We start from the raw sequence: 61617 nt of genomic DNA, 5'->3' as shown, positions 1-61617 counted from the left end.
TGGTAATTATCTAGTGGTAATATACTAGCTGTAATATACTAGTGGTAATATACTAGTGGTAATATACTAGCGGTAATATACTAGCTGTAATATACTAGCGGTAATGTACTAGCTGTAATATACTAGTGGTAATATACTAGCTGTAATATACTAGTGGTAATATACTAGTGGTAATATACTGTGGTAATATACTAGTGGTAATTTATAGTGTACATGTAAACTGAAGTAATAGTGACCAGTAGCAAGATGAAATAGAAAGATACTAAAAGTAATGGCAATCAATACTCAATAAACAGCAGTGTAGTGGTAATCATAAATCTAATCAATAATCAATAAACAGCAGTGTAGTGGTAATCATAAATCTAATCAATAATCAATAAACAGCAGTGTAGTGGTAATCATAAATCTAATCAATAATCAATAAACAGCAGTGTAGTGGTAATCATAAATCTAATCAATAATCAATAAACAGCAGTGTAGTGGTAATCATAAATCTAATCAATAATCAATAAACAGCAGTGTAGTGGTAATCATAATTCTAATCAATAATCAATAAACAGCAGTGTAGTGGTAATCATAAATCTAATCAATAAACAGCAGCGTGGTGGTAATCATAAATCTAATCAATAATCAATGAACAGCAGTGTAGTGGTAATCATAAATCTAATCAATAATAATTTTAGCAGAAGCGTAGTGGTAATCATAAATCTAATCAATAATCATTTTAGCAGAAGCGCAGGGGGGGGAGCAGTAGTTGTTAGCCTTTTAACAATCTTATGGCAAAAGCATGGAGAACAGGCCTTTCTCAGACACCGTCTGGCATGAAGGTCCTGGATGGCTGGGAGCTCACTTCCAGTGACGCTCTGGGCCGCCCGAACCACCCTCTGTAGGGCCTTACAGGTCACCTTACAGGTGCAGCTGCCATACCAGACGGTGATACAACCAGTCAGGATGCTCTCGATGGTGCAGCTGTAAAAGTTCCTTCGGATCTGAGGGGCCATGCCAAATCGTATCAGCCTTCTGAGGGAGAAGAGGCACTACCATGCTTTCTTCATGACTGTGCTGGTGTGAGAGGGACATGTTAAGTCCTCAGTGATGTGGACACTGAGGAACTTGAAACTCTTGACCCTCTCCACTGCAGCCCCTGTTTCTTGAAGTCCCCAATCAGGTCATTGGTCTTGTTGACATTTGGGGAGAGGTTGTTGTCCCAGCACCACACTACCAGGTTTCTGACATCCTCCCTGTTGGTCGGTTACAGTTGGGTGATCATAATATGAAACCAATATCGAGGATTAAGATGGAATATGATTTGATAATCTCCTTAGTGTTATACATGTGAATCTTTAGTCAGCATGCTTCAATGTAGCCTATAGTCTTATGGGTGAGATATAGTTAAGTAGGCTCGGCAATTTTGCCAACAAATCATTGGTTGAGCTGGGCGGGAGGATACAATGTTGCTATTGTTGATTGTCAGAACATATGTTGCACTGACTTGTGCTGGACCATAGCCCATTGTGATTGAGACCAAGCTCATGAGCTCACCAAGCTCTTCAAACACCGCCGATTCAGCCGCCACAATGGCTGGCCGCCGCAGCTGTGTGAATTCGCTCTGGTCGGGCACCGAGCGGGTTCGGATTGGCGAGCGGCTGAAAGCGACCCTGGCCGGAATCCTAGAGCTAGACCTGCTCCGGGGACAACATCTAGATATGATCGATGCGGAACTAGACCTCAAAGACACCAGCAGCACCGATACCACGGTGACTGTCATCACTGATCAACAGGAGGAAAACCTCGAGAGCGCAGCCTCGGATGGCTCTGCGACATCCCGCAGGCAACAGGTCAGTGTGTATGTAGACCCAGATCTCTTGACAAGATTGGTTGTTATTAAATATGAATGCATGCTGATCTGCAAGTAAGGCATTCCCATCCCGTTCCATCAAACAGACTGCTGCGCTGCGCTTCTCCACTGATTGAGCGATGGAGTCATAAGCACGGAGCTACATTGATTATTCTAATAGAATTGACAGCAATCCATCCGCCTCTACTGCTTCTAATTCCGTCTTTTATCAGTCAAGGTTAAGAAGACAACGGGTGTTATGGTTCTGTCCCCTTCTGGATCTAATATGATGAGTGTCAATGCCCACATCTATTTCACATTCCAGTTTTCCCCAAGGACATCTCATAGAAATGTATCTGTGTAAAGAATGTACACTGTCGTACACACCCCATAGACACAATTCTACTCCTAGGTCAGGTCATTCTGTAGATTTCTACAGAGTTCTATATTCTGTATAGAACAAGTGTCTTTGTAAATAGGCTACTGTAGTATGGGAATAGGTTGATGTTTTTGTGGGAGATAAGATTATTTGATTGGGAAAGCCCCATAGTAAAACAACTTGGTGCAAGTGTAAGTTGTAGACCTATTGAATAAAGTTAGTGTTATTCACTTGCATAGTTGGTACAATACTAAGAATAGAATGCAGAAGGTCACATAGCCCTACACATAGCCCTACACATAGCCCTACACATAGCCCTACACATAGCCCTACACATAGCCCTACACATAGCCCTACACATAGCCCTACACATAGCCCTACACATAGCCCTACACATAGCCCTACACATAGCCTGAGTTTGAAGTCTTAAGTTGAACCTGATAGTCTGTGAACCCCCTGACCTCATGTAGGTTAGGCTACCATGCTGCTTTGTTGTTACAGTGTTTGGTGAACAGTCACTTAGCTCCAGTAATAGGGACAACTCAAGTCATTCCCTTTTATTAATCAAATAGAGCATGGTCATCATATCCCGAGGGAATGGATCAGCACAGCATTCTACTTACTGCCTTTTCCTTCTCAGAATCCCTGCATCGATTTATTCTCTAGGTTCCCTGTGGCTTTCAGCAGCATCCATCCTAAGCTATGTTAAATGGTATTAGTCATCACCCACACCATAGAGACTAGCGCTGTAGCTGCCTTTCCATCCGCCAACGCAGACCTGATTTGCATATCAAACAACAAATGAAGAGACAAGTTACTTCTGCTGTTGATATTTTCAAAATGAGACGTTATCACTTCTCCAATTCTGCCCACTGGGGAGAGAAGAGAGGGAAGAGGAGAGAGGAGAGAGGGAAGAGGAGAGAGAAGAGGAGAGAGGGAAGAGGGAAGAGAAGAGAGGAGAGAGGGAAGAGGAAAGGGGATAGGAGAGAGGGAAGAGGAGAGAGAAGAGAGAAGAGGGAAGAGGAGAGAGGAGAGGGAAGAGAAGAGAGGAAAGAGGGAGAGGAGAGGGGAGAGGAGAGAGGGAAGAGGAGAGAGAAGAGAGAAGAGGGAAGAGGAGAGAGGAGAGGGAAGAGAAGAGAGGAGAGAGGGAAGAGGAAAGGGGATAGGAGAGAGGGGAGAGGAGAGGGGAGAGGAGAGAGGGAAGAGGAGAGAGGAGAGAGGGAAGAGGAGAGAGGAGAGAGGGAAGAGGAGAGAGGAGAGGAGAGAGGGTAGGGGAGAGGGGAGAGAGGGAAGAGGAGAGAGGAGAGAGGGAAGAGGAGAGAGAAGAGAGGGAAGAGGAGAGAGGGAAGAGAAGAGAGGAGAGAGGGAAGAGGAAAGGGGATAGGTAGAGGAGAGGAGAGAGGGAAGAGGAGAGAGAAGAGGGGAAGAGGAGAGAGGAGAGAGGGAAGAGGAGAGAGGAGAGGAGAGAGGGTAGAGGAGAGGGGAGAGAGGGTAGAGGAGAGGGGAGAGAGGGAAGAGGAGAGAGGAGAGAGGGAAGAGGAGAGAGGGAAGAGGAGAGAGGGGAGAAGAGAGGGAAGAGGAGAGAGGGAAGAGAAGAGAGGGAGAGGGAAGAGGAAAGGATAGAAGAGAGAGAGAGGAGAGAGGGTAGAGGAGAGGAAGAGGGAAGAGGAAGAGGGAAGAGGAGAGAGGGAGAGGAGAGAGGGAAGAGGAGAGGGGAGAGAGGAGAGGAGAGGGGGAGAGGGAAGGGAGAGGAGAGAGGGAAGAGGAGAGAGGGAAGGAGGGGAGAGGGAGAGGGAGGGAGAGAGGAGAGAGGAAGAGGAGGAGGAGAGAGGGAAGAGGAAGAGGGAGAGAAGAGAAGGGTAGAGGAGAGGGGAGAGGGAAGAGGAGAGAGGGAAGAGGAGAGGAGAGAGAGAGGGAGAGAGAGGGAGAAGAGGAGAGAGGGGAGCAGAGAGGGAAGAGGAGAGAGAGGAGAGGAGAGAGGAGAGAGAAGAGAGGGAGAGGAGAGAGGGAAGAGGAGAGGAGAGAGAGGAGAAGAGAGAGAGAAGAGGAGAGGGGGAGCAGAGAGGGAAGAGGATAGAGGGGAAATGTGACTGGATATACAGACTGCAGTTAGTCACTCTCTTTCTCCCTCTCTCTCTCTCTCTCTCTCTCTCTCTCTGGCTATTTGAACTATCACAGTGGGGTAACAGTGGTACAGTACCGTTGCACCCCATCAACACTTGATTGGCTGCCAAAGCCCACACTGTGATCACCCTGACCAGCATTCTTCCATGTACATTTGCACCATGACATGTATTGCTGGCCCTATATCAACCCCCAGCCCACACAGAGACACATGACGTCAGAGGGCATTATCTTGGATTGAAACGTCTCCTCTGCTTCTTCAGTGACAGTCAACAGAATTCATTAATAATGCATAGCATGCAGGTGTATAACCAATATCTGCCTGCAAGTGCTGTTAATAATGTAGCCTATCTTTCCCAACGTCTCAAACAAGATGCTTCCCATTTTGAAAATAACTTATAAAGGCTTTATAGAGTATTCATAAAGTGTTCGTAAGCCCTACATAGATGCTTCATGAAAGTACGTCACAAAAGTATGTTATACGTTCATATTATGTGGTCCGTCATTCTTAATGGAGTATTTTCTGTCATTTGTCTTTGCATTGTGTGGACATATTGTACCTTTAGGGAAAATGACTGAGTCTCTGTCTCACATAGAAGGACATCATATTACAGTAGTGTTAGAACGGAGGGGCCCCCACCTGCCTCTCTCTCTTCCTCATCTCATACTAGGAGTTTACACTGTGGTAACTTCATGTCCATGGAAGAGTGGGGGTGTACGTGTGTTTGGACATGGCCCTGACGGTTATCAGTGTGTGTGTATGAGCTCGCTTTCTATACGTGTGTTTGGACATGGCCCTGACGGTTATCAGTGTGTGTGTATGAGCTCGCTTTCTATACGTGTGTTTGGACATGGCCCTGACGGTTATCAGTGTGTGTGTATGAGCTCGCTTTCTATACGTGTGTTTGTACATGGCCCTGACGGTTATCAGTGTGTGTGTATGAGCTCGCTTTCTATACGTGTGTTTGGACATGGCCCTGACGGTTATCAGTGTGTGTGTATGAGCTCGCTTTCTATACGTGTGTTTGTACATGGCCCTGACGGTTATCAGTGTGTGTGTATGAGCTCGCTTTCTATCGTGTGTTTACATGGCCCTACGTGTGTTTGTACATGGCCCTGACGGTTATCAGTGTGTGTGTATGAGCTCGCTTTTTCTACATACGTGTGTTTGGACATGGCCCTGACGGTTATCAGTGTGTGTGTATGAGCTCGCTTTCTATACGTGTGTTTGTACATGGCCCTGACGGTTATCAGTGTGTGTGTATGAGCTCGCTTTCTATATGTGTGTTTGTGTGCATGTGCACGCTAGTGTGCGAGCGAATCTTAGGGCATTTGCTATTTGTGTTTTAGAGTGTGACAGGCAGGCAGGCAGGCAGGCAGGCAGGCAGGCAGGCAGGCAGGCAGGCAGGCAGGCAGGCTCTGGATGAGTTGAATGTTCTTCTGCTAGGTCTGTTGTGTGGGTGGAGAGTGAGCAGGAACCAGAGCATTGCACATCGTTACAACATTGTATATAGACATAATATGACATTTGAAATGTCTCATTTCCTATGGAACTTTTGTGAGTGTAATGTTAACTGTTTATTTTTTACTGTTTATTTCACTTTTGTAATATTATCTATTACACTTGCTTTGGCAATGTAAACATGTGTTTCCCATGACAATAAAGCCCTTTGAATTGAATTGAGAGCAGCTGTAGCTATGGTGAGGAGGGGGTAGCTTTAAGATATTATGGGGGTTGAGCGGGGTATTCATCACACCTGTTCTCTTCCTGACTCACTCACTCTTTCACTCTCCTCTTTTCGCTCACCCTTAGCTCCCCCACTCTCGAGCACCCACTCACTTCCCCTTAGCTCCCCCACTCTCAAGCACCCACTCACTTCCCCTTAGCTCCCCCACTCTCAAGCACCCACTCACTTCCCCTTAGCTCCCCCACTCTCAAGCACCCACTCACTTCCCCTTAGCTCCCCCACTCTCAAGCACCCACTCACTTCCCCTTAGCTCTCCCACTCACTTCCCCTTAGCTCCCTCACTCTCAAGCACCCACTTACTTCCCCTTAGCTCCTCCACTCTCAAGCACCCACTCACTTCCCCTTAGAGAAGGACTTTTCTAACTAAAAGTAGCAGAAGAGAGAGGAGACAGAGAGAGAGAGAGAGAGGGAGACAGAGAGAGAGAGAGGAGACAGAGAGAGAGGAGACAGAGAGAGAGAGAAGGAGACAGAGAGAGAGAGGAGACAGAGAGAGAGAGAGAAGGAGACAGAGAGAGAGAGGAGACAGAGAGAGAGAGAGGAGAGAGAGAGAGAGGAGACAGAGAGAGAGAGAGGAGAGAGAGAGAGAGAGAAGGAGACAGAGAGAGAGAAGGAGACAGAGAGAGAGGAGACAGAGAGAGAGGAGACAGAGAGAGAGAGAGGAGACAGAGAGAGAGGAGACAGAGAGACAGAGGAGACAGAGAGAGAGAAGAAGACAGAGAGAGAGAGAGAAAATGAAGCAAAGCTTGTAAGCTGAAGAAGAAGAGATAAGCAGGATCAAAGTTTTTTTCCCTGCCCCCACCCCCTGTCATTCTCCCTTATCCCCCTCTCCTCCTGCCCCCACCCCCTGTCATTCTCCCCCCTCTCCTCCTGCCCCCACCCCTGTCATTCTCCTCCTGCCCCCCCCCCCTGTCATTCTCCCTTATCCCCCTCTCCTCCTGCCCCCACCCCCTGTCATTCTTTATCCCCCTCTCCTCCCCCCCACCTCCTGCCCCCACCCCCTGTCATTCTCCCTTATCCCCCTCTCCTCCTGCCCCCACCCCCTGTCATTCTCCCTTATCCCCTCTCCTCCTGCCCCCACCCCTGTCATTCTCCCTTATCCCCCTCTCCTCCTGCCCCCACCCCTGTCATTCTCCCTTATCCCCCCCCTGCCTCCTCCTGTCATTCTCCCTTATCCCCCCCCCCCCCCCTGTCATTCTCCCTTATCCCCCCCTCCTGCCCCCCCCCCTGTCATTCTCCTATCCCCCTCTCCTCCCCCCCACCCCTGTCATTCTCCCTTATCCCCCCCCTCCTCCTCCTCCCCCTCTCCTCCTGCCCCCACCCCTGTCATTCTCCCTTATCCCCCATCTCCTCCTGCCCCCACCCCCATGTCATTCTCACCCCTTATGCCCCCCCTCATCCTCCTCCCCCTTCCTCCCCCCACCCCTGTCATCCTCCCTTATCACCCTCTGCTCCTGCCCCCACCCCTGACCCCATCCTCTGTCATCCCCCCTTTCCCCTCTCCCCCTGACCCCACCCCGTCATCCTCCCTTATCCCCCCTCCTCCTCCTCCAGACCCCATCCCCCCCTCCTCACCCCACCCCATCATCCTCCCTTATCCCCTCTCCTCCTGACCCCACCCCTCTGTCATCCTCCCTTATCCCCCCTCTGACCCCTCCTGACCCCACCCCCTGTCATGACCTCCCTTATCATCCCTTATCCCCTCTCTCCTCCTGACCCCACCCCGTCATCCCCCGTCATCCCCTTATTCCCCCCCCTCTCCTCCTGCCCCCACCCCGTCATCCTCCCTTATCCCCCACCCCCTCCTGACCCCACCCCCCGTCATCCTCCCTTATCCCCCTCTCCTCCTGACCCCACCCCGTCATCCTCCCTTATCCCTGACCCCACCCCAGTCATCCTCCCTTATCCCCCTCTCCTCCCCCCAGTCATCCTCCCTTATCCCCCTCTCCTTCTGCCCCCACCCCGTCATCCTCCCTTATCCCCCTCTCCTCCTGCCCCCACCCCGTTATCCTCCCTTATCCCCCCCTCCTCCTGCCCCTGACCCCCATCCTCCTTATCCCCCAGTCATCCTTCCCCATCCCCTTATCCCCCTCCTCCTGACCCCCCCATCCCCCGTCATCCCCCCTCCCCCCAGTCATCCCCTTATCCCCCTCTCCTCCTGACCCCACCCCTGTCATCCTCCCTTATCCCCCTCTCCTCCTGACCCCACCCCGTCATCCTCCCTTATCCCCCTCTCCTCCTGACCCCACCCCTGTCATTCTCCCTTATCCCCCTCCTCCTCCTGATCCCCCATCCCCCCCCTGTCATCCTCCCTTATCCCCCTCTCCTCCTGACCCCCCCACCCAGTCATCCTCCCTTATCCCCCCCTCCTCCTCCTGACCCCACCCCCCCCCAGTCATCCTCCCTTATCCCCTCTCCTCCTGCCCCCACTGCTCTTTGTTAAGTCATCTGTCTTCCCCTATTATTCCTTAAAGTCCCCCTCTCTCCCCCTCTGAGGGAGACTGCATCCTAAATGGCACCCTATTCCCTATGTAGTGCACTACTTTTGACCATTGCCCTATGGGCCCCATAGGGAATAGGGTACCATTTGGGACACAGACCTGTCTTCCCCTCTCAGTTAGGCAGTATGAGTCACCTGTTTTGTCTCCTGTTTATCTCCGTAGTAACGGCGGATTGATCAGGCCTGACTGTGAACAATGCCCCCTGTTGTCCCCTCCACCCCATAACCCTATCCGGCTAATATAGGGCATCACCGCAGGGGTCAAGGGTCATCACATCTAAGTAAGAAGAAAGTCATGTTATTGGCTTTTGAGGAGAAAGAACACATCATGTTCACGAGTGTTCTAGAACTTCCAGTAAGGCTGATGACATCAGTGTTTAGTAAATAAGAACATTATAGATCCATTCTACACCACTCTCTAATTATCATCTCTTTAAAGACAAGTTGTGACCTGAATACCCCTGTTTTCTGTCTTTCAGGTTCCCTCTTCTCCTTCAGAAACAGTGTTACCATGCCACACCAGCACGTTGGACAAGGACAGTGGGGGGAACTTTGGAGGAGATGGGCCGGTTCGTTCCAGAGTTGATGGGGATAACTCACGCTGCTCCACCCTGTCTTGGGATGCTCCATCTGACCTGCTCTTACCCCCAGACCTTGATGGTGCAGTCCAGCTGGACTATTACTCCAGGCCCAGCTCAGGTAATGGGCTGTGTGGTTGTGTGATCGTACCATGGGGGCGTAATTTGGGGGTGGTCTGTGACACCCATAGGGCTTTGGCCAGGGCCGGACTACCAATTCTGGGGCCCCGGGGCACCTACAGTACCTCCAGGGGGCTTGTGATGTGTTCATATGTTATCTGGAGGGGCCCTGACCTCCAGCCCTGCATGCCCATTCTGTAACCTGGGCCTGGCTTTGGCCAATAACACAGTTTCGTTTACTTTGTGAGACACCATGTTGAAAAGCCATATGAAATATTAACCCTCTCCTCTCCCTGTTCCTTTATTTACCCCTCTCTTGTTATCTTCTTAACACCACTTAATCACTCTTTCTGGTGACCACGTTCTCACTGTCTCTCTGGGCCTACACTCTCTCTCTGGGGCTACACTCTCTCTCTGGGGCTGCACTCTCTCTCTGGGGCTACACTCTTCCTCCCTCTTTATTTCTCCCACCCTCCATCCTTCTGTAGGTTTTTATTCAGTCAGTGGCAGCTCCCTATCAGACTCCTGCTACTCTGTGTCCAGTGAGGCATCCCTGGCCCAGGGGGGTCCAGTAAAAGGTGGGCTAGTCCGGGCTGGACCAGGACCACCCTCAGGGGGAGCCTTCAGGCTGTGGGAGCAGCGGGCTCTCTCTGCAGACCACAGAGACACCCAGTGGCCGGAGGCCACGCAGCAGCCAAGAACTCAGAGCATTGAGGAGACCACAGAGATCACTGATAGGAGACCAGTGTCTACGGGTCAGATAAATATAAATGCACTCACTCTTCAGTACAGTTAATCTGTATTTAACCAGTACAGGCCATTCAGACATAATTGTCACTGTTTTACAGAGGGTCCTGGGACCATGGTCCTAGATAAATGTTACTGTTTTACAGGGAGTCCTGGGACCATGGTCCTAGATAAATGTTACTGTTTTCCAGAGTCCTGTGAACATAGTCCTAGATAAATGTCACTGTTTTCCAGAGAGTCCTGGAAACATAGTCCTAGATAAATGTCACTGCTTTCCAGGGAGTCCTGGGACCATAGTCCTAGATAAATGCTTTTGCTTCTTCATAAGCTGACTGTGGAACTTTCTGTCTCTCGTCCTTTGATCCCAGTTGACCTGGAAATGAACAGCCTTTTCTTCCTGTCTGACCTGTGCGCCAGCCTGGGTGACCCCCATGCCGGCTCCCTCCTCCCGCTCCCTGACCTCCGACCCCAACTCGACCCCAGGTTCTGTTCTGACCTGGTGTCCCGGAGGACCAAGGAGGTGTACCCGTACCCCAGCCCCCTCCATGCCGTGGCCCTCCAGAGCCCCCTCTTCACCTACAGTCAGGACCCCTCTCCCTCCCCTCGCCTCTCGCCGAGTCCGGACTCCTCTACCCAGGCTGAAGAATCTCAGTCCACTCCCCTCTTCCGCCCCCCCCAGCCTCCTCAGCCCTCCACCTTCACCCAGCTGGAGCAGTACATCACCAGGCTGGCCCGCCAGTACCGAAGCCGGATTGCCCCCCCTGACACCACCCTTACCGCCATCCCCAGGCAAGGCTCCCACAGGGGCCCCAGAACCCCTGGCCACGGCTCCACTCAGTCGCTGTCGGCCTTTGAGAACCGCAGTACCCCCTCCAACCAGACAGGGGGCAGTGTGACGCCCTGCAAGTCTTTTCTGGGAAACTCTGCACGGGTCAGCCTCAGCAGTATCAGTAAGAAGGCCAGTAGGAACTCCATAAACCTGGGCCACCTGCCCTCAGTGACAGGAGAAGATCTCAAAATCAACCTCCATCTCAACCTCAGTCTCAACCTCAGCCCCAATCTGAACAAAAACCTGGGTTTAGACTCAAACTCCAAGGAAGGTATTAGCACTAGTGGTGTATTAAAGAGTGACCATGCTACCCCCACTGCCTCCCCCTCTCCTTCCACCTCCTCCCTCTCCAGCGCCGCCACTCCCACCCCTGCCCTGAGGGTGAGGCCACGCATCTCAACCTGTCCCTCCAACCTCAATCACCGGAGCTCTCTGGAGGTCACCGGGTCAGGGGCTGGGTCAGGTCTAGGATTCTCCCGCTCACTGGACTGGAGTAGATTGGATTCTTCACCAGGGAAAGTGACAATGAGTCAACTTAGCGTCAATGCCCCGGACGCCAGCCCGAGTATGCTCAGCGAGGACTCAGCGATGGTGGGGGAGATCTCCCGTCTCTCTGGCCTGCCCCGGGCTGTGGTGGTGGGGCTGATGGAGCAGGGTGTGGAGCTGGATGTTGACTGCTTCCAGAGCGACACCGAGAGAAAAGGTCAGGGGTCAGAGTTTAAAGGCCAAAGCTCCTCCCCTTCCTCCCGCCAGACAGGCCGGAATGACCACCAGTCTCATCATGATGATTATTCCAGTGTCCGCCACCTCCATGCCAGTAACGAGACTGACCTCGACCCCCAGAGGCCGATCCATCTGTCCCTCAGTGTCACCAACTCCTCCAGTTCCCATTCCAGTAGCCCTAATCACCCTTACCAGTCAACCTCAACCCATCCATCTACCCATCATCATGTCACCCACCACCACACACATACCTTCCACTGCCAACAAACCCCTTCCCCATCCGACCCCTCCTCCTCTACTGCCTCCTCCCCCTCGTCTCGTGACCACCCCAGGGTACACTCCCCACCCCGCCCTCTCCAGCCCTCCCCCCTAGCCACTACTCCATTCTCTGTGTTCCGGCGGGATGACCCATTCCAGTGCTCCCTGCCTCGCATCAGTGACAGCAGCTCACCACAAGGGGGCGGCATCCGGCCCAGAGGGGGGTCGCTACGGCAGTGTGCAGGGGGTGGAGGGGGTAGATGGAGGGTAGATGGGGAGGGAGAAGGATGGAAGAGGGTGGATGGGGAGGGGCTCTACCAGGGGAAGCATGTGTCCAGGGAGTTGGTGAGGGCATCGACGGTGAGCAGCTTCCACAGGAAACAGAGGTGCTACAGCAGCAACTGGGGAGAGGAAGGCAGTCACGACACGGCCCAGACGCCAAAGAAGGGGGCAGACAAACTCTGGAGGGACTTCGAAGGGCATTCATGGGGGAAAGAAGCTGAGGAGGAGAACAAGGAGAGGTGGAAGAGAGAGGGGATCAGGAGAAAGAAGGAAATTTACCAAAAGGAGAAGCAGCAGGCCAACAAAGAGACAGAGAGGCGACAGAAAGAGAGCAGTGCCTCAAAACGCAAAGGGAAGGGTGGTGGTGGTGGCTGGGACAAGCGTAGCTCCAGCCTGAGGCTGTCCAGACAGGCTCTGTTCCGCAGTGAGTCCCAGAGGGAAGTGCTGGATCCTCGAGCCCTAAAAGAAGAGTATCTGAGGGGGGCACAGTGGACCTCCTCCCTGGACATCGGCAGAGGTATGGAGCTCAGTGTGGAGGGGGTTCGTCCGTTGGTGTTTGGAGGAAGAGCAGAAGAAGAGGAGCGCTTGTCCTCTACTGCCAACCTCTTCCACCTCTCTAGCTCTCAGAGCCTAGATGATAGCTGTCCCTCCCTCTCTCCTCCTCTCTCCTCCCCATCGTTCTCTCCATCCCCTCCAAGTAGGGCACCCCTCACACGCTCACGCTCGCTGAGGGATCTGAGTAGAAGGGTGTTTAGCTCAGTGAGGTCTCTCAGTTTGAAACACAAGACGTCAAGGAAGTGAGAAAATCACAGAAAGTGTTTTTGCCACTAAATTACAGTCAATATTCAGGCAGTTGTATTTTGGCTGATAAGAGGGTGCCAATGTTTTCCATTTCTAAACTTGATTCTGTTGAACTTGACTCTCAGTAGTACTATGTGACTGTGAGTGACTGTGTGAGTGGTCCCCTTTGCATGCAGTTCTGTGACATCTCTGTGGACGGTCACAGCTATCGGTAGTCTGAGCTTGTTCTCCTCTCGGAGTGTATATCAAATAGAAGTTTACACACTGTATGTTGCCTTTGAAGTACAATCATATTGGCTATGAAGACCAAAATCATCAAACAAAATGTTGTATAAATGAATATTGTGCTCAGGATTTTGAAATGGATATCAGTAAAGTAATCATTAAGAATAAAATGTTATTTGAAACAAATGTGTGTATCTTGGATTATTATTAATAAAAGGCAACTAATACAACTTATTTGACTCTGAATACTTCCATCCACCTCGCTGCAGTGACGCCAGTGTACCGCTGCAGTGACGCCAGTGCGCCGCAGCAGTAACGCCAGTGCGCCGCAGCAGTAACGCCAGTGTACCGCAGCAGTAACGCCAGTGCGCCGCAGCAGAGCCAGTGCGCCGCAGCAGCAGTGCGCCGCCAGTCAGTAACGCCAGTGCGCAGCAGTAACGCCAGTGTCCGCAGCAGTAGTAACGCCAGTGCACAACAGTAGTAACGCCAGTGCACCGCAGCAGTAACGCCAGTGCACCGCACCAGTAGCAACGCCAGTGCACCGCAGCAGCAACGCCAGTGTACCGCAGCAGTAGTAACGCCAGTGTACCGCAGCAGTACGCCAGTGTACCGCAGCAGCAGCCAGTAACGCCAGTGTACCGCAGCAGTAACGCCAGTGTACCGCAGCAGTAGTAACGCCAGTGTACCGCAGCAGTACCGCAGCAACGCCAGTGTACCGCAGCAGTAACGCCAGTGCACCAGTAGTAACGCCAGTGCAGCAGTAACGCCAGTGCACCGCAGCAGTCACGCCAGTGCAGCAGTAGCAACGCCAGTGTACCGCAGCAGTAACCCCAGTGCACCGCAGCAGTAACGCCAGTGTACCGCAGCAGTAACGCCAGTGTACAGCAGCAGTAACGCCAGTGCACCGCAGCAGTAGTAACGCCAGTGCACCGCACGCCAGTAGTAACGCCAGTGCACCTCAGTGTAACGCCAGTGCAGCAGTAGCAACGCCAGTGTGCAGCAGTAGTAATGCCAGTGCACCGCAGCAGTAGTAACGCCAGTGTACCGCAGCAGTAACGCCAGTGCAGCAGTAACGCCAGCGCAGCAGTAACGCCAGTGTACCGCAGCAGTAACGCCAGTGCACCTCAGTAGTAACGCCAGTGCCAGTGCACCAGTGTGCAGCAGTAGTAATGCCAGTGCACCGCAGCAGTGTAACGCCAGTGTACCGCAGCAGTAGTAACGCCAGTGTACCAGTGCACCGCAGTAGTAACGCCAGTGCACCGCAGCAGTAACGCCAGTGTACCGCAGCAGTAACGCCAGTGCACCGCAGCAGTAACGCCAGTGCACCGCAGCAGTAACGCCAGTGCACCGCAGCAGTAACGCCAGTGCACCGCAGCAGTAGTAACGCCAGTGTACCGCAGCAGTAGTAACACCAGTGTACCGCAGCAGTAGTAACACCAGTGTACGGCAGCAGTACCGCCAGTGCACCGCAGTAATAACGCCAGTGCACCGCAGTAGTAACGCCAGTGCACCGCAACAGTAACGCCAGTGCACCGCACCGCCAGTGCACCGCACCAGTAACGCCAGTGCACCGCACCGCAGCAGTAACGCCAGTGCACGCCAGTGCACCGCAGCAGTAACGCCAGTGCACCGCAGCAGTAGTAACACCAGTGTACCGCAGCAGTACCGCCAGTGCAACGCCAGTGCACCGCAGCAGTAACGCCAGTTCACCGCACCGCAACGCCAGTGCACCGCACCGCCAGTGCACCGCAGCAGTAACGCCAGTGCACGCAGCAGCCAGTGCACCGCAGCAGTAACGCCAGTGCACCGCAGCAGTAGTAACACCAGTGTACGCAGCAGTACCGCCAGTGCACCGCAGTAATAACGCCAGTGCACCGCAGTAGTAACGCCAGTGCACCGCAGCAGTAACGCCAGTGTACCACAGCACAGCAGTAGTAACGCCAGTGTACCGCAGCAGTACCGCCAGTGCACCGCAGTAATAACGCCAGTGCACCGCAGCAGCAACGCCAGTGTACCACAGCAGTAGTAACGCCAGTGTACCGCAGCAGTAGTAACGCCAGTGTTCCGCTGTCATTTCAAAAAATATTTATTAAGTTGAATCAAAACATTTTGTACACAAAAAGTAACACGACTGATCATTAGACCAGAAACAACCACATTCAGAAGGCATAATAGGACTTTGAGTTTGAACAGTGCACAAAACAGTCTCTTTAGTACCCTCACTTTGACCTTCAACCCTTTTGAGCCTCCAACGACGTAGCTTCCTGTTGGTCATCAGGCAAATATCTACTCATTATGTGATCAATATATTATGTGATCAATATTAGCCAAGGCCGATTCCCTCTAACATGCTGTAGCTCTTAGGTGTCCAGTCTAGGTTTGTTTCCTCTTTCTCCTCCAGTGCTCTTCTCAATCCTCAGGGTCAAAACAACAGAACATCCCTCCTGATGGGAACTTATTTCTGGGTGACTCCTCCACTGGCCCCCTCCCCTGCTCTCTGACTGGAGGAGAACATGCCTCGGTACAGAGCCTTCTCCTTCTGGTACTCTGTGCTCAGCCTATCCTCTGCTTGCTGCAGGTGCCTCCTCACATTAGTGTCTGTTAAAGAGACACAGTGACAAATAAAGTTATTCAAATATCAGTCAACATTAGGGGAATGGGAATAGCATAGAGACACAAAAATAATACAATATATTGTGATCTACTTCATTCTGTTGGGGAATAGAATAGTATGCCTATAACACGCCCTCACAACTCATCAATAAACTGTTTTGTTTTACTCAAAGGCTGTGGTAGGGAGAGCAGTCAAAAAGCTGAGCTACCATTGGGTTGTCCTTTGCTGGCCTGAGTGAGGTATTGCTTGGCACTCTGTGCGTTTCCCAGCTGCAGAGAGGCCACTCCTGCTCTGTACAGGGCCTTGATGTCACCCGGACGCCACTGCAACACCCGCAAGCTGTACTCCTGGACACGCGTGTAGTCTACACATTCTCTCTGCAACAGACAGGCTAAGAAAGGGGGTGAGACAGAAAAGGGAGAAAAGTCAGTCAAGAAAGAGGGGGGATTGTTTCTTTGTGTTCAGCATTATACATGACTTTAAAAGGGTTATTCACTGCATGCCATGTATCGAGGCCTGTAATACCTGCTAAATTGTTGTAGCAGTCCACCTGTGTGTTCCTAAGTAGTTCTTCCTGTCCTGCGGTGAGTACAGGAGCCTCAGGACCAAACCCCTTCACTGCCGCAGTGACATCAGAGTCTAAACTACGCAGAACGAGCAACGAACGGTGGTAACGTCCAATGGCAGACCGAAGGTTTTTCTCTTTGTAGAATTTGTTCCCCTCCATTTTTAGGTGGATAGCATCTTGGAGCTGGGAGTCTACTTTGGCACATGAGGGGCCAGGACTGGTAGAAGAGCCTGAACAGCTTGCCACTGCAGCCCCGGCCCCCAGATCCATAATCTCACCACCTGGTGGCTCTGGACTCGCCATGGTACTTGATGGCCAGTGGAGATGGGAACATAAGTACAGGAGAAGACATGATATTAGATGACTAGACACATTGTGTTACTTGGGTGGTACACACCAACACTAAATCTTAAGACAAAACTTATCCAATGTCACTAGCCGGCTACCACCCAGTTACTCAACCCTGTACCTTAGAGGCTGCTGCCCTATGTACATAGACATGGAACATTGTTCACTTTAATAATGTTTACATAATGTTTTACTCACTTCATATGTATATACTGTATTCTACTCACTGCCACTCCGAAATTGCTCGTCCTAATATTTATATATTTCTTAATTCTATCGTTTACTTTGAGATTTGTGTGTACTTTTGTGAACTGTTAGATACTAACGTTCCTGCGCTGTTGGAGCTAGGGCCACAAGTATTTCGGTACACCCGCAATATCATCTGCTAAATATGTGTATGTGACCAATAAAACGGGTCATTTCTTATGAATTAAAGAACTGGAGGTGCTATTGCCCTGAAATCTGAAACCTTCCCTTGATGTTAATCAGAATATATTGTAAAAGAAAAATTTCATTTTAACTTATTCACTAAGACGTTATATGGAGTGTCCTACCTAGGTCCTGTACGAGCTAACAAGAAAAAAACGTGTTTTTTTTATGCTAGCTTGCGCGATTGACACGCATGTGAGTGAACAAGATGCAAAGTAACTTCCAATTGACATGGTCATATGTTGACCGTTATAAAAAATTGTAATAGCGACTCACCTTACAGTCTATTGATCTTCACACAAAAGACAAATACAATACTTGAACTTGTCCACCTAGCTAGAGCACATCCAAACAATCACAACATTGGTGTTCAGACAGGTACTTCCTGCTTTTTCTTCTTCTGTGGTGAGAGTAACCCAACCTATTTGACTGCAACGGAACTGATTTTATAGTTTTTTTAGCGCCACCTGCTGTAGTAACATGGACATGACTATGTGATGCATCCATCAATGAAAGAGCGTTCATCAATACTGTAAAGTAAAATGGTGTAATGTTTATGTCATTGGTGAATTAATGAAGAGTCCTAGAAGTTTGTTTGGAACAAATAAATAATTCATAAATTGTAGATGACCTAGGCTGCAGTATGTCTTATTTATATGACATAATCCTATAAATGATTTATAGGACAGACTTTTGCATTGGTCCATTGTTAGGAAGGTTGATCGGATTAATGTTGTCCTACTGACCGACTTTAAATGACAAGAGGTGGGGTTCGGCTTTTGTAACCCCCTTTCGAACCTGGCGTACATTCTGTCCCATGCATCTTACATAACAAAAACAACTAACATATTTGTCGCTATTATGGATAATGATTGATTAAAAAGTACCACGATTAAAAAGTACCACTCAGAGTCAAATAATACATTTGCAAAATGATACCGTTTTGACAGCATTAACTGCATCTCTGATCTAGGAAATGTGTCCAACGCTCCTCCAGTATGTGTCGTATGCAAGTGCGTCACTGGCACATTTGTAAGGGGAAGGGAGTGTTGTAATGCTAGTTTGCGTGCAGGCTGTTCTTTAAATATCCTGTTTTCTTTCAGAAATATGACACATGGTAGTTTAATAATTCAAGATAATACCGAATAAACGGGACGGTACTGCCTGAAGATATCCTGTATTTTGTTAGTTTTGATCGATCTTTTGGATTTAGGATATGGAGCTTGATCGAAGACTGTTGGTGGCTCACTGCGCAGCCCACACCCTGTCAGTACTGGCCGGGTTGATGGTGGTTGTCCCGCTGGCGCTAAACGGCTCAGCTTTCAAAGGGCGTTGTGCGCTTTTCACCACTGGTTCTTGGAGAACGGACAATCGAACCGACATTTCTGTGGAACAGGGTGAGATTTCACACTTGGTGGTACAGCAATGGGGTCCACCGTCTGCATGCCAGTTCGCAACTTTTGTCGGTGTTTTCACGGTGCTGTATGGTGCTGCGCAGGGCTGGCGAAGCATCTTCTATCTCCACGGACGGCTTGACGAGTGAGTAGGCTTTCCATAGGCTTTGAAATAGTTAACCAATAGTACAATAGTACATAAAGTCGGCCTATATATATCGTTGTTTTTTTGTAATATATATATATATATATATATATAAATATTTAAAAAACAACGATACAAATGGAAACATAAATGACATAACTAGCCTGATAATAATAATAATGACCATTATGAAATTTCAAATTGTGCAATGCATTGTTAGTCATATGTGTCATCGGTAACTGCTATTACATAGTTATAACAGTTTACGTCAAATTACAATGTTTTCAGTAGTTCACAGTCACCAATGTTATTACTATGTTTATTTTCCAGCACCTTGTTCTCTGCCTTCCTGACCCTGATCCTGAGCCTGTGTGTGTTGTTCCTATCTGGAGGGGCTAGTGTCACCCTCTCCCTGGGGCTGGCCTCCTGGTGCAACACTGTCACAGACGACAACACCAGACCCTACAGGTAATGTTCATATACTGAGACATATATATCAACAGGTCGTACTTTAGGGTCTTCCAGGCCAGGTAATTTGGTCAGGAAAATCTCTGTGCATCGACCGATGTGTTGCATACATTGCAGTGAGTGTGAGGGTCAAGCTGCAGGGGTTTGACTGTTGCCTTGTTAAATATTGACAGTTTCTTGTCTCTGTCTGTTTGCGTGCAGCTGTGCAGAATCCCAGTCCATCCCCATGTACCTGGATGTAGAGACGTCCTCCTTCTACACTGAGCTCACTCTGGCAGAGGTATGTAGTCCCCCATAGCCGATATCTCATGCCAGTGGGCTTTCCCTGCTCAAAATAGAAATTGTCTGCTTTGCAATAACATGAGTGAGTCAGTGTACTTGTGATTTAGTTTCAGTTTTTTTCTCCCTCTGTGCTCTCTATTTCCCCTTACACCCTCTTCTTCTTCTTCTTCTTGTTATTATTATTGTTGCTGTTATTATTATTGTTATTATGATCATTGTTGTTATTATTATTATTATTATTAGTGTTCTTATTATTATTATTGTGTAATAACTCTCTTTCTCTTTTTGTTTCTCTATTCAATAATACTTATAATATATACTTTAACTGATAATAATCTTTCTCTCTCTCTCTCCAGGTTGCTTTGTGGAGTGTGACAGCATTGTGGCTGACCCACTCCATCCTGTCTTTCATGCGTCTCTACCACTCCCACAGCGAGCACATCAGCGGGCCCTGCCTGCCCAGGGAGAAGGAGCATCTCCTCGGTCACTCTTCCTCCTCCTCAGGCTCATCAGGATCAGACCGGGGCTCACCCTCACCCGCACAACCCCTATCAACAGCACCCAGCATCATCTTTGTCTAAACTCCTAATGCCAATGGAACCCCACGCAGCTACACATTATGAGGGGTGGAAATCTATATGAAACAAAGAAGCTGAGAATGTATTGATTCAAGAGACTGGACTACAGTTTGTAGTTTGATTGAACCCTTGTTTAAACCCATTTGAATTTATATGAGTTCCATCCCTCATAACCCGTCATTACCAACACCCAGTGTTTTTATTGAGCCCCAAGACCTTTGTTCTGCTAAATCTCATCACCACCACCTTTCACCACTTACTGTAGCCTCTTATTTAACAGGGTTCAACCTCCAACCACAAATCGTCATCTACCAATTATTTTTCAGACCAAAGGGGATTCATTGAACGTACGGTTACCAAAAAAGGAATAAATTAAGTAATGCTATTGCATTTATTAATTAGATGTTTAACTAGTACCGTCTTATCTTAGAGTCTTAGACATATGGTTTAATATGTGATCACAATCAGTATGATATAAGTGACATTCATCAGTGCATAGCTCACTAACTTTATAACAAGGTAGCTGACTGACTGACCTGTGCCAAATTAGTTACATATAAATACTAAGTTATTATTTTACAGGGTTGTCTGTTTCAACAAAACATAACCTAAAAGTGTTTGTTCAATATGTATGTCTGTTATATCCAACAGTTCCAAAATTGGCAAATGTACCATTTGCATGTTGTGTGCAATAGCTCTCAAGGCAAAAGTAATTCATTGTTTGAGTAAATGAACATTTGTACTGAGGCGCTTTCATTGAGAAGCAAGAAGCATATAGTATTTTTTTGAAAGAGAGACACTATATTCAAATAGGATCACTGTGTGAGAAAGACACATTAATGTTTTATTGTGTCACAGAATCACTCTCTTCCTCTAGTGAAGGTTGTCGTATGATGCTATTTGTGTAGGTGCAGCTGCTTTCAAGGCATTTGAAGCCTCCAGATTTTTCACAAATATATAGCTTTGATGATAATAGTATCAGAACAAGTATATGTGTGAACTAGGCTGAGCCAAGAAGGTTTAGGGAGGTATAGGATAGAGACAAAATACACTCGGAAAAACACGTATTCCAAATTGTCTTGACCTTCAAACTCTGAACTCTGACCTCAGTAGTCGTGGTGACACACAGATAGCGGAAAAATAAACCGGAAGAGAGATAGACTGTCTATAATCTATTGCATTTTGGAGTATTACTGGCAATATTGATGATGTTTTATACTGGTTATTTATGCTAATGTTTTTATTTTAGCATCCTGTTTGTGTAAATCAAAAAATATCTTCCTATGAATTAAAAAAAAGCGTTTAATTTTGGGAGTTACTATGTTTATAACTTGTTGACATTGCGCTGGGCATGGAACTAGAAGTTGGCCTGTAGTGCTGATTTTAGATCAGTTTTGTTTGTTTCTAGATCATTCGTAGACAAACATTTGAATTGGTTGAGCAACGTCGGCTGATCCTAGATCTGTGCTTATTTGGTGAATAAAGGAAGCGTGATTGGTCAACCCAGTCCATCGGAATGAAACGTGTCTATGGGCGGACCCAATTTACACCAATAGCTGGTAGAGCTTGGATATCAAGGCGGGGTTATTTTCCCTATGGACCAATCAGAGAGTAGAACCGTATATTGAATTTTACAGGACAGCAGTCTCTGGGTGTGTTTTGGTTCGAGCAGTTGCTTTCTTTTGCTAAAGTTTTTATATTTTTTTACTGCAGAACAATCATTTGGAAGCTCATGAGGTAAAGTAACGTTTTTAACTTGATAAAAGCAACGCACATTTCAGTGGAAAATGAAACTGTCAGAAGTCAAAAAACTAAAAGTGGCCAAACTACGAGTCATGCTCAAAGAGCGAGCACTGGACATCAAAGGACTGAAGGCAGAACTCGTTGGGCGTTTGATGTCCGCTTTCGAAGCTGAATTGCAAGCTCCAGAATCAAGCGATCTTGGACAAGACAAAGAAGTCCCTGGTCTTGGAGAAGAGTCGAAGCCACAAGATGACGATTCACCCAGAGCATCCACAGTGTTAGCGATGGAGAGAGAAGTCCCTCTACCGGGCGAGGAGGCGAAAGCCACTGGACACGATGGAGACGTTGCAGGCACCGCAAGTTCAGAGATGATGGTGAGACCTAGAGCTGATTGTTCTCCTATCGGTGCAGACACCGAGGCACCTGCAATTTCAGCAGCCAAACTTGATAACACGTCAACAAGTCAGTTGGAAGACGTGTGTGTAATCAGCACTTTTACCATGAGCCCGTGTGCAAAATCCACGGCAGACAAAGAAGGGTTGATGGAGCAGACCTCGTTAAATCAACAAGTAGAGCAACAGCAACATGTCACCCAAGAAGAGAGCGCTCAAGAACAACCGGGTGAAGGAGAACATTCACGTGGAGTCTCCAAACGGACTGCCACACAGGAAGCAGAGGAGGATAAAACGACATCAAACCAGCTAAACACAACAAGCATGAGCACCAGGCCCATTAAAAACACATTTAATACATCACAGATATCACGGATAGACATCGTGTATCAAGACACAAGTATGTTGGTTGTTGGGCAGTCTAAAGAAGATCATGCAGGATCAGCTGTGCAGAACAGAGTTGAGGAGGAGGACAGTGTTTCCATGGTGGCCCAGAGAGGGAGCAGCACTGCATCCAGCCTCAGCCTGGGATCTGTGGCCAGTGACCAGACCAACCAGGACACCGGTAGATATGATATGACACACACTGAATAATGTCATTATTATTTTTATTGTATCCTTCAGGGTTGGGGTCAACTCCATTTTATTTACAGTCAATTCTAAAAGTGAAGCAAACTCCAATTAAAAACAAATCCTAAATGAAAAGCATTGAAGAGAATTGTAATTTTAGTGTACTTCCTGAATTGACTGGAATTGAAATGGAGTTGACCCCAACCCTGGTATCCATATGTTACAGGTTTATAACCCATCTTGTACATTGGCCTACACTTTTAGAGTAATCAATCAATCAGAATCCCCTCCTTCCCCACTCTCGTTGCAGTGTTTCACATGGACAAAGACGAGGAAAATAGGGCTGGAGGTGGAGGGGAGAAGCGTGGGGTAAAGAGGCCTGCTCAGGGTGAGAGAACCAGAGGCAGGGCCTACTACGAATTCAAGGAGGAGATCCAGTACAACAGGTACCTTTCCTCCATGACTCAAGCTCTGCAGGGTTTTCCGAGTGAGCCTGGGCAAATGATCCTCTACCCACCCGACAGTGTCTTTAAACATGACCAAACTCTCTCTCCACACAGGGCCAAATCCCCACCGCCTCAGCCTGAGAGTAATGGTGTTGATGCCGAGGAAGACGGAGGGCGGGTCAAACTAGACTCCTGTGAGTTTAATTATGAGGGATCACCTCTCTCTCATTGCCCTGGTTGACCAGTGTGGTGTTAATGGTCAGTTGGTCATCCTCTCTAATCTCCACAGACGGCGGTGACCTGCACTTTGAGGTGGGCCGGGACGGCTGCAGCGGCCAGCCAAGGTTCTGGGAGCGTTGCCCTCTCCTGTGGTCTGGATGCAGACTGACACACGGAACTCACCAGGGGAGGGTGTGCTTCGAGGCTATGTTTGAGAAAAAGCTGGTGTCTCCATCACTGGACTCTGAGGACCCTGAGCACCATGGTCTGAGACTGGGCTGGTCAGTGGAGCGTTGGAACTCCAACTTGATGCTCGGTAAGGACCAAACTTTTTTCCCAACAACAAAATGTGCCAATTATGTGGATATGTTCTGGTTATAAATGTCCCATGGTTTAGCAGAGGTACTTCATTGAGTCTTATGAATGAAATGTTTCTGTATGATTTGTGCTGATTTCTCTCTCATTCCCCTCATTCAGGCGACGAGGACTTGTCTTACGGTTACGACGCTAGGGGCAGAAAAGTGACGGCTGGGAAAGAGGAGGAGTTTGGAGAGCCCTTTTCAGAGGGCGATGTCATTGGCTGTTATGCTGTGAGTGACACTAGTTTTTTGTTTTTTTACCCCTCCCTCACTTTCTTGAATGCAGGACATGTTGAAATGCCATTTTAATAATAACAATCCGAATCTAAAAAATACAAACCTTACTATTGAAGTAATCCCTGCCTCGCTTTGTGTTTATGGGTTTGTTCCTGTCTCCCTGCATCTTTCCACCCATAGTCTTTCTCTGAGGAAGGAGTTGAGCTCTCCTTCCATAAGAACGGTCGCCTTATGGGAATGGCGTTCCACCTGAGTCCGGCTGCTCTCTGCGGTTCTGTGCTGTACCCCCACGTCCTCTGCAAAAACACCTCTATCACCCTCAACCTGGACCCCACGTCTCCCCCCTGGTACCCCAGCCCTGCAGGGTACACCCCCCTCTCCTCCCTGCCTGCTGGACAAAGGCTCAGTGCCCCAACCCCACCAACCTCCAAACTGCAGTGTGAGGTGAGAGAGCAGAGCAATGACTGCCAGCACTAACATGAACTCTATTCGCTGGCCTGTGTGCACTTTATTCATGCTATACCCCTCTCTCTCTTCTCTCCACCCTCTCCCTCTTCTCTCTACCCCTCTCCCTCTTCTCTCTACCCCTCTCCCTCTTCTCTCTACCCCTCTCCCTCTTCTCTCTACCCCTCTCCCTCTTCGCTCTACCCCTCTCCCTCCTCTCTCTACCCCTCCTCTCTACCCCTCTCCCTCCTCGCTCTACCCCTCCCCCTCTACCCCTCTCCCACCTTGTTCTACCCCTCCCCCTCTACCCCTCTCCCACCTTGTTCTACCCCTCCTCGCTCTACCCCTCTCCCTCCTCTCTCTACCCCTCCTCGCTCTATCCCTCTCCCTCCTCGCTCTACCCCTCTCCCTCCTCTCTCTACCCCTCCCCCTCTACCCTCTCCCTCCTCTCTCTACCCCTCCTCGCTCTACCCCTCTCCCTCCTCTCTCTACCCCTCTGCCTCCTCTCTCCTCTTCAGGTGTTGATGATGGTGGGTCTGCCAGGGGCAGGTAAGACCCACTGGGCCAGGGCTCACATGAAGCAATACCCAGAGAAGAGATACACCCTGCTGGGCACCGCAGGCCTCCTACCCTGCATGAAGGTCAGACCCCCAGACACACAACTACCCACTATTACAACACTATTATAACACCATTATATCACCATAATAGTATTATAACACTATTATAACACTATAACACATCATTTTTTATTTAACCTTTATTTAACCAGGCACGCCAGTTGAGAACAAGTTCTCATTTACAACTGCGACCTGGCCAAGATAAAGCAAAGCAGTGCAACAAAAACAACAACACAGAGCTACACATGGGATAAACAAACATACAGTCAATAACACAATAGAAAAATCGGTATACAGTGTGTGCAAATGAAGTAGGGAGGTAAAGCAATAAATAAGCCACAGTGGAGAAGTCATTACAATTTAGAAATGAACACTGGAGTGATAGATGTGCAGATGATGATGTGCAAGTAGAAATACTGGTGTGCAAAAGAGCAGAAAAACAAAAACATATGGGGACGAGGTAGGTAGTTGGTTGGGTGGATGGGTGTGTACAGCTGCAGCGATCGGTAAGCTGCTCTGACAGCTGACGCTTAGTTCGGGAGGGAGATATAAGTCTCCAACTTCAGTGATTTTTGCAATTCGTTCCAGTCATTGGCAGCAGAGAACTGGAAGGAAAGGCGGCCAAAGGAGATGTTGGCTTTGGGGGTGACCAGTGCAATGTAGCGCGTGCTACGGGTGGGTGTTGCTATGGTGACCAGTGAGCTGAGATAAGGGGGGCTTTACCTAGCAAAGACTTATAGATGACCTGGAGCCAGTGGGTTTGGCGACGGATATGTAGTGAGGACCAGCCAACGAGAGCACACAGGTCGCAGGGGTGGGTAGTATATGGGGCTTTGGTACAAAACGGATGGCACTGTGATATACTGCATCCAGTTTACTGAGTAGAGTGTTGGAGGCTATTTTGTAAATGACATCGCCCGAAGTCAAGGATCGGTGGGATGGTCAGTTTTATGAGGATATGTTGGCAGCATGAGTGAAGGAGGCTTTGTTGCGAAATAGGAAGACGATTCTAGATTTAACTTTGTATTGGAGATGCTTAATGTGAGTCTGGAAGGAGAGTTTACAGTCTAGCCAGACACCTATGTATTTGTAGTTGTCCACATATTCTAAGTCATAACCGTCTAGAGTAGTGATGCTAGATGGGCGGGCGGGTGCGGGCAGCGATCAGTTGAAGAGCATGCATTTTGTTTTTACTAGCATTTAAGGGCAGTTGGAGGCCACGGGAGCAGTGTTGTATGGCGTTGAAGCTCGTTTGGAGGTTTGTTAACACAGTGTCCAAAGAAGGGCCAGATGTATACAGAATGGTGTCGTCTGCATAGAGGTGGATCAGAGAATCACCAGCAGCAAGAGCGACGTCATTGATGTATACAGAGAAAAGAGTCGGCCCGAGAATTGAACCCTGTGGCACCCCCATAGAGACTGCTAGCTAGAGGTCCGGACAACAGGCACTCCGATTTGACACACTGAGCTCTACCTGAGAAGTAGTTAGTGAACCAGGTGAGGCAGTCATTAGAGAAACCAAGGCTGTTGAGTCTGCCGATAAGAATACGTGATTGACAGAGTTGAAAGCCTTGGCCAGGTCGATGAACACGGCTGCACAGTATTGTCTTGTATTGTTGGCGGTTATGATATCGTTCAGGACTTTGAGCGTGGCTGAGGTGCACCCGTGACGAGCTCGGAAATCAGACTGCGTAGCGGAGAAGGTACGGTGGGATTCGAAATGGTCGGTGATCTGTTTGTTCACTTGGCTTTCGAAGATTTTAGAAAGACAGGGTAGGATAGATATAGGTCTGTATCAGTTTGGGTCTAGAGGGTCTCCCCCTGCGAAGAGGGGAATGACCGCAGCAGCTTTCCAATCTTTAGGAATCTCAGACAATACGAAAGAGAGGTTGAACAGACTAGTAATAGGGGTTGCAACAATGGCGGCGGATAATTTTAGGAAGAGAGGGTCCAGATCGTCTGGCCCTGCTGATTTGTAGGGATCCAGATTTTGCAGCTCTTCAGAACATCAGCTGTCTGGATTTGGGTGATGGGGGAGGGGGGGCTTGGGCCAGTTGCTGTGGGGGGTGCAGACCTGTTGGCCGGGGTTGGGGTAGCCAGGTGGAAAGCGTAGCCAGCCGTAGAGAAATGCTTATTGAAATTCTTGGTTATTGTGGATTTATCGGTGGTGACAGTGTTTCCTAGTCTCAGTGCAGTGGGCAGCTGGGAGGAAGTTCTCTTATTCTCCATGGACTTTACAGTTTCCCAAAACCTTTTGGAATTAGTGCGGCAGGATTCAAATTTCTGTTTGAAAAAGCTAGCCTTTGCTTTCCAAACTGACTGTGTGTATTGGTTCCTGATTTCCCTGAAAAGTTGCAAATTGCAGGGACTATTCGATGCTAGTGCAGTACGCCACAGGGTGTTTTCGTACACCACCATAACACCACTATAACACATAACACTATAACACATTATAACACTATAACACCAATATAACACTATAACACTAACACCATTATAACACTAACACCATAACACTATAACACTATAACACCATTATAACACTATAACACCATTATAACACAACACCATTATAACACATTATAACACTATAACACCATTATAACACTAACACCATTATAACACTAACACCATTATAACAAAACACCATTATAACACCATAATAACACTAACACTATAACACCATTATAACACTAACACTATTCATAGTTTTATTCATCTATTAATTATATCAATTCCAAAGGTGTGTGTCTGTATGTTGTTAGCTGTACCTTTTCCCTACTGTATTTATTTATTTTGCTCCTTTGCACCCCATTATTTCTATCTCTACTTTGCACATTCTTCCACTGCAAATCAACCATTCCAGTGTTTTACTTGCTATATTGTATTTACTTCGCCACCATGGCCTTTTTTTTTGCCTTTACCTCCCTTATCTCACCTCATTTGCTCACATAGTATATAGACTTATTTTTCTACTGTATTATTGACTGTATGTTTGTTTTACTCCATGTGTAACTCTGTGTTGTTATATGTGTCGAACTGCTTTGCTTTATCTTGGCCAGGTCGCAATTGTAAATGAGAACTTGTTCTCAACTTGCCTACCTGGTTAAATAAAGGTGAAATAAAATTTAAAAAACCTGTGTGTTCCTCTCCACAGGGGCAGGGTCGTAGAGAGAGCAGGCTGCAGCAGGCCTCTCAGTGTCTCAGTGAGCTGATCAAGGTTGCGGCTCAAACTCCACGCAACTACATCCTGGACCAGGTAGGTAGCTATTTGATTGGACAGCAAGGGGAGGCAGTGTCTGCTGATTGGCTAGCTCCCTGAAAGAGTGAGGGTATATTAACTGATAGGTTAGGAATCAAATCTGTTCATAATTAAAGGTGATAGTTTAGACAATCTTTCTCTCCTGCCACTACTCTCTTTGTTTCCTCTCCTCCGCCTGCATACCACCAAGCAAAACATATGAATTTGAGTTCTCTGTAAAGATAATTGGACAATAATGTATTGTTGTTTGTCCCCAGCCCAACGTCCACCCCTCAGCTCAGCGCCAGAGGCTGCTGTGGTTCGCGGGTTTCAGGCGGAGGGCGGTGGTGGTGTTCCCATCTAAAGAGGAGTGGAAGAGGCGTCTGCAGGAGCAACAGGAGGAGGAGGGGGACAAGATCCCTGAAACGGATCTCCACAAGGTCAAAGGTCAGGGAAATACAATACAGAAGATAACCAATGAGCAGTGACCTTTTTAAGTATAATTTCGTAAGCATTCACACAATTCAAAAACGTTTATAGAGTCGCAGCATATCAGTCTTTGAGTTGTTCTGAGTTGCATAATTTTCACACAGATTCAGTTTAATGGAGTAACATACTGTGCAAGCCTATACAGTGAAAGGAGAACCTAACTGAAGGTATGGTTGCTTTTGATGCTGTGTTGATGTCCTCTCCTCCCCAGTGAGCTGCACTCTGCCAGAGCAGGGAGACCTGCTGGAGAAGGTGCTGTTTGTGGAGCTAGCCAGAGAGGAAGCACAGGCTCTCTTGGAGGGGTACAAAAAAGAGTCAAAAAGCCTGCTCCCCCCTGTCCCCTCCGCCCCCAAACAACGGAAGAAACCCCGCGTCCGATACAATAACCCCCATAGCCTCGGACTTCAGTCTTATCACCTTAACAAGACCAGATTTGGAAGGATGGCCACGCAAGACTATAACCCCACTAAACCCCTCATCAAGGGCCGGATGGACAGGGGGTACAATCCAGTGGCGGCTGGTGACTTGAGAGGTCAGGGAGAATGATTGATGGGGGGAAAAACTTGAGTGGCGCTATTACTGTGTAATTATTCCTTAATGTGTTTGGTCTGGTAATATGTCACGCCTTGGGGTTCTTCTGGTTATAGTAATAACATTTTTTGTCTGTAGGTTGGGACCGCACATGGTTCAACCAGGAGCAGCCATACCCATATGGTCATCAGCAGTACTGGACACCACAGCAGCTCAGATATGTGAGTCCTCGTCTATCCAATCAACCTCTGATGAACATACTTCACCTTTACATAGTTTCCTTATATTCCGCCTTATTAATTCATACATTTTGGGGATTTTTTATTGATTTAAAATGATTAGTTTATTGGATAGGACAGAAAAAGACTGGAATGATATAGTAGAGAGTTGCTGATATAGCAGATTGGAAACCATGCTGCAGGGGTATATAACCTAGAAGCAGGGGTACATAATCTAGTCGATAATCTAGAGGCAGGTGAAAATAATCTAGAGACAGTGGTATATAACCTACAAGGAGGGGTACATAATCTAGAGGCAAGGGTATATAATCTACAGGATAATATAGGGGCAGGGCTATAGGACCTAGGGGCAGGGCTATAGGACCTAGGGGCAGGGCTATAGGATCTAGGGGCAGGGCTATAGGATCTAGGGGCAGGGCTATAGGACCTAGGGGCAGGGCTATAGGACCTAGGGGCAGGGCTATAGGATCTAGGGGCAGGGCTATAGGATCTAGGGGCAGGGCTATAGGATCTAGGGGCAGGGCTATAGGATCTAGGGGCAGGGCTATAGGATCTAGGGGCAGGGCTATAGGATCTAGGGGCAGGGCTATAGGATCTAGGGGCAGGGCTATAGGATCTAGGGGCAGGGCTATAGGATCTAGGGGCAGGGCTATAGGATCTAGGGGCAGGGCTATAGGATCTTGGGGCAGGGCTATAGGATCTAGGGGCAGGGCTATAGGATCTAGGGGCAGGGCTATAGAACCTAGGCGACACATTTCTGTGATATTTATCTGGCAGGATGAACCGTTCAATGGAGCGAACTACCAGTACCGCAGCCATGACTTTAATCATGAAGCATGCAGGGAGTACAATAGACAGATAAACTACAACATACAGCTAGAATGCTACAGACAGGTAGTGGTACACACGCACACTAACAGGCATGCACATTGGGTATCTGTCAGGGTTTCCATTAGCGGTAATAGCTGGCTTTTGGCAACAAGAAAAGTAATTTTTTAAATGCCGATAAATAAAAATGTCCCCGGCCAATTGTCCAGGAGAAGAAAACAAATCCCATTGCGAAAATGTATTTTAGCCTATTGATTGAAATACCTGTCAATGTAACATGAGAGTTGCTGCTACAGCTCATCAAACAGCTTGTTAATTGCTGCTGGAGTGAAAAGTGCTTTTATAATAAGCCCAATCATTGTGCAACAATTCTAAATGCAATTGCTTGTTGAGAACTGTTTTGATGGCAAAGATTAAAAAGAGCTACTATTTTTATTTCTCAACTGGTAATTGAAGTGTGCTTCCCATTCTCCATTCAAGTGCATAGGCAATTTGGCAGGCTTCACACCACTTTGCAATGAGCTGGAGGCAGTATGTATTTTGAAAACATATACTTAACTGTTTGAAACAGTTAACTGAACATTTTACACTGAGGCATGTCTTACCTTGCTTCAAAGTAGCTTAGCCAAAACCCAATCAAACTATAAAGACTTCCATATGCCATTGAAAACAGTAGCCTATTTAGCTGTTGTTTTTCAAATGTATTTCATTGTCGAGTTAGCCAAAGGCCCAATCCTAGTCCTATTAGCAACCCATGCTAGTTGTTGCATCTTTATCTCAACTCTAACTAAATTTCTAATAGATACGTAATTTCATCCCAGTCTCATGAAAACGCTCTCATGTGCAGTGGCTTTTAATGTTTTTTCCCCGCTAAATTGCAGTTTGGTATGAACATTCACGCGTCGCCTACGGCCTTGAAATAATAGTTGATCAACATTTTAAGCTAATCGTTATCTGTTGCATCAGACTCCTTGCTTTTTAATGTTGTTTTGGATGTATCCTAGGCCTACTGGTTGTATGAATTTCGGATCTGTCGTCCCACAACTGTCCCAGAGTGTTTGGAATGGGCTATTTCTTTCTCGCACAGAATGACTAGCTGACCAATAGAATAGGTTAACGTTTCTACTATGGGGGATAGTAGATTGAGATAGGCTAGTGATGTTGCTGTTCCTTACTGGTCTACTTGGCTGAGGAAAAGTAAATGTGAACAGTTATTCTAACATCTTTAAATTCTGCATCGGAATTCGATAAGGAGCCCATTCTATCCGAGTTTCATGTTCTGTTAAAATGAATTACCATAATCTAAATGTGATTTATTTTATTCTGAGCACCGTGGGTGGTTACGCACACCCAATGCACATGGGACCGGTACATTTCTTAAATGTCTGGTAAATTAAAATACTGGTGGTCAAATGTCCTGCTCCACATTTTTCTGAGACCCTGGTACCGGTGTGTGGGTGCAAAACAGGTAAATGCTATAGACAGGGTAGGATAGAGAGCATACCTGTGTACAGAGCTCAAAGGAAGTGCAGTCCGATTTTGCAGCACCTTAGACAGTCTCACATGTTAAAAGTCTCACAGTCAATGTTTCTGTTAAGGTATGAATGATGTATTCTATTCTCTCTCTCCCCCTCTCTGTTCAGTGGAATCAGAGTTACCAGGACTATTACGGCAACGAGAATCAGGTTTACCAAGACCAGGACTACTATGGTAACAGGAACTACGCTTACGATAGTTACCGTTACCAGGGTTACTGTTAAACATCTAAAGAATTCAGCAAATTCTGCAGGTGGTTTTATAAAGATTTATTATACAGGTTATATCTTACATTATCTTACAGCATTTTTATGCAAAGTTGGGAAATATTGTGCCTCCACCAGGTGCACAAGTGTCAAACATCAAGCAACGTTTGTATGGAGTTATCTTTTTCTGAAATACTGCTGGAACTTTATATTCAGGGAATGTTTCCTCAGACATTTTCATAGCGGGGGGCTTAACTTTCTACAACAGTATTGTCTCTTAAAGCAACAACAACATTAAATCGCTGCTTTTTCGTTGAAGAAAATGTGTATTGTATTAATTTCATCATCTGGAAATTTTATCCGGTGCAGTAGCTGGAGTTTGATCAATTGCCTTTGTCTTCTCGGTCAGGCAGCACTAGTTGATAGAGCAGCACAGCACCCTTGGCTGAAGGACACAACTCCGACCACAGGGGGGTGCTCTGGTCTAGCCGTAGCACCTCCTTCAAATCACAAGACAAACGTTCAGAGATTCATTACACAAGGTGTTAATGTGTAATAAACTGTTTAAACTATTTGTATGACATTGTTCAATATCTATGTTTCAATGATAAACTTTCCATATGCTTTGCTCTGTTCTTAGACATTACATTTTCTTTATTCACAGATAAGTGTAACTGTTGTGGCGCTCCTTACTGTTTGGCTCAAGAACACGATATCTGTAGACTCCTGGGCCTCAATGCCCCCCTGCCAGTAAAGCTCTCGAACTTCTGTGGAAGTCAGTGAACAACTGGGGACAGACAACACAACATAGGAATTGTATAATACTGAATGTCTTATCATTTTGTGGTCAGTTATCAAACATGGGCCTGATAATTTTCTATGATGTCATTTCCTTTGAGTACCTGATGTAGAACTCTGCACTGGGTCTGCCTGCACTGGTGTGATTCAGAGCGATGCCCATCAGTACCGGCTCACCCAGAGAACACAGAGGAACATTTACCTGCAGACAGACAGTGGGGTCGTAATGAAAGGAATGAAGACAAACTTAATGAAAGAGGTGGAGAAATAAAATGATAGATGGAGAGAGAAAGAAAGGGGATAAACAAACAGACTGTCCTTGACCACTCAGTCTCATGGCCAGCAGCTATGTTTCTTTGTCTCACCTCGTCTCTGATCTCAGCGCACACAGAAGAGAACAGCTCTCTGACCACAGCCTCCTCCCTCCACTGCAGCATCTCCACCCTGATCCTGTCCTCTTCATCGAGGCCTTCAAACACAGCCTGGGGGAAAGGGGGAGGAGGCAGCAAAGGTAATTAGATACCATAAGTAAGTTGCCATAAGTATGGCAAACAATGGAAATAGAATGCAGTTCAACAGTCGTTTTGAATAAGTGTCAAAACTTAATCCAACCAACCTCACAAGTATGGAGGATACAATACCACATTTCATACAGTATTGGTTTAACTTTCAACCTCTCTCCTGTCTCACCTTTGGTTCTGGGTGCCCCCCAGGGATGTCCAGCAGCCCCCTTGCCTCCGCTACTTGCTGGCTCCTCCTGATCAGCACCACCTGTCTGTCAGCTGTACACAAGACTCCACCCACCCCCAGCGGCTGGGCCAATAGCGCCAGAGGATCCCCATACTCCACCTCCGCACGCTGGCGTAGCTTCCTTGCTCTCTGAGACCAGTTGGTGCCCAGGAAGTCCCTATAGCAGGTCAGGCCCAACCTCAGGGTCAGGATGGGAGTGGCCCCCTCACCCTTCCCACCCACATTGCTCTGTGGGAAGGGTTGAGCTTCTACTGCACTGCTTCCCACAGCAGGATGTTGGTCTCTGCACCCTGGGGTGGAGGTTTGCGTGTCTCTGAGGTTCCCTTCCCTCTGCTTATAGCTACTCAAATCCTCGTCATTATGCTGTCGTTCGCCTATGACTCTGTCTATTTGATCTCTTTGGTGCCTGAGCACCTCTGCTCTTTCAGAGTCCGCGTTCCCCTTTGTCTCGTGTTGGCCCTCTTCCTCCTGAATGCTACATTGCCTTCCATCTCTGTCTCCTTCTCCATTCATGCAGGGAGGCTGGGGTGTAGGTGGACAGGAGGGCTGGGGTGAGGCCAGACTGAAAGAGTGCAGCCTGAATTTGGCCCCATTGAAAAGCCATGGCTCCATGGTCACCCTCTCTGTCCACACCTCCTCTATGTGACTCTCCAGTGCTGGCTCTGTCTGACGGTTAAATCTTGATGAATAGAGAGAGAGATGGAGTGAGAGGAAAATAGATTCATTGTGTTTGATAACTGGTTTTATAGTTAGACTACTTCTAACAACCAACTATCGATTGAAAGTAATGAATTCTGAATTTACCTGGCAGAAAGCTCCACCTGCACTTGTGGTTCCAGGAGTCCTCCCCAGGCGGTGCAGTGCAACAGCACAGAGACCTCAGGATCCATTCTGATTAAGCCTGATCAAATCGGAATCATATAAATCAGCTCTCATGTTTGTGTAGAATAAATGAAGATAATTTTCAAATTGAGGAAGGATAGTTTTACCTAGCCCAATATTGGACTAAAGGAGTCTAACGTTACTCCTTACAGTCCAAGGATCTTACATATTCTGTTTAAAGGGCGAAGTGGCTCTCAAAGTCAAAACAGCCAAATACTCCATCTAAACGTGAATTCCCAATAATGGTACATTTCTAGCAACATAAGTCATTGATAAATTAGCTTGTCACTAACAATGTGCCGGGACTAAACGGTCAAACTAACTTTAGCGAGAAACTGATTGAACTAGCTAGCTACTAGCCAAAGATGTACTCTTACGGAGCCTAACGTTACTCCTTGAGTCCAAGGACCTTCTAGGTTATTTTCAGAGATATACTGGCTCTGGCAACCAAGGAGTAACGTTAGGCTCCGTAAGAGTACATCTTAGGCTAGTAGCTAGCTAGTTCAATCAGCTTCTCGCTAAAGTTAGTTTGACCGTTTGAACCCAGCACCTTGTTCTGACAAGCTAATTTATCAATGACACAAACACGGCTATAGTTTGAAAGATTGATCCTTACCAATAGCTTCCTTCCACTGCTATAGCATAAACAAGTCAAGCCTTAACGAACATATAGATTACTTTTATGGAATGGACGCTGACTGAACCAAAGCCTCGAGCGTTTGGTAAAGTTAGAAACATATTTAAAAATTGGTCGCTGAGAGAAATAAATGCAAAGATACTAGTAACTGACAAAATATGTGGTCTTAAAAGTCCAGGAAGTGATTTAGTGGACGAGTCATAACAATCAGGTCAGCACCGCCCACTTCTACAGCTGATTGGAGGAGGCATGAGGTTGGTGAGTACATGAAGTAAACTGCTGTGAATGCATTGATGAGTAAAATACTATTTTGGGGTGTTGAAGAAAAACTCAAAAGTGTGTGAAATGCATTAAATGTGCGTATTTTTTGTTATTAGCCAGAAGAGAAACAATGAGGCATTATCTTGTAGAGAATAGAAAGACAAGGAAGGGTTAACCCCAAAGCGTGCAGTAGTGTGTGGTCGTGTTCAGTATGGAATAAACGATCTGAAAAGGAGTGAAACTGTGCGCTAACGTCCTGAATGTGTCCACTAAGAACAGATATTTTGTTTTCAGTCGCAAACGGAACGAAATGGGGAGGGACCTACCTGAATTTGTCCAATATAAACTATAGTTTGCGTTTGGCGTAAACGCAACAGAATCGGTATAATGATTACACCCCAGCACAATCCCCAGTATATTTGTTATGATGCGAAGAAAGTACAACATTTCGGTACGTCTATGCTTCTCTACCCTTGCAATTCACCATTGCTGTTTTGTTGTTCAAATACTTGTTTTGCCACGTGACATCATAGGTCAAAAGCTTAGCCCAGTGTCTTTAGTCGAGTTAGCTAGCAAGCTTATAGCCACCGCTAATACTGAACAAAAATATAAACTTAACATGCAACAATTTAATGAGGAAATTGAAATACATTCATTAGGCCCTAATCTATGGATTCCTCATGACTGAGAATACAGATATGCATCTCACAATGGGCCTCTGGATCTCGTCTCGGTATTTTTGTGCATTCAAAATGGCACTCTGTTTACAATGTTGACATCAGCAAACCGCTCGCCCACAGGATCTAATACACGGTTGTGAGGCTGGTTGGATGTACTGCCAAATTCCCTAAAACGAATTTGGAGGCAGCTTATGTTACAGAAATGAACATGAAATTCTCTGCCAACCGCTCTGGTGGACATTCCTGCAGTCAGCATGCTAATTGCGGCTCCCTCAACTTGAGACATCTGTGGCAGTATGACAACTACACATTTTGTAGTTGTCTTTTATTGACCCCAGCACAAGGTGCATCTGTGTAATGACCATGCTGTTTTATAAGCTTCTTGATATTCCACACCTGTCAGGTGAATGGATTATCTTGGTATAGGAGAAATGCTGACTAACAGGGATGTAAACAAATTTGTGCACAACATTTTAGAGAAATACATGTTTGTGCCTATGGAACATCTTTTATTTCACCTCATGAAACATGTGACCAACACTTTACATGTTGTGTTTATATTTTTGTTCAGTATATATGTTTTTTTTTAATGTCAAATACACATCAATCCAAATGCCTCAGTATTTATATGTGGGAACACTTTCGATTGGAGAACCATCTAATGAGTGAACATGTAGTTCATCTGAAACATTTTTATGAGAGTTTGAAAACAACATGTATTTTTCCTTTGCCCGTATTAAGCACAAGTTTTAAACCAGCAAGAGATTTCTGCATAGCTATAAAATCTGACTGTAGTTTTAGCACAGCCAGATCAACAGTTGGGGAAGTAGCATACATAATAGTATCATCCGCATATAGATTAAGGTCACAATTTTTAACAGATTGACCAATGGTGTTTATATAAATAGGGAAGAGAAAAGGTCCCAAAATCGACCTCTGTGGTACATCTTTATGTACTTCAAGAAGTTTAGACTTAACTCCATCAATCACGATGGTCTGAGTTCTGTCATTAAGATAATCATGAAACCAAGAACAGGCGTCAGAGCTCAGGCCTATTGAGGACAACTTATTCAGTAAAATAGCATGATCAACAGTATCAAAAGCTTTTCAAAGGTCCACAAACAAAGCAGCACATTTAATTTTAGTGTCTAAAGCGTTGACAAGATCATGAACAACTAAAGTGGTTGATGTAATAGTGGTATGTCCAGGCCTAAACCCTGATTGGTTTACATTCCAAATAAAACAAATTCAGATAATAAATAGGAAAGTTGTACATTTACCAAGGTTTCAAGAATCTTGGTTAGACAAGGAATCCTTGAAATGGGGTGATAATGATGAAGATAACTACTATCCCTGTCCTTATGGAGGGGCAGCACAAGAGCTGATTTCCATACTTTTGGAATATTTCCTGATAACAATGTTAAATAAAAAATGTGAGTTATTGAGCCAACAATGATAGGCAGACCTGGATTCAATTGGTTAGCCTCTTGTTGTCTATTGCCCACAAAGCATCCAGGTCTCCTTTTTCTGTAAATAGCCTAAAAGAAAAGCTGTACCAACTATAATTTCTGTGATCATGCAGAAAGTTTACACTATCAGAAGTTCTTTCAAAGAGAGAGCCCTCTGAAATAAAATGGTGATAAAATGCATCAATGATGTAATTTTTTCCCCGTAATGAGGCCAGTGTCTGAATTAATTTGTTGTGGCAGAGAGGAGGAAGTAGAACCCTTAAGAGATTTGACAGTTTTCCAGAATTTTGCCAGGTTCCCATTACAATCTGAATAAGCGGTTACATAATAATCTGATTTAGCCTTTCTGATTTGTCTTACACAATGATTCCTCAGTTGTTAAAAGCTTGCCAGTCCAGGCCTGTGATCCCAGCACTGTGTGGTCATTCTGTTTACTTAGTGGCAGTAAATTATTACAACCTTCTTGGTGTAAAACCTGATGCCTCACTGGAGCAAATAAAGAATGCATTTTTTGACAAATCAAAAAAGGTACGACAATCTCCTAGTCTGCCATTTAAAAGCTTCATATACTTAGTAAATGTAGGAAAGGCTCAGGTCAAGCAGCACAGATTTAGGGTTTGCTGCATGATGGTTTATATTGCAGCATCTCTGTCCAACCACACGAGTGCACTCTTGCACAGTATTTTTCTACCTTCTTCCAACATGGCATTCCCATGGTGTTCATGTATATTATATTTTGGTGTTGTGAGGATCTCTATATTAACAGGGCTGTACAGTATGTTTACCAGTATATATATGAGCAGTGGCAATTTTAGCATGTAAGTCTTGGTGGGGAAAACGCCACATTTTTTCTTCGATGCATGCCAGCAAAGGCACTACAGGACACAACACTAAACAATATATTAATTGCACTATAACAGTGACAAACGGTGCCCACAAACTGTTAGGGCCTACATAAAGCTGTCCCAACAGCAGATATTTCTTTTCAGCACCATGGAGTGAATCCTTACCACGGCTACACCAGGCTATCAGCAGAGCCTTGTCTGGCAGCGACAACGGTTAATTCAGCCTTTTAAACATTTACTGCCTTTTAAAAAAACTGCTGATATGGCTGACTTGCTTGAACAAATGTGGTTTATACTGACAGTTAAGAGCTACAAATTATGGCATAAGGGACGACGAGCGGATAAGAGGCAATCCGTAATTTTGATAAAGACATTAATGAGCGAGCTAGGACGGATGTAGTCAATATAACTATTGGTTCAGCACTTTTGAAATGTACAGCAACAGAATTCAGAACATGGGCCGTTCTTACAGTATTCTCCCTGTACACCAAGTCAGAACTGTAGGATAAATAAAGGGGGCATATAAGCAGACAATAAAAGCTCTTACAATATTCAATGATGACATTTCTCTAAAACAGGCTACAGGCTACATGTGCACCACCAAGTCAGAACAGTAGGCTAAGTTAGGAGGGAAAAAGGGACCAAATGATTAGGGTAAGGCTACTAACCGCTTACTACACATCATACACTTAGTATTACTTTCTTAGCTACAGTATACATATCTCCCTGGCATATTACATTATTTATGCAGCAGCATACAATACTTTTTTGGACTCACCTTGTTGTGCTGTGCTCACTTGAACAGGAAGGTGGCACGGCGGTCCTTAAGGGCACATTTTTGCATCAAAGTCTGGCATTCCCTGGATTTATGGCGCTTTCAAGACAACTGGGAACTGAAAAAAACAAGGTTGAATCAGGAATCTTCAGGTCGGAGCTCTAAAAAGAGGTCAGAGTTTCTGACTTGGAATTCTGAGTTGGATGACCATTTAAGTTCACAGTTGTCTTGAGTTCACTGAAGTCTGAAATTTTCGAGTTTCCAGTTGTTTTGAACACGGCAGAAGTCATGCTGGATTGACATTATGACCGGTGTTGAATGTTTATTATTTTAAGCTTGGAAAAGAGACCCTTAAACCCAGACTTGGACCACATACCCACTCCACTGAATAGCAGGCTAGTGATTGCTTTGCAACGCTTGCAGTTAGCCACTGATTCCTTCCAAAACACTCATTGTTGAATTTGCGATTTCCAACTTGTTGTGTAATATTTATGAACACCGATACATTTGTATCTGTATTGTGTTTTATCTTCATATGACAAGGTTTGAAAGTGATTTGAAGGTTTGAAAGTTTGAAAGTGATTTGAAAGTAGATTGTCAATTTGATTCATGATAATGACTGCTAGCTTGCTAGCTAAGTTTGATCAGTCCAATCAAAGCTACGGTAGATATAATATGATTTTATGTCATTTAATCTGTGAGAAAATGACCTTGAGCCTTCTTGGATGGGCAATTCTAATGTAACTCTATGGAAGCACCCAAGGGGCTTGAATTTTCGAGCTCTCCCCGTAGATTTTGCAGTGACGTGGTGTCCCCATGAGTGACAGAACACTGAGCCAATCACAGCGCAACTAAAAAACATTACCAACCCCTACGCTCCGTATTTTCCGTGGGCTGTCCCACCAGCACAGAAAGCGCTGAGTGAGGCTGGAACACCTGCATGTTCGAGCTGCCTTAAGAAAGCAAAAGAGCGACCATGTTTGTGTGCGGCTTTATTAACTCAGTGATTTATAAACATTTTTTTTTACCTTGTTTGCAAACTGAAATGTGACACGTATTAAGGCCAAATTAACATGCAAAAATAGATATATGCAGTTGAAGTCGGAAGTTTACATACACCTACAGCCAAATACATTTAAACTCAGTTTTTCCACAATTCCTGACATTTAATCAGAGTAAAAATTCCATCTTAGGTCAGTTAGGATCACTACTTTATTTTAAGAATATGAAATGTCAGCATAATACTAGAGAGAATGATTTATTTCAGCTTTTATTTCTTTAATCTCATTCCCAGTGGGTCAGAAGTTTACATACACTAAATTAGTATTTGGTAGCATTGCCTTTAAATTCTTTAACTTGAGTCAAACGTTTCGGGTAGCCTTCCACAAGCTTCCCACAATAAGTTGGGTGAGTTTTGGTCCATTCCTCCTGACAGAGCTGGTGTAACGGAGTCAGGTTTGTAGGCCTCCTTGCACATGCTTTTTCAGTTCTGCCCACAGATTTTCTATAAGATTGAGGTTAGGGCTTTGTGATGGCCACTCCAATACCTTGACTTTGTTGTCCTTAAGCCATTTCGCCACAACTTTGGAAGTATGCTTGGGGTCATTGTCCATTTGGAAGACCCATTTGCGACCAAGCTTTAACTTCCTGATTGATGTCTTGAGATGTTGCTTCAATATAGCCACGTAATTTTTTTCTCATGATGCCATCTATTTTGTGAAGTGCACTAGAACCTCCTGCAGCAAAGCACCCCCACAACATGATTCTGCCACCCCCATGCTTCATGGTTGGGATGGTGTTCTTCGGCTTGCAAGCTTCCCCCTTTTTCCTCCAAACATAACGATGGTCATTATGGCCAAAAAGTAATATTTTTGTTTCATCAGACCAGAGGACATTTCTCCAAAAAGTACGATTTTTGTCCCCATGTGCAGTTGCAAACCGTAGTCTGTCTTTTTTATGGCAGTTTTGGAGAAGTGGCTTCTTCTTTGCTGAGCGGCCTTTCAGGTTATGTCGATATAGAACTTGTTTTCCTGTGGATATAGATACTTTTGAACCTGTTTCCTCCAGCATCTTCACAAGTTCCTTTGCTGTTGTTCTGGGATTGATTTGCACTTTTCACACCAAAGTACGTTCATCTCTAGGAGACAGAATGCGTCTCCTTCCTGAGCAGTATGACGGCTGCGTGGTCCCATGGTGTTTATACTTGCGTACTATTGTTTGTATTGATTAATGTGGTACCTTCAGGCATTTGGAAATTGCTCCCAAGAATGAACCAGACTTGTGGAGGTCTCCAATTTCTTTTCTGAGGCCTTGGTGGTTTTCTTTTGATTTTCCCATGATGTCAAGCAAAGAGTCACTGAGTTTGAAGGTAGGCCTTGAAATACAGCCACAGGTACACCTCCAATTGACTCAAATGATGTCAATTAGCCTATCAGAAGCTTCTAAAGCCATGACATAATTTTCTGGAATTTTCCAAGCTGTTTAAAGGAACAGTCAATTTAGTGTAAACTTCTGAGCAACCGGAATTGTGATTAAGTGAAATAATCTGTCTGTAAATTGTTGTAAAAATTACTTGTGTCATGCACAAAGTAGATGTCCTAACCGATTTGCCAAAACTATAGTTTGTTAACAAGACATTTATGAAATGGTTGAAAAACTAGTTTTAATGACTCCAACCTAAGTGTATGTGAACTTCTGACTTCAACTGTTAATATACAGCACCAGTCAAAAGTTTGTACACACCTACTCAATTAAGGGTTTTTCTTTATGTTGACTATTTTCTACATTGTACAGTAATAGTGAAGACATCAAAACGATGAAATAACACACATGGAATCATGTAGTAGCCCAAAAAGTGTTAAACAACATATATTTCAGATTCTTCAAGGTAGACACCCTTTGCCTTGATGACAGCTTTGCACACTCTTGGCATTCTCTCAACTAGCTTCACCTGCGATGCTTTTCCAACAGTCTTGAAGGAGTTCCCACATATGCTGAGCACTTGTTGGCTGCTTTTCCTTCACTCTGCGGTCCAACTCATCCCAAACCATCTCAATTGGATTGAGGTTGGGTGATTGTGGAGGCCAGGTCATCTGATGCAGCACTCCATCACTCTCCTTCTTGGTCAAATCGCCCTTACACAGCCTGGAGGTGTGTTGGGTCTTTGTCCTGTTGAAAAACAAATGACAGTCCCACTAAGCGCAAACCAGATGGGATGGCGTATCGCTGCAGAATGCTGTGGTAGCCATACTGGTTAAGTGTGCCTTGAATTCTAAATAAATCACCCTCTGTGTCACCAGCAAAGCACCCCCAGTAGGGTTGCACATTTTGGGGAATAGTCCGAGGTGGAAACTTTCCGTGGGAATTAACAGGAATATATGCAAATTAATATTAATACCATTTTAAATGTAGATATTTTTTCTATTGGATATATTTACCATATCATATGGAGACAAACAAACCTTTTACCTTCAGTAAATATAATTGCAAATTATTAAATCCTTCCAATAGAAAAATATATAAAACATTTGTTAAGAATTTAACTTTAATTAAATGAGTTGACTCTTCACATGAGATGATTTCACTGAACAACAAAAGAATGGGAATACTGAATGATCCTCAATGATCCATCGCATCTCCCAAAAACCTTTTAAAAATACATCTGTAAAATGATAGTCTACCAACTAAAGCTTTGGTTGTCTTCCTCTCAGGCTTCCTTGTCTTCTCCCTGAACCCCCTTAATGTCCACCTCTTGAACATCAGACTCTGAGGCCTCATCTTCACTGTCACTTTTCAACCTTGTTGAGGATGGCTCATTGTCAGGCTCAAAAAGCCTCAATTTTGCCCAGATTGCCACCAATTTTTCAACCCTTGTATTGGTCAGCGTGGTGTGCCCGTGTGTGTGTGCCCGTGTGTGTGCCTGTGTGTGTTCCCATGTGTGTGTGTGTTCCCGTTCCCAAACAAGGACCAGTTGCGCTCTGAGGTGGCTGATGATGGTGGGATTTGGAGGATGATGGAGGCAACAGGGGAAAGAGCCTCACATCCACAAAGTCCCTTCCACCAGGTGGCTGATGAGGTATGTTGGCACAACTGCCATATTGCATCTCCATCCCAAAGCCCTTGCTTGGAAGTGTAGACACGGAAGTGTAGAGACACGGAAGTGATGACTCCATAGGCCTTGTTGATCTCTGCACCAGACAGGAGGCTCTTGCCAGCGTACTTGGGGTCCAACATGTACACTGTGGCATGGATGGGCTTCAGGCAAAAGTCTTCACGCTTTTTGATGTATTTCAGAACTGCAGTTTCCTCTGCTTGGAGCAACAGTGAAGTGATCAGGGCAGTACGGATTTATTTTCTTACATCTGCAAGCAGAGTCTGAACATCAGACAGGATATGACATTGTCTCCCTCAGTCCGTGCATTGCCTACTGCTATAGGTTTTAGGAGTTTCAGGCTGCTTACCACTCTCTCCCAAAATACATCATCCAGGAGGATCCTCTTGATGGGGCTGTCCATATCGGCAGACTGTGATTTGGCCATTTCTTGGAGAGACTCCTTCCCCTCCAGGAGACTGCCAAACATGATGACAACACCACTGGTGTGTGTTGCTGGATAACTTCAATGTGGTGCGCTTATTCTTCTCACATTGTTTGGTGAGGTAGATTGCTGCTATAACTTGATGACCCTTCACATACCTAACCATTTCCTTGGCTCTCTTGTAGAGTGTATCCATTGTTTTCAGTGCCATGATGTCCTTAAGGAGCAGATTCAATGTATGAGCTGCACAGCCAATGGGTGTGATGTGAGGGTAGGACTCCTCCACTTTAGACCAAGCAGCCTTCATTTTCACAACATTGTATGTCACCTGTGCAAATACCTTCTGTGGTCCAAGGTCATTGATGACTGCCTTCAGCTCATCTGCAATGTAGAGACCGGTGTGTCTGTTGTCCCTTGTCTGTGCTCTTGTAGAATACTGGTTGAGGGGTGGAGAGGATGTAGTTAATTATTCCTTGCCCACGAACATTTGACCACCCATCAGAGATGACTGCAATACAGTCTGCTTTCTCTATGATTTGCTTGACCCCTTGAACTCTGTTGAACTCTGTATCCAGCAAATGAGTAGATAAAGCATGTCTGGTTGGAGGGGTGTATGCTGGGCGAAGAACATTCAGAAATCTCTTCCAATACACAATGCCTATGAGCATCACAGCAGAGGTTTGAGTTTATTTTATTTTTACAGGGACAGTGCACATTAATCAACGTTTCACTAAAAGTGACGGTTTTAGCCAGCCGGCTAATTTTCAACCGCAGTCCCTGGGCAGGTTATTAAAAACAATTACAATATAGACAATCATTGAGCAGTGAGCACACGCAGAGCAACATAGGACAAGCAAGACATAGCATATAGACAGAGTGGTTTGAATGGATACTTCAAAGTACCATTCAGAAATGTTCTCATAGAATAGATGCTTCGGCGGTAGTCTGTTCTCGTCCTAGGTTTACGTAATTTCTAGGTGAACCAGTTGCGTACACAGCTCGAGCAAGACATTTGTTGCGTATTTACAGTGATTAAATGAAATAACATGCTATTTTCAAATCGATTACCTAACTTTGAATTATTTTATTAAATTAATCAGGCAATAACTAACTCATTAGGAATCCGGGGGCACCACGGAATCATTAGATTATATAGAGCGGCTATCTTCCGAATCCACTCTTAAAGATCTGAAGATCTTTTATATCAATAGCGGTCAATCATGAATTATTCTTTACCTTCTATCAGTCTCATCTGAACGTCGTAAAAATGATTGATTATCTCCACAAACCCTAGCATAAATTATGAATCACCAATATACAAATTTGCTTGATTATTTATTTACTAACTAACTAAATAATCACAGAAATACATAAAAACAAATAGTAGGTATTGGTTACTAACCATGATGGAAAAGTCCCTAGTGGGCTAAGCCAATATGACGGCTTGGTAGACAAAGGGAAGGGGGTGTGGCCTGAGAAAGAGCGGGAAAGGCAACATGGATTCACTACACACAGTCTATAATTATATTCATTGAAATGCTAATCCTTTGCACATGAACGGCCACTCATTCGAGAATAAATGTAATGTGTATATATATTTACGCACGTATGTTGTTATTGACTTCTCTGTTGGAATACTCGATCGTGCTGTAGGGTTCATCAGAGTCTCTGGTTAACTTTCATTGAAGTCACAGTCTTTCCTGGTTAGAATGGATACTTCAAAGTACCATTCAGAAATGTTCTTATAGATAGGTGCTTCGGCGGTAGTCTATTCTCGTCCTAGGTTTACGTAATTTTTAGTGTCAGATTAGAAATTATACGTCTAAGATTTTCTCTTAATCTGTAGGGATCGATAGTCTCAAGTTTAACCCTTTCCAGCCGTGTAGCCAATGCTCCACGTGGTATAGTCTTGTCCTTTGGTAGAGTTGTAGTTTAAACCACTTCACACACCAGCGTCCCCCGGCATGATTTGGTCTTAGAAATTCAACCATTTGCAACCTTAGCTTATACCTGGGTTTGTGTGGTTTGGTGTGAATTTCACCAAGAGTGGGTTTTATACGTTTCAGTAGAAAAGGGCGGTTCCATGATGCCGGCGTAATGTCTCTGCTCACGTGGGCGGGGCCACTGGCTAGTTAATATTGATATGAAAAACCCATACTCTCATTTAGAAGGTTAACATCACATTACATATTTTCACAAATAGTTCCATGTTTAATCACATACGTTTCGCAATATTTAGATGTAAACCTTACAGCTGGGAAATTCACACTTTAAGAGATACCATTATGTGTGTATCTTGTCCTTCATGAGATCACCAAATGAAACACACTCAACATAAATGTCCCTTAAGTGTCTACGGATCATTCCCACATTCTCAAAAATAGAAAGAATGTTTAATTCTCACATTTTGGGGATTTAGGAGTTTGGCCAAGTGAAGTTCTTTGTTCTCTCTCTCTCTCTCTCTCTCTCTCTCTCTCTCTCTCTCTGAATACTGCATGGTAGTTTCTATCCGGTGTTTATGACCTGAGGTACTAAACCTGGTTTCGGCGAGAGAGAGTAATCGAGAGAGTTTGGGGGAGCCACGATCTACACCCAAAAAGGGTCATATCATAACACATGCATCAGCATTTCTCTGACTACGTTCCTCCATTGAGTAAAAAAAACTTCTGATTCCAGGAGGACCATGAGCTGTTGCTATCGATAAGGTGTCTGATTCATGATTTTCACCTTGATTAGAAGTAGAGGGACTTTTGTAAGAGGTTGCTTGTTGTCAGCGCTGAGGGAACTTTATGCACTTGGCCAGATGATTCTGCATCTTTGTTGCATTCTTCACATATGATTTGGCACAGTATTTGCAAATGTACACAGCTTTTCCTTCTACATTAGTGGCATTTTCCTGTAAAGATTAGAGAAAGAAATGGTCAAATAAACCAAATATGCAATTCCATGTACAGATAACTAGTTAAGTAGTTAGATTAAACAACTCCTTTGTAAGATAAATGTTTATTCACTGAAAGAATAAATGTTTTGTTTTCGAAATGATAGTTTCCGGATTTGACAATATTAATGACCATAGGCTCGTATTTCTGTGTGTTTATTATATTATAATTAAGTCTATGAGTTGATATTTGATAGAGCAGTCTGACTGAGCGGTGGTAGGCAGAAGCAGGCTCGTAAGCATTAATTCAAACAGAACTTTACTGTGTTTGCCAGCAGCTCTTTGCAATGCTTGAAGCACAGCCTTGTTTATGACTTCAAGCATATCAACTTCAGAGATTAGGCTGGCAATACTAAAGTGCCTATAAGAACATCCAATAGTCAAAGGTAAATGAAATACAAATGGTATAGAGAGAAATAGCCGACGGGTCATAATTCCTATAATAACTACAACCTAAAACTTCTTAACTGGGAATATTGAAGACTCATGTTAAAAAGAACCACCATCTTTCATATGTTCTCATGTTCTGAGCGAGGAACTTAAATGTTAGCTTATTTACATGGCACATATTGCACTTTTACTTTCTTCTCCAACATTGTGTTTTTGCGTTATTTAAACCAAACGGAACATGTTTAATTATTTATTTGAGACTAAATAGATTTAATTTATGTATTATATTAAGTTCAAATAAGTGCTCATTGTTCATTCAGTATTGTTGTAATTGTCATTATTACAAATATATACATAAAAATCGGCCAATTTAATTGGTATCGGCTTTTTTTGGTCCTCCAATAATCGGTTCGGTGTTGAAAGATCATAATCGGTCGACCTCTAGTCAGTACATGAGTTTTCTCCAGTTTGAAGCTACACAGTAGCACAGTAGGTGTCTGTCTGTCACAGGAGGTTGGTGACACCTTCATTTGGGAGAACGGGCTTGTGGTAATGACTGGAGCGGAGTCAGTGGAATGGTATTAAATACATCAAACACATGGTTTCCAGGTGTTTGATGCCATTCCATTTGCTCCGTTCCGGCCAGTCTTATCAGCCGTCCTCCCCTCAGCAGCCTCCTGTGCTGTCTGTGTGCAGGTACTGTAGTAACCCTGATTTGTCCTAATCCTTATCCTGACTGCTCGAAAGTAGTGTGCACACATCCATCTAGCACTGACTGAAACAGCGGGAGCAGTCAACAGTGTGCTGGTGTCTATTGTTTTTGTCCATCAGTAATCCTCACTGCTTCTTGTCTCTCTACCAAATGCACCCTGACAGTGCCCTGTCTAACCCGGGGCTGCATGGCCAGTCTGTGGAGCTGAACGAGGCCTACAGGGTGCTGAGTAAGGAGGTGTCCCGGAGAGAGTACGACCTGCGGCTACAGCACCCTTTTACCGGGGGACAGGCCTTCAGACCCACCTCCACACAACCCCAGGTATGTAACCACACACACACACAGCCCTCCAGAGTTCATACACACTTTTAAAAATAGTTTTATTGACCTTTTATTTATTTCTCTGTCCCTCTCTCTGTCCCTCTCTCTCTTCTCTCTCTTCTCTCTCTGTCTACCCCTCTCTCTCTCTGTCTCCCCCCCTCTCTCTCTCTCTCTCTATCTCCCCCTCTCTGTCTCCCCCTCTCTCTCTCTCTCTATCTCCCCCTCTCTCCCCCTCTCTCCCTCTGTCTCCCTCTCTCTCCCTCTCTCCCTCCCTCTCTCTGTCTCTCTGTCTCCCCTTCTCTCTGTCTCCCTCTCTGTATCTCTCCCTCTCTCTGTCTCCCTCTCTGGCTCTCCCTCCCTCCCTCTCTCTGTCTCTCTCTCTCTCTCTCAGGAGAGTATGCGCTACTAGGATCAGTTCAAACCCTGTCAACCTGAGGAGTGGGGGAGGAAGATGAAATTTAGAATAATTAGCTACTGTATGCTCATCATGTGACTGAGCTTCTCTTCAGGTAACATCATGGGGAAAGATCAGAGTGAAATTGATGATTGGACATTGATTCTGTATGTATGTACACTCTCATAGTTAAATAAGAAATGCAGTGATTTTGTCACGTTCTAGGAACGTAATCTGTCACTCCTAAACCTAAAGCATTTCTGAATTATGACAAACATCTGTGCCAAAATGTCACAATTGCCTATTACTATTTTGTTACTCATCCATAGTCTAGACTAAATAGCCTGTAAACTCAGATAACTGTCTGTCTGTAGGCACAGGTGCCCCTGGCTCAGACCCAGGTTATGCTGTCATAGATCTGGTAATCTGTGTTTTTGCACGTTGACTTGGCAGCACTTTTGTTGATTGTAGAGATTCAACTTTTCCTGGTATATGACTTACATTTGTACTAGTACAGAATAATAAAACATGAATAATACTCAAAATGCCAATTCAACTGCCAACGATATTCCTCTGTGTGCTGTGCGTATGTCTGTGCTGTCTGACAGGTGTCTCTCTCTCTCTTCCGGTCACACAGACAGTTGGAGTCTGTCCATAACAACTTCACGGACAAGAAGAACAGGTCATCAAGCAGATCTACAATGAGGGCAAGGTGTGTGAAAGAAGTTATAAACATATTGCATGTATTATAAATTATTACATTTTTTATTACACTGTTTGAGTTAGGTTAGTAGTAATAATCAAGATTGCATGGAATATGTATTAATATGATTTGTTGGTGTGAAATACCTGAGGCTGGAACTGATTTATATATTTCTTCATTTTGATTCACAGAGTGAACAGGTTTAAGAAGCAGACAGAGATTCTCAGACAGAATTCTCAGAAACACAAAATCACTTGCAACAAGTAGGAGTTTAGTAGAATACGAGCACATCGTAAATCAAGGGGGATTGATTTGGCCGAACACCTCGGAAGAGGAATGGAGTCATTCAGGAAGGGGAGTGAACAGTTGATTGAGTTAGGAGTAGTTAACTTTTTCAGTGGTTTGTGGCAGACGTTGATGATGTGCACAGCTCTCGTTTGCTTGGACCTTGGATACTAAGCCAAGGAGTTAAACAACAAGTGTGTAATACCTGGGTGAAACGGAAACAGTAATGGGGTACATGTCTTTGTCACAGTAAAGCCTCGCCCCACAGCCATTCTAGGTTTCTCCAGGAGGAGAATACGTTGTGGAGGTTTGGTCTGGTATCACAAGACTAACAGCAGTAGGTCATTAGCAGCACATCTCTTCCGCTATTGGATGGAACCAAGACTCCTGTTAGCCAGTTGCTAATTGGTTTGCATACCCGTGACATGCTGTTTCCCTCACGGCCGTTCAGAGGCAGTCTCAACACTTTGCCCACTGTAGATGGGGCATTCCAGATATTGCAACCTTCAGTGTTCCGACAGGAGTTTTTCCTGACAATGTTACCTACATGCAATATTTAGGGCCTTCTGCTTTTCCTGGTTATGTGATGAGGAACAACTGTCCCTAGATATACTATATACATTCCCATTGAAAGGACATGGAATCAAGAGACATTTTGAAAATTAAGTCATATTAGGACTTTTTAAAATGGTATTTAATTGTGCACTTCTCTGATGTTGAAGAATTCATTTTAGGAATGGTAATTATACTATGGAAAGTACTGAAGTGCCACGCAGGCAGATTTATTGAGATTAGAAATGTATTTAATTTATTGCTGTGGTGACGGCCAACTGACACTTACCATAAGTCACAGATTGTGTTTCAGTGATGTTTAATGACAGCCTTAACTCCTCACGGTGTCATGGAGTCATGCAATGATGAATAAATGAGCAAACACTGTTCCTCTGATCTCAACCAACAACCTCCAATGTTTCATTTTGAGTTTGTTTCTCACCTGATTCCACGCTCGCATGTCCTGTCAGGTTTGGGAGTGAGCGAGTGGTGCAGTGTGTGTTAATGACTCTATGGCCTTGTGTTGTTTCTCAAGCCCTTAGCTGAAACCACAGGAGATAACAGGTCCCCGCATACCGACATCCCCTATGTAGTGCACAAGTGCCCCCTCATAACCAAAACACACCAAACTGACAGAGACTCTTCTGTCGACGTAAAGACAAACTGATGGGAGACAGGGTTCACTGTAAGGTCTGGGCTGCTGATCAAGGTTTTGTAAGCCTCTGACTGTGACCTAGTGCTGCTGATCAAGGTTTTGTAAGCCTCTGACTGTGACCTAAATTAGTTGTGCAAATGTATTATTCCAACCAAATAAATGATTAATATCAATTCACTGGGGGTGATCAGTTAGTGGTCTGTGTGTTTTATGTGTCTGTCTGTGAGAGCTTGGATGTGCATTTGGGTGAATGATATAAAGAGATCTTAGTGCATTAAAATTACCCCCTTTATTGTATCGTTATTATAAAATGTATTATGTGGCTGAGAAAGTGGAGTGGTAAATTATTGATTGACCTGCTGAATGACGAATTGAAGGGCGACGTTCACCTGTGTCCAGTGCGCGGGTGCGTCCATGTCATTTTGAAAAAGTTGGCAGTGCAAAGGTTACGCGGAATTCGGAGTGCGTCGAGTGGAGTGCGCCTTTTAATTGTGATCTGAAGGGCAAAGGACATGAGCAACCAATCATAACAGACCAAGAGACGCTGTCAAGGACCCTTCTCTTTGTGGACTGCTCTGGCACCATTAACTTCTATATGTTATTATCAAAGAGGACAAAAGGATAAATCGCGGCGGCACATGCGTCTTCAACGAAACGTCATCTAGGCTATTTCTCCGAGACACCGCTGTGGATAGGCTGCGCAGTGTCATGAGATGTGCGTTCGGCACCGTAGCCTCTGTGATTCAAGACATTAGTGTTGGATCGTAAATAAGTGTTTTTTGTCCTTTTTAAACGTTTTTAGAGACAAGGATACAATATCGCAAAATATCTTATCGGGACTATAAATGGACCTGTAGTCACGCTACTACTGATGCTCAACCACGGACCGTTTCATGGGTTTCTGGCCAACAATGGGCGAATGTAACCGGTTTACATACCCGAACCTCTGGCTTTGGAATATTGGGGGCCATCATTCAAAGTTCACACAACTCTCAGTAAAATAGATGCAACCAAACTGTATTGAATTGAACGTGAACGACTGAGATTTATTAAACTAGGCTATTTGTCAATATGCAGGCTATTTGTCAATATGCAAAATGCATATGTGTGCGCTTGATTGCCAAGAATGATTTGGCCGATTGATGGCATTCGATTATAAATTGTTATATTGTAGCCAAATACATTGTGCAATTGTTGATGAATTAAGTTACAATCTCAAGCCACTCATTTGAGTGTTAGCCTACTCATTTGCCATAGACGGATTCATAATTACTTGTATGTATACATTCATATATTTCACGTTCTTAACAAACGGAAAGGGAATGCCACCCCGGCTGTCAATCCATAACATGGAACCTAAGGACTGCAGATTGAATATTGATTGAGTGGAGTGAAAAGACAAAAGAAAATCATCAATTAATTTACGGAAAATTAGTTTTTTTGGAGTTCTGCACAATGGGGATTATGCTTCAAGTTATTCTAGGAATGTTTCAGTTCCTCTTGCTCTCCAGAATACCCACGTCCCATGCTAAGGTTAGTTGTTAGTTATCTGACATACTACACTCTGGTAGACAGTTGTTTGCATGGAAATCTCAGGAGTTTAGATTTTTTTTATTCCTTTGCCTGTATTATGCAACAAAACATTTGGTTTATTTGAAGGGAAAATAAAGATGGGAATACAGTGACTTTAGGAGCAGTATAGCGTCTTTGTTTTAAACTGATCCTTGTGTGTTTGGAGCTTACCCCCACGGTCATTGACGCTCTGAGCTTATGAAGGTTTACAGAATTCTGTGGTGCACCTCTCACTCTCCTAGAGCATGTACCATGTTGACTAATGGTAGACTCATGTACCATGTATGGATAGGCACAATGTGGCACAACTCTGTCAGCATGACTGACATGTTCTTTGTAACACAAGGTAGATGTACTGTACATGAGTGACATATGGGGATGGATAATAATTAGCCAACATAATAGACTCTCAGACACACAACTCTTCACATGGCAGATTGGTTTTATATCAAGAACATGTAGTGACCTGAAGCTGCCCTGATTGAGCTGCGTGGCCGTGGGATATATCAGGTTGCAGGTCCTGGGAATCATGTTGTATTGGGGCCCACATCTCTCTCTCTCTGACACACACACACACACACACACACACAGTGGTCACAACGGCTTTTTCTACTCGTCCCCCTGGGGGAAAGCTGGGTTAATTTTGGCAGTTAGAAGGTCTAAGACTGATGCTGCAGCTGGCACTGTGTGGGCTGCTGCACGAGCTTGGCTGGCACTGTTTACATTACTTGTGTGTGTGTCAGAGAGGGAGACACAGAGAGAGTGAGACTGTGCCAGTGTCAGCCAGGAACAAATGCAACCAGCCTGGAGGGGAATAGTCTTCTCTGGGAGCAGTACAACGAACACACACTTGGGGTGACAGTATCAACTCTTCCACAGGGGCCAGTCTGTGGAGCTATAGCCCACCCTACTCCTCCTAGGGGCCAGTCTGTGGAGCTATTGCCCACCCTACTCCTCCTAGGGACCAGTCTGTGGAGCTATTGCCCACCCTACTCCTCCACAGGGGCCAGTCTGTGGAGCTATTGCCCACCCTACTTCTCCTAGGGGCCGGTCTGTGGAGCTATAGCCCGCCCTACTTCTCCTAGGGGCCGGTCTGTGGAGCTATAGCCCGCCCTACTTCTGGGGTTGTTTTGCGCTGATTGATTTGTGATATGAATGAAACACCCATGTGATCTGACATGTTTCTTGTTGCTCAGACACTACAGTATGTGTTCACAAAATGGCCACACACACATCGGTGAACTCTAAATGAAATGGGGCCAAACCCGAAACTGTAGAGAGAGCACAGTGGCAGGGTTGGGCGAAGTCTACATTCTCTCAGCAGTGGCCCTGGTCCACTCAGATCTAATAATGACGGTGGGTGGGTGTGATGTGTTTGCGTGCGTGCGTCTGTGTGTGCTTGTGTTTTGTGTGTGTGTAAACTACATAGTATTGTTTTTGTGTGTGTTACTCACCCAGCTAAGGTATTCGGTATCAGTGTAGAGCATGAGAGCGTACGAGGGGCTGTGGGGTACGAGGGGCTGTGGGGTACGAGGGGCTGTGGGGTACGTGGGGCTGTGGGGTACGTGGGGCTGTGGGGTACGAGGGGCTGTGGGGTACGTGAGGCTGTGGGGTACGTGAGGCTGTGGGGTACGAGGGGCTGTGGCGTATGAGGGGCTGTGGGGCACGTGGGGCTGTGGGGCACGTGGGGCTGTGGGGTACGAGGGGCTGTGGGGTACTAGGGGTCGTCTCTGTATATAAGGTTAAAAACATGCAGAGATTTACCACCTGATACACCTCTTCTTCTGCCTCTGCTCTTCCAGCTAGCCCACTGGAGACCTGCGGACACCACCCCCAAATCTAGAGAAGGTACCCCCCCCCCCCCGTGATAATCACATCAGCATATATGAACAGACTGATGATGAGTAACTGTGTGTGTATGAATAACAGAGTTGAGATTCATAAAGTGAGAATGAATACATTATGACTAGATTTGTGATGTGTTAGTGACCTTGTCAAACCTATTCATCTGAAATTTCTGTCTCTCCCTCCCTCCAGTGCGTCGGTGGTTGGAGGTGTACTCTCGGAGTGGTTGTGAGCCCAGGGATACCCTGGTGGAGGTGTGGCGGGAGTTGCCGGGAGAGACGCATCACCTCTTCGTGCCTTCCTGTGTGTCGGTCCGCCGCTGTGGTGGGTGCTGCTCCGACGAGGCACTGGAGTGTGTGCCCTCACTCACACACTCTATCACCATGGAGGTACACACTCACACACTCTATCGCATTGGAGGTACACACTCTCACACACAGAATGATTTGTAACCGTAGTTTGTGTCTTTGTACTCTGCAGCTAATGAAGACCTCCTTCATGAAGCATGAGCTCATTGAGCTGGACTTCGTTGAGCACAGCCAGTGTGAGTGCAGGTGAGCACACACACACACACACACACACACACACACACACACACACACACACACACACACACAGACACGGTCTATGCATGACTGCATTCTCTGTGTGTGTCCTCAAATAACCCGCTCTCTTTCCCTGTAGACTAAAAGAGAATCTTCAATCAGCCCCTACCAGGTACAGTACTGTATGTATGTGGCTGTCTGTGTACATGTGTGTTTTGTCTGTGTGTGTTTGGGTATCTGTTTCTGTGTACTTCTAGCTTAGTGAGTTAGCGTCTTTGTGATGCTTGAGCGCTAGCCTAATATCCCATGGGACAGTTCACCTGCCACTGTCTCCATAGAGATACCTTACCCTTTGTGCTGAGTGAGTGCTCTGAGAGCAATTACCAAAGCAGGTCGAAGTTTCTATATCTATACAACATTATTATTACACTATGTTATTTTATAGTATTTCTGAGAAGACGCTAAGGCAAGGCTACTTTTGCTCTGTCACATGTTTGGAAGCCCCAGCCCACCCCTGACCTAGTGGCAGAGTGACTAGCTGGCGTTAGACCAACAGAGCTGGACAGAGGTCAAGGCCCACAGAGAGGGAAAGTTAGGGAAAGAGTGAAAACAGAGGGAGAGAGAGAGAGAGAGAGTAAAAATAGTTTTAAAAAATGTATTTATTATTTAACCTTTATTTAACTAGGTAAGTCAGTTAAGAACACATTCTTATTTTACAATGACAGCCTAGGAACAGTGGGTTAACTGCCCTGTTCAGGGGCAGAACGACAGAATTTTACCATGTCAGCTCAGGGATTCGATCTAGCAACCTTTCAGTTACTGGCCCAAGAGTGAAAGCTTGAAAGGGAGACTGAGGCAGACATTTTATTTTCTAATAAGGCTGTTGGACTTTAAATGTATCCCACAAAAAATGGAATTAGAGGTATTTAACTCTATAATGTATCTATTTAGATTTTGATCTGCTATTGTGATGTATTGTTGTTTGACACAGATGTATGTCTCTGACTAATAGGCCTGCAAAGCCTCTGAGGAAAGGCAGGAAAAGGGAGAGAGGAAAATCCAAACGAAAGAAAAGTGGAACTATGTAAGTTCAACTAAACATGCTAAATTAACTCCTGAGTTGTTGCTTCTTTACTTACATAAAGCTTTATGAACAAGTCTAAGCAATTATCTGTTTCTCTGTGGGTACGCACAAGTAATTCCAAGAATATCACTCCACACACAGCGGAAATAGTGAATTCAGCCTTTCTTCTTCAATTCTCCACCCATCATGCTGCTGTCAGCTATGTCCTCTTATAGGGGTCAGAGTTCACTCAGTGTCTCTCAGGCCGATCCATCACTCAGATCAGATCCCATTGAGTTACTGGCAGGTGTGTAATCTGCCTGATTTGGTGACTCATTTTCTCTGTGGCAACCCAGCCACCACCTCCCTCCCTCTCGGGGCCAGCCCAGCCCAGCCCAGCCCAGCCACCACCTCCCTCCCTCTCTCTCTGTGGCAACCCAGCCTCCACCTCCTCCTTCCTCTCTCTCTGTGGCAACCCAGCCACCACCTCCTCCCTCCCTCTCTGTGCCAGCCCAGCCACGACCTCCTCACTCTCTCTCTGTGCCAGCCCAGCCACCACCTCCTCCCTCCCTCTCTGTGGCAACCCAGCCACCACCTCCTCCCTCCCTCTCTGTGGCATCCCAACCACCACCACCTCCTTCCTGTCGGTGCCAGCCAAGCCACCACCTCCTCCCCTCTCTCTGTGGCAACTCAGCCACCACCTTCTCCTCTCTCTCTGTGGCACCTCAGCCACCACCTCCTCCCTCTCTCTCTGACAAACCAGCCACCACCTCCTCCCTCTCTCTCTGTGGCAACTCAGCCACCACCTCCTCCCTCCCTCTCTGACAAACCAGCCACCACCACCTCCTCTCTCTCTTTCTGTGGCAACCCAGCCACCACCTCCTCCCTCCTCTCGGTGCCAGCCCAGCCACCACCTCCTCCCTCCTCTCGGTGCCAGCCCAGCCACCACCTCCTCCCTCTCTCTCTGTGGCACCTCAGCCACCACATCCTCCCTCTCTCTCTGACAAACCAGCCACCACCTCCCTCTGTGGCAGCCCAGCCACCACCTCCTCCCTCTCTCTCTGTGGCAGCACAGCCACCACCTCCTCCCTCCCTCTCTGTGGCATCCCAGCCACCACCTCCTTCTCTCTCTCTCTGTGGCAGCCAGCCACCACCTCCTCCCTCTCTCTCTGTGGCAGCACAGCCACCACCTCCACCCCCTCTCTCTCTGTGGCAGTACAGCCATGTGGCAGCACAGCCACCACCTCCTCCCCCTCTCTCTGTGGCAGCACAGCCACCACCTCCTCCCTCTCTCTCTGTGGCAACCCAGCCACCACCTCCACCCTCTCTCTCTGTGGCAGCACAGCCATGTGGCAGCACAGCCACCACCTCCTCCCTCTCTCTCTGTGGCAGCACAGCCACCACCTCCTCCAGCTCTCTCTGTGGCAACCCAGCCACCACATCCTCCCTCTCTCTCTGTGGCAACACAGCCATGTGGCAGCACAGCCACCACCTCCTCCCTCTCTCTCTGTGGCAACCCAGCCACCACCTCCTCCAGCTCTCTCTGTGGCAGCACAGCCACCACCTCCTCCCGCTCTCTCTGTGGCAGCACAGCCATGTGGCAGCACAGCCACCACCTCCTCCCTCTCTCTCTGTGGCAACCCAGCCACCACCTCCTCCAGCTCTCTCTGTGGCAGCACAGCCACCACCTCCTCCCTCTCTCTCTGTGGCATCCCAGCCACCACCTCCTCCAGCTCTCTCTGTGGCAACCCAGTCATGACCACTCAGCCAGGCCCACACAAAGATGGCCTCTCTGTAGCTGCTTCATTAATTAAATCACTTCATTGAAGAAGTCCATTAGCCTCCCAGACAGGCCAGGGTGAGTTAACTCAGTCATGGATGGACTCACTTAGACAGACTAAGGTTAACTCCCTAATGGGAATCCCAGCCAATGGCACATTAAAGGGTCTCTCAGACAAGTGGATGTCTACTGCAATGGGAACAGGGACAGCTTTATTCCTCTTGAATCCTATGTGGAACATCAGGTTTGAAAGCCACTGGTGTCTGTTTTAAAGTTGCAGTATTTGTTCTATTCTTCTTACCGCCACAGACCCTCCTCTCCCCCCACTACGCCCTCTCCTCCCCCGACCACCCCGTCTCCCTTGCCAGGCCCTCGATGTACCCCCTGTCCTGGGAGGAAGTGGACACTCGATTTGCATTCGTGTCGGTGTCGCTGCAACGTGACCACAGAGAGCTGCAGTCAGAAAGGGAGGAGGCTCAACCAGCACCTCTGCAGGTCAGTGTCCAGTGACAGCAAACCCTCTTCAGAACCAGAGCCATAGAAGGAGAGCTTGAACCATTAACAGAGATGTAGTATCAACTGTGACCATGCATCACAACCACATTCAAACCTGGCTAAACAGCATCCCAACATTACGAATTTAGTCAATCTGATCTAAGCTCTCTCTCTTGTTTCATTTTTTGTTTTAGATGTGAGGCCAGGAGGCGGTGATGCTCTTTCTCTCTGCTGGTTCCAGACTCACTCTCATCCATGCTCATCCACTCTCATCCATGCTAAGCAGAAGTCTGGGTAACAAAGAGGAGTGGAGGATGTACCCCTAACTCTCCTCTTCCTTGTCCTCCAGAACCACCAAGTCAGTGCAGTATTACAACGTAAATATATGTACCTGTGTGTAGAGCTGTATATGTGTAGTCAGTCTCATCACACAGCTTCTTCAGGCGCTTAGCTGCTATCGTCCAGTCAACATGTATGTAACACTCTCCTTCACAAGAGTAAATGATGGGACCAAATGTAAAGCACAGTTTAGATGTCTGGTAACATGAGGGCGATGTGAGGTAGTGAGTCGCCAGGGCGTTAGTTGTGGACCAGACAGAATTCAACACTCACACCTCCAATGCTGTATGGGACATTGGGACTTTGGACATGAAGAGTATTTAAAGACTGATCACAGATCAGATTTAACAGACGTGTTCATGTTGAGTTTTGTTGTCTTCATAGACACGGTGGGGCAGTTTTGCCCATGAACTGCTATTGGACTGTTTTGCAGAAAGACAATGGCAACAGACATAATGATCCTGATATTGATACGTGTGTTATATTTTGTGTACAGGGAGACCCCCGATAGGAGAATGATTCCAGGGTCAAGTCATTAAAGTGCAGTAAGGATATAGAATAGTGAATGAACATACATGCACACACGCACACATGTACACACACACATGCACACACGTACCAGCTATTTGTTGTGTGTATATAAAGCCGTCAGGGATACCCCATGGACCTATAGCTAAGTGAGTTGAATAGCTGCATAGACTGTATCTGTGTGGTCTACACACTGAATGGCACAGATGGGTTAACATGCCACAGTCAGTCTCTCTCATTCACAGCATATGGTCACAGGCTGGATCACTGAGGGGTTTTACAGGCTGGATCACTGAGGGGTTTTACAGGCTGGATCACTGAGGGGTTTTACAGGCTGGATCACTGAGGGGTTTTACAGGCTGGATCACTGAGGAGTTTTACAGGCTGGATCACTGCGGAGTTTTACAGGCTGGATCACAGGGGTTTTACAGGCTGGATCACTGAGGGGTTTTACAGGCTGGATCACTGAGGGGTTTTACAGGCTGGATCACTGAGGGGTTTTACAGGCTGGATCACTGAGGGGTTTTACAGGCTGGATCACTGAGGGGTTTTACAGGCTGGATCACTGAGGGGTTTTACAGGCTGGATCACTGAGGGGTTTTACAGGCTGGATCACTGAGGAGTTTTACAGGCTGGATCAGGCTGGATCACTGGAGTTTTACAGGCTGGATCACTGAGGGTTTTACAGGCTGGATCACTGAGGGGTTTTACAGGCTGGATCACTGGATCACTGAGGGGTTTTACAGGCTGGATCACTGAGGGGTTTTACAGGCTGGATCACTGAGGGGTTTTACAGGCTGGATCACTGAGGGGTTTTACAGGCTGGATCACTGAGGGGTTTTACAGGCTGGATCACTGAGGGGTTTTACAGGCTGGATCACTGAGGGGTTTTACAGGCTGGATCACTGAGGGGTGTTCTGTCATCTGTTTGATTTGGTTTTTGTCTCCATCTCTCCGCTCTGGAGTGGATGAGCTGTTCACGCCGACAGGGCAGTGAGGGGAATGACAATGATGAGGCTTGGCTATGGTCCAAGGGTTCACACACACATACACACACTTCTGATTAGAAATGAATGCAATATAAGAGTCTAAATAAGTCCAAATGTTTGTTTCTGTTTAATTGTCTTTGTAGAATTTGTTATATTTTCGCATAATTTTGTCCAGTTGCCTTATTAGATGTTGTATATTGTGGAATGTTTCTTTGTTTTGTCCATAATCCGTCTACATAAAGAGTCTCTCTGGGTGGCCGACAAAGACCACTAGGTAGACATCAGGCATTTAAACATATCGCCACCTGTGTAGAATTTTAAACAGGGAGAGAGTTCTCAATGGCCACAAAATAGGACACAATATACATTCTAATGGGTAACTAAAATAATCACCAGAAAAATGATGTCTAGCAAATACCCATTCCCACTGCAGTAAAAATAAACCATTTAGTTCTCTGTCTGTGTGGGATATGTAGAGCTGTGTAGTTAGGATACAGCTACAATATTGGTTAGAACCCCATTCAACACTGAAAATGGTTCATTTCTACTTAACATTGTTCAAGCTTCCAATCTGTACCTCTTCTTAGCAGTGCTGGAACCCCACTAATGTAATTCCTGAGCCTGTGTCACATTCCAAATGTTATTCCACTGACATTCCTTTTTATATTGTCCTTTTATTTCAAACTCAGTCTGAAAAGTCTATTTTCACTAAGCAATAAGTATGGTCTCTGATTCAGAGACTGAGATGATCATATGAGTATTTTAGCTGAAGTTGTAGCAGATTCCTCTCCAAAATATGAGATAAAACTCTGACGACATATCAGCGATTCCTCTGAACTCTGCCTGTTAACAGATATATAGCTGAGGGATTTGTGAGCTGTATGTGACGTGTGTTTGAATTCAGGCTCTGAGGTTGGTCCTGTGAGGGCAGTCAGACCAGACACAGCTCTACTGAATGTGCCTCCCTCCATATAGCTGGAAGCATCTGTGAGCTCCTCTCCTCTGAATGGCGGCCAATGAATGCCAACCCAAAACCCCCGAGGTATATTTCGCAAAGCGTCATTGTCTAGCTGTGTGTTGGTCCACAGGAAACTTGCCAGTTACAGAAAGACACTTCTAGAAGGGACTAAATGCTCTATTCAAGCAGTAGTATACTACCCATGTCCATGACATAGTCTAAATGAATGTGCTGGTTGCTCCTCTTGTCTGCACGCACCTAGTCTTCCCTCAACCACCTTGTTGTAGACCCACGAGTTGGACAAAGTGAGTCTAGCAGATACCCTATCTACTGTAGACTGTCCAAGTAGACCTATTCTAGCCCCCGTGGTCTTATACTCAGCTATAGCAGGCAGACCCTGACTAAACATACATAATAATATCTTATGTCTTATATCCAACCACCATCTTGTGTATGATGTAGAGCATAATTTAGAATGTCGTGTAATTCATTCCAACTATACTCCCATGTTAGACTGTACAAATGCGTTGTGATGTGTATATCACTGATACTATTTATGCTGCTACACCTTTTGTGCCCAATCTGATGTAAGTGTGCAACTGTCTGTACCATGCAGAGTAGGCCTATATTATGTCTGATTAATCAACTCGATGTCTATGTAAACAAAGCATACTGTCCTATTGAAGATGTTAATACTACCAGGAAATGTTCAAAACAACCATGATACAATGTTCCAGATATTATTAAATGAAACGTGTTATTTTTCGTAAAAGGTATTGTTATTGGTAGTCTCTCCAATGTCCTTCCCATAAACACTTTGACGTCATCCCTCTTTTGCCACCCTCCC

The 61617-nt window shown here is 45.9% G+C and overlaps 6 protein-coding genes across 13 annotated transcripts; 4 read left to right on the top strand and 2 right to left on the bottom strand.

Annotated features, from left to right (window-relative positions):
- The first annotated feature begins 1293 nt into the window (after positions 1-1293).
- On the top strand, positions 1294-14847 carry si:ch211-168f7.5 (serine-rich adhesin for platelets). Its single transcript, XM_042326316.1, has 6 exons — positions 1294-1838; positions 9065-9284; positions 9772-10038; positions 10399-12096; positions 12340-12639; positions 14693-14847. Exons 1-6 carry the CDS (start codon positions 1533-1535, stop codon positions 14845-14847), a joined length of 2946 nt encoding a protein of 981 aa, XP_042182250.1. The 5' UTR covers positions 1294-1532.
- A 371-nt stretch (positions 14848-15218) lies between these two features.
- LOC112255928 (tetratricopeptide repeat protein 9C) lies at positions 15219-18069 on the bottom strand. Of its 2 annotated transcripts, none has more exons than XM_042325948.1 (4): positions 18047-18069; positions 16288-16637; positions 15971-16153; positions 15219-15746 (listed from the first exon to the last, which is right to left on the bottom strand). In XM_042325948.1, exons 1-4 carry the CDS (start codon positions 18067-18069, stop codon positions 15604-15606), a joined length of 699 nt encoding a protein of 232 aa, XP_042181882.1. In that variant the 3' UTR covers positions 15219-15603. The 2 variants fall into 2 exon arrangements, with proteins under 2 accessions (XP_042181882.1, XP_024284545.1); XM_024428777.2 differs by lacking the exon at positions 18047-18069 and adding an exon at positions 17384-17535.
- Positions 18070-18138: 69 nt separating this feature from the next.
- On the top strand, positions 18139-21280 carry zgc:153018 (Transmembrane protein 179-like). The gene is made up of 4 exons (XM_024428775.2): positions 18139-18646; positions 18977-19114; positions 19316-19394; positions 19753-21280. The coding sequence occupies exons 1-4, from the start codon at positions 18324-18326 to the stop codon at positions 19975-19977; spliced, it is 765 nt and encodes a 254-aa protein (XP_024284543.1). The 5' UTR covers positions 18139-18323; the 3' UTR covers positions 19978-21280.
- Positions 21281-21589: 309 nt separating this feature from the next.
- Positions 21590-32646, top strand: si:ch211-107m4.1 (heterogeneous nuclear ribonucleoprotein U-like protein 2). Of its 2 annotated transcripts, XM_042325943.1 has the most exons (13): positions 21590-22674; positions 22990-23125; positions 23240-23319; positions 23415-23660; positions 23822-23934; positions 24121-24384; positions 24903-25025; positions 28162-28263; positions 28524-28692; positions 28946-29266; positions 29404-29486; positions 31976-32042; positions 32484-32646. In XM_042325943.1, exons 1-13 carry the CDS (start codon positions 21762-21764, stop codon positions 32495-32497), a joined length of 2631 nt encoding a protein of 876 aa, XP_042181877.1. In that variant the 5' UTR covers positions 21590-21761; the 3' UTR covers positions 32498-32646. The 2 variants fall into 2 exon arrangements, with proteins under 2 accessions (XP_042181877.1, XP_024284539.1); XM_024428771.2 differs by lacking the exon at positions 32484-32646 and having other exon boundaries at positions 31976-32397.
- nudt22 (nudix (nucleoside diphosphate linked moiety X)-type motif 22) lies at positions 32123-35751 on the bottom strand. Of its 3 annotated transcripts, none has more exons than XM_024428772.2 (7): positions 35729-35751; positions 34427-34523; positions 33563-34301; positions 33238-33354; positions 32977-33074; positions 32768-32861; positions 32123-32574 (listed from the first exon to the last, which is right to left on the bottom strand). In XM_024428772.2, exons 2-7 carry the CDS (start codon positions 34510-34512, stop codon positions 32458-32460), a joined length of 1251 nt encoding a protein of 416 aa, XP_024284540.1. In that variant the 5' UTR covers positions 34513-34523; positions 35729-35751; the 3' UTR covers positions 32123-32457. The 3 variants fall into 3 exon arrangements, with proteins under 3 accessions (XP_024284540.1, XP_024284541.1, XP_024284542.1); XM_024428773.2 differs by lacking the exon at positions 35729-35751 and adding an exon at positions 35121-35258; XM_024428774.2 differs by lacking the exon at positions 35729-35751 and adding an exon at positions 34612-34765.
- On the top strand, positions 35311-59459 carry LOC112255929 (snake venom vascular endothelial growth factor toxin VR-1'). Of its 4 annotated transcripts, none has more exons than XM_042325945.1 (12): positions 35311-35399; positions 47911-48067; positions 48459-48576; positions 49099-49173; positions 49356-52189; positions 54031-54076; positions 54266-54462; positions 54554-54627; positions 54758-54790; positions 55631-55702; positions 57771-57956; positions 58151-59459. In XM_042325945.1, exons 5-12 carry the CDS (start codon positions 52112-52114, stop codon positions 58170-58172), a joined length of 708 nt encoding a protein of 235 aa, XP_042181879.1. In that variant the 5' UTR covers positions 35311-35399; positions 47911-48067; positions 48459-48576; positions 49099-49173; positions 49356-52111; the 3' UTR covers positions 58173-59459. The 4 variants fall into 4 exon arrangements, with proteins under 4 accessions (XP_042181879.1, XP_042181881.1, XP_042181878.1 ...); XM_042325947.1 differs by lacking the exon at positions 35311-35399 and adding an exon at positions 35715-35853 and having other exon boundaries at positions 57830-57956; XM_042325944.1 differs by lacking the exon at positions 35311-35399 and adding an exon at positions 35715-35853.
- The last annotated feature ends 2158 nt before the right edge of the window (positions 59460-61617 follow it).

This window comes from Oncorhynchus tshawytscha, linkage group LG08 (assembly GCF_018296145.1).
Source record: "Oncorhynchus tshawytscha isolate Ot180627B linkage group LG08, Otsh_v2.0, whole genome shotgun sequence".
NCBI classification, from domain to species: domain Eukaryota; kingdom Metazoa; phylum Chordata; class Actinopteri; order Salmoniformes; family Salmonidae; genus Oncorhynchus; species Oncorhynchus tshawytscha.
This window is presented reverse-complemented; position numbering and strand designations above follow the sequence as displayed.

Excerpts from the sequence above, each read along its gene's own strand:
- si:ch211-168f7.5 (XM_042326316.1), top strand. The coding sequence starts at position 1,533 with ATGAGCTCACCAAGCTCTTCAAACACCGCCGATTCAGCCGCCACAATG. Across the intron at positions 1,839-9,064 it reads CGACATCCCGCAGGCAACAG|GTTCCCTCTTCTCCTTCAGA; the intron begins GTCAGTGTGTAT and ends TCTGTCTTTCAG. Across the intron at positions 10,039-10,398 it reads TAGGAGACCAGTGTCTACGG|TTGACCTGGAAATGAACAGC; the intron begins GTCAGATAAATA and ends CTTTGATCCCAG.
- LOC112255928 (XM_042325948.1), bottom strand. The coding sequence starts at position 18,069 with ATGCAGTTAATGCTGTCAAAACG. Across the intron at positions 16,154-16,287 it reads CTGCTACAACAATTTAGCAG|CCTGTCTGTTGCAGAGAGAA; the intron begins GTATTACAGGCC and ends CCCCTTTCTTAG. Across the intron at positions 15,747-15,970 it reads CAGCAAAGGACAACCCAATG|ACACTAATGTGAGGAGGCAC; the intron begins GTAGCTCAGCTT and ends TCTCTTTAACAG.
- zgc:153018 (XM_024428775.2), top strand. The coding sequence starts at position 18,324 with ATGGAGCTTGATCGAAGACTGTTGGTGGCTCACTGCGCAGCCCACACC. Across the intron at positions 19,115-19,315 it reads GACAACACCAGACCCTACAG|CTGTGCAGAATCCCAGTCCA; the intron begins GTAATGTTCATA and ends GTTTGCGTGCAG. Across the intron at positions 19,395-19,752 it reads CTGAGCTCACTCTGGCAGAG|GTTGCTTTGTGGAGTGTGAC; the intron begins GTATGTAGTCCC and ends CTCTCTCTCCAG.
- si:ch211-107m4.1 (XM_024428771.2), top strand. The coding sequence starts at position 21,762 with ATGAAACTGTCAGAAGTCAAAAAACTAAAAGTGGCCAAACTACGAGTC. Across the intron at positions 22,675-22,989 it reads CCAGACCAACCAGGACACCG|TGTTTCACATGGACAAAGAC; the intron begins GTAGATATGATA and ends CTCTCGTTGCAG. Across the intron at positions 23,320-23,414 it reads GCGGGTCAAACTAGACTCCT|ACGGCGGTGACCTGCACTTT; the intron begins GTGAGTTTAATT and ends TAATCTCCACAG.
- nudt22 (XM_024428772.2), bottom strand. The coding sequence starts at position 34,512 with ATGGATCCTGAGGTCTCTGTGCTGTTGCACTGCACCGCCTGGGGAGGA. Across the intron at positions 33,355-33,562 it reads GGGGGCACCCAGAACCAAAG|GCTGTGTTTGAAGGCCTCGA; the intron begins GTGAGACAGGAG and ends CCTTTCCCCCAG. Across the intron at positions 33,075-33,237 it reads GCGCTGAGATCAGAGACGAG|GTAAATGTTCCTCTGTGTTC; the intron begins GTGAGACAAAGA and ends GTCTGTCTGCAG.
- LOC112255929 (XM_042325945.1), top strand. The coding sequence starts at position 52,112 with ATGGGGATTATGCTTCAAGTTATTCTAGGAATGTTTCAGTTCCTCTTG. Across the intron at positions 52,190-54,030 it reads TACCCACGTCCCATGCTAAG|CTAGCCCACTGGAGACCTGC; the intron begins GTTAGTTGTTAG and ends CTGCTCTTCCAG. Across the intron at positions 55,703-57,770 it reads CGAAAGAAAAGTGGAACTAT|ACCCTCCTCTCCCCCCACTA; the intron begins GTAAGTTCAACT and ends TTACCGCCACAG.